Source organism: Haplochromis burtoni, unplaced genomic scaffold (assembly GCF_018398535.1).
Source record: "Haplochromis burtoni strain Fernald_Lab_line unplaced genomic scaffold, NCSU_Asbu1 Contig_8, whole genome shotgun sequence".
Taxonomy (NCBI): Eukaryota; Metazoa; Chordata; class Actinopteri; order Cichliformes; family Cichlidae; genus Haplochromis; species Haplochromis burtoni.
This window is the reverse complement of record NW_024582369.1, coordinates 1,743,466-1,803,363: the sequence shown is the minus strand read 5'-3', so window position 1 is coordinate 1,803,363 and position 59,898 is coordinate 1,743,466. Positions and strand designations below refer to the sequence as shown.

General features: G+C 40.9%; 4 protein-coding genes across 9 annotated transcripts in view; 2 read left to right on the top strand and 2 right to left on the bottom strand.

Moving 5' to 3' along the window:
* The window catches only part of LOC102294500, a 3,526-nt gene extending 1,612 nt beyond the window's left edge, over positions 1-1,914 (bottom strand). The window contains 1 exon segment of the mRNA XM_005914496.3: positions 5-1,914. Within this exon segment, the coding sequence (XP_005914558.2) occupies positions 5-1,582 (1,578 nt within the window). The 5' untranslated portion in view covers positions 1,583-1,914.
* A 6,192-nt stretch (positions 1,915-8,106) lies between these two features.
* Positions 8,107-12,703, top strand: LOC102294794 (pro-opiomelanocortin B-like). Its single transcript, NM_001286282.1, is given in 3 exon segments — positions 8,107-8,187; positions 10,845-11,006; positions 11,684-12,703. Coding segments are annotated over 2 exon segments (813 nt in total). The 5' UTR covers positions 8,107-8,187; positions 10,845-10,886; the 3' UTR covers positions 12,377-12,703.
* Positions 12,704-13,790: 1,087 nt separating this feature from the next.
* LOC102295092 (protein EFR3 homolog B) lies at positions 13,791-44,022 on the bottom strand. 6 transcript variants are annotated; one of them, XM_014338359.2, is made up of 24 exons: positions 43,834-44,022; positions 43,289-43,562; positions 33,565-33,641; positions 30,536-30,663; positions 29,727-29,877; positions 26,670-26,791; positions 26,162-26,311; positions 23,242-23,376; positions 22,143-22,221; positions 21,539-21,674; positions 21,286-21,447; positions 20,057-20,168; positions 19,926-19,977; positions 19,421-19,593; positions 19,234-19,309; positions 18,886-19,047; positions 18,467-18,598; positions 18,322-18,389; positions 18,086-18,213; positions 17,356-17,447; positions 17,215-17,263; positions 16,905-17,011; positions 16,730-16,779; positions 13,791-16,598 (listed from the first exon to the last, which is right to left on the bottom strand). In XM_014338359.2, exons 2-24 carry the CDS (start codon positions 43,293-43,295, stop codon positions 16,493-16,495), a joined length of 2,454 nt encoding a protein of 817 aa, XP_014193845.1. In that variant the 5' UTR covers positions 43,296-43,562; positions 43,834-44,022; the 3' UTR covers positions 13,791-16,492. The 6 variants fall into 6 exon arrangements, with proteins under 6 accessions (XP_014193845.1, XP_005914562.1, XP_005914560.1 ...); XM_005914500.3 differs by having other exon boundaries at positions 43,289-43,430; XM_005914498.3 differs by lacking the exons at positions 43,289-43,562; positions 43,834-44,022 and adding an exon at positions 42,368-43,280.
* Positions 44,023-48,328: 4,306 nt separating this feature from the next.
* Positions 48,329-59,750, top strand: si:dkey-206f10.1 (adenylate cyclase type 8). The gene is made up of 21 exons (XM_014337599.2): positions 48,329-48,438; positions 49,507-49,718; positions 50,821-51,549; positions 51,897-52,046; positions 52,167-52,297; positions 52,477-52,588; positions 52,672-52,799; positions 53,253-53,411; positions 53,670-53,904; positions 54,024-54,194; positions 54,287-54,387; positions 54,756-54,957; positions 55,449-55,541; positions 55,717-55,877; positions 56,162-56,243; positions 56,404-56,562; positions 57,369-57,515; positions 57,731-57,823; positions 57,948-58,062; positions 58,164-58,366; positions 58,826-59,750. Exons 1-21 carry the CDS (start codon positions 48,387-48,389, stop codon positions 59,039-59,041), a joined length of 3,651 nt encoding a protein of 1,216 aa, XP_014193085.2. The 5' UTR covers positions 48,329-48,386; the 3' UTR covers positions 59,042-59,750.
* Positions 59,751-59,898: the final 148 nt, after the last annotated feature.

Here is a 59,898-nt window from a genome sequence, read left to right as displayed (position 1 = left end):
GCACCGCTAGCACTACGGCCAGCAGCTCCCGCCGGGTCACGCAGTAGTTCCTCTCGGCTCGCCCCAAGGCACGACTGAAGTATGACACCACCCATTCTCCAGCCTCGTCCTGCTGGGAAAAGACCGCCCCGACTCCTACATTGCTAGCATCAGTGTCCACAATGAAAGGTTGCCGGGCGTGGGGGTAGGCCAGGACTGGGACTCTGGTGAGGGCCTCCTTCAGCTGTGCAAAAGCCGCAGCACAGGCATCCCCCCAGCCAAACAGTTGTCCCTTGTCAGTCAGGCGGTGGAGGGGGCTGGCCATCGTCGTGAACCCCTTGATGAACCAATGGTAGTAGGAGGCTAGGCCCAGGAAGCTCCGCAGTTCTTGGACATTCGAGGGAGTCAGCCAGTCCCGGACCGCAGCCACTTTTGCGGGGTCAGTGGCGACACCTCGAGCGCTGATCACATGGCCCAAGAACGGGGTCTCTCTCACCAACAGCCGGCATTTCGCGGGGTTGAGCCGCAGCCCAACTCGTTGGATGGCACTCAAGACCTCGCTCAGGTGAGACAGTACACTGTCAAAGTAGCCACCGTGCACCAACAGGTCATCCAGGTACACAACGCAGCGGCTACGAGGGATATCCACGAGCACCCTCTCCATCAGCCTCTCAAACGTTGCTGGCGTATTGCAGAGCCCAAATGGCATGACCCTGAACTACCACAGGCCCTGTCCAATGGTGAATGCAGTCTTAGGCCTTGCTTCGGGGGCTAGATCCACCTGCCAGTAACCACTGCGTAGGTCGAGGGAGCTGAACCAGCAGGAACCGGTAACGTAATCTAGGGCCTCGTCGATCCGTGGAAGCGGGTACGAGTCCTTCTTGGTGACTGCATTGAGACGGCGATAGTCCACGAAGAACCTCGGGCTGCCATCCTTCTTCCCCACCAGAACCACAGGTGCCGCCCAAGGGCTATTGGACGGCTCGATCACCCCAGCCACTGCCATCTGATGGATCTTCTCTTCCGCTACCTGCCGTTTTGAGAGGGACAGCCGGTGTGGGCACAGACGGATGGGCTGAGCAGAGCCGGTGTCGATGGTGTGCTGGACCAGACTCATCTGCCTACAGTCTTTGTCACTGGCGGCAGAGATGTCCACATTCTCATCCAGGAGGCACCTCAACCGCTGGCGCTGGTCGACGTTGAGGACTACGCTGCTGCGCTGCCAAAGGTCATCAGTAGCCTCGATGGTCTCGGTCGAAGGAGGTTTGTCGGGCTGAGAGGCTGAGGCTGAGGCGAGTGGAGATGACCTGGAGCCACCGGCATCCGAAAACTGCTGAGCGGCAGCTGCCCGACGCCTGTCTCGTCTGGTCCCCTCCGCTCCCTGCTTTTGGCCGCGCTGGAGGGCAAAAGTCTCTGCGCCAAGAGTGATAGCCAGCTTCGCGATGTCGACGCAGGCCCCCCAGCGGCTCAGCAGATCCAGGCCAATGATGCACCGGTCTTGAATGTCGACGAGCCAGAAGTCGTGCACCAGCTCCAGATCCTTCACTTGGATTCCCAACGATTTCTTCCCCCGCATAACAGTTTTCTCCCCCGTCACTGTCATCAGCTGGGTGTCTATGGGCAACCAACCCTTCACCAGTGGCCCGGATGTTCCAGGGAGAAGGCCAGGTCGTATCAGGGAAATGGTAGACCCCGTGTCCACCAGGGCCTGGCATGGCTGGTCCTCAACACAGCAGCTCAGGTAGAGTCCCTTGAGGTGCCCAACTCGGCCCACCACCGTGCATCGTCCTTGGAGGGGGGCAGGAAGCTGGAGCGGTGGTCCCCTCGCTACACCGCTCCCTCCTCGTTTCCCTGAGGCTGCGTAGTTCTGGTCTTCGGAGCTGGTGCTGGGCAGTCACGCGCCACGTGGCCAGGCTCATCGCACCGGTTGGTCGGTTGACGAGGACGCCTCCGGGGCACCGAAGCCTGTTCTAACGTTTGAGTCTAAGGTTTATTTTTTAGCACCTTACAGCTCTTTTTTTGCTTCTCATCCGTAAATACTCTGCATATTCTTTCACGGGATTCAGTTTATTTTGAAAAGTCTCAACAGGATCTTGAGCTTTATTGTGAAAGGTTTATGTGGAAAATAAACAAGCGGACACGTGATGGTTTCAGCGTCATTGTTGCTAACAACAACGCATGAGAACAGGCGCTTGTCCGTCTGTAGTGTGGTTATATTAAATATAAGAGAAAGAGAGAACTTTAAGAAATTAATATAGCCACTACAGTGACCATCAAAACGATAAAAAATATTGCCGTAAACAGTTTATTTTGCGACACCACGAAACAAATGATAGCGTAAAATGAAACGATAGATGTTTTTATATTGTCATCTGATATATACAGTGTTGGGGAGTAACGGAATACATGTACCGCCGTTACGTATTTAAAATACAAAATATGAGTAACTGTATTCCGTTACAGTTACCGTTTAAAAAGGTGGTATTCAGAATACAGTTACTTTGTTGAAATAAATGGATTACACTGCGGTACTTTCCTGTTTCATATTGTCGCGGGTCAGGACTGTTTGGGTTTTGTTTGACAGCTACGTTCTGTTGTTCCAGGCGGCAGCGTTACGGTTGCCATGGTTACAGGGCGACGCTCTCTCTCTGCGACTGTGTGCTTCCTGGGTGAGAGAGCGCCTTTTCGTTGTTGTTGTTGTTGTGATATAACAGGCAGAATGCTAAAAGCATAGCCCTAAAGAAGGTAGCATCATGGGCAGTGTAGTCCGTGTTGCAGGGAGAATGGACTGCCATACACGTTATGGGTGCGTGAGCGCGAGGAGGGAGAAAAGGGGGAGTGGAAAGGTACGAGATGTCATCGAGGACAAACGGGAGCTGGAAGCATATAAATATAATAATAACCACTTCAGCCAAGAAGAGTGCCTGACGAGCCCAGTTGTAAGTAAGCTATTAAAACTCGACTGTATGCTGTGTTCGTGTTTTCCTCCGAAAACAATAAGTTCCGTTGGAGCAGTCTTTCAACGCCTCTCTCTGTCTCTCGCAAGAAAAGTTGACCCACACAACAAAGTAAAGCTATTTTTCGGCTACAAGCCGACAGGGACCCCGCCGTATTAGCCAGAGGTCCCTTTACTACAGTTCGGAGTCGCGGACCTTCAGTAACAGTAATAAATCACACAGCAATAGTACATTCACGTAGTTGTAAAAAGCATGATAATATATTAAGTAATCCAAAGTATTCAGAATACGTTACTGTCATTGAGTAACGTAACGGAATACGGTACAGAATACATTTTGGGGCATGTATTCTGTATTCTGTAATGGAATACATTTTAAAAGTAACCTTCCCAACACTGGATATATATCGTTATGTCGAAAAGCCCTAATACAAGACTTGACTAGACACTAGATTAGACATTAGTTAGCCGCCGGGACTAACGAAGGTTAGCAGACAATCTGGCGAAGAGCACTGGTCATATATACAGCCATCGGCGCAACTTTGTGCTGAACATTGGGGGGGGTCAAGATCTCTGTCTAAATAAATAAATCTGGGTAAATTCCCAGATTATTAAACAGGCAACTATTTTGCTGGTAATACCTGAAATGAGTAAAGAAAATCAACAGACTAATTATGCAAGATAATTCCTAATTTTATTGTGGGGGTTATATTGGTTGGGTCTGATTATTGGGGATGGTCATAACCCCCCTAACCTCCCTGGAAATTACGTCCCTGTAATCTCCCAGCCACGGAGATTAGTAGCAGGTGTAGGCAATGAAAAGGCTGAAGAGGCTCCACTCAAGGGCAGAGACCAGAGCCTGGAGGAAACACACAGCCACTCAACCGGACCATGACATGGTGTGCAGCATGTCCTTAAAATAACAGAGGAAACTCTGCAGGTGGAAGACAGAAGAAGAAGTAAATTGTGGAGTAGCCTCCTCAGAATCTGGACCTCATCATTACTGAAGTGGCTAGAATTTGTCTAAACAGAAAGCCTTGATCCAAAAATGAAGCCTAAACTTTCACACCAGCCTCCCATTTTCCTTGCAAAAATACAAAGAAATGATGGGTAGTTTAAGACGCAGTACCGTATCTTGCAAACAGGGTCAGGTTTTCTGTCAAAATAATAAACCTATATCCTTATAGTACTCACGATGACTGTAATTATATTTAGGAATCCACTAAAGCAATAACTATTCTCATTGCAATAAAATGATCCTACATTGCAAAGGACAGGTGCTTAGAAACCAACTCAATGGTAAAAATCAGATCCATGTAACTAATGCCCACTAGCCATTAGAAACCCAACGGCAATAAGCAGGGGGCCACAGGAGGAGACAGATGCTGCTGATGCTATATCATGAGTGGGAGACTGACTAGAGTACATTCCTAAAAATAGCTGAAATACTACACATATACTGAATTAGTGTGTGGACACTTTAAATAATGTGCATGACATCACTCATATATGCTGGTTATGAACACTCATTCACTGTGAAGCTGTACAGTTTAATGAAGGAACAAGTCATGTTTCTTCTCCACCATCATCTGTAACACTTCTAAAACCTAAAACGGATTAATGAGATGATAATACTTAAATGGTAGGTGTTTAGACAGAGTTATTATTTGGTGGTGATTCACATCCTGCACAGACCTGCCTTGGGGTTGCAGTGTTATTAAATAGTGGAAGCAATCAACATCAGCGGGGAGCTGAATTACACTCCTAAGTGCTGTAGGAATGCATCATCTCTGTTTGTTATAACCTTTATTTCTCCACTGAAGAGGAGGCTTAGCAAGCATGTCCTTTTTGTTTTAGCATTCGCATCCAGTAATGACTCAAATTCACAAGCAGGCGCTGTCCAGAACAAACACCACCTGCAGAGCAGGGCCACATGGAGGTTAAGCAGGTTAAAACTGCGGAGAGAGGAGAGAATAGCTCCCACTTCAGAATGCCACTTCCTGTCTCGCCTTCAAGCTACAAACATCATACCCCTAAATATAACCAAAGAGTTATACTTCCTTATCACTGATGATTATCCGAGCCTTAGGCGGTTCAGGAGAGTTGTGATCTGGAAGGTTTTATCTTTTTCTCTTCCTGCCAACAGTGATGACCGGGATTTGTGATGTAACTAAAGGCTGCCAGGAAACACATTCATCTAAGTAACTAGTAGCCTTTCAGCCTTTGGTGTGTATTGGTGATATTCATAGAAACTAAGCATCATTACCTAAAAACAGAGGTAATATTTTGTGTGAAAATGCTGTATATAAAGTAGAGATATTGATTTTACATTTAGGCGTATTAATGCAATATTAGAGTATTTAAAGGTTTATCTGAGGGGGCTAAAATATTTTAAAGATTGATTCTTGTATAAGTGGTTAAATAATCAGCATTTTTAATTTTATGCTTAATTCACAATTCACCCAAAGCTTTAATATGATTACTGTAATAATTTCTTTGTTTTTCTGTTTGTTACTGATCAAATTTTCTATTTTCCAAGTGTGGCAGTGCATGGCTCGCTAAAACACTTTGTGAAAACGGGATAAGCTGTGGTCAAAGCACGTCCAGGCGGACCCAAAGGGAAGATCAATACACTGTGGTCCTAGAGACTGAAGCTACAAAATTTTCTAAATAAAGAAAGCAAGACTGCAATCAGCAGAGGTTCTTTCACAAGAAGACTGCAGTTTCAGTGTCGGTGTGTCCTCGTATTTCACAGTAAAGGATGGAAAATTTAGCTATTTGCTGATCAATCCATTAGGAGATTAGTGGGAGTATCAGAAAATAGTATGTAAAGGAGATGAGCAGGAGAAATAATGACACCACAGTGTATCAAACCCACAGTGAAGCACCGAGGTGGGAAGATTCATGTCTGGGGGTGTTTTGCTTCTCCAGAGTTGGAAAACTCCATCGGATCAACTGCATCATTAGAAGCTTCAAAGCTTTACTGGCAATATGAGAAAAACAAAGCAGACCAAGAAGCGCTGACTCTGAATGACTTTTCTACACAGTCACTTCAGCCCTATTTAACATGTGACAACAGAGAAAGCCAGGAATTCCTGACATGACACGAAGCTCTTTGGATGATTTTCAGAAAGTGAGGGGCAGGGAGAGAATGAACTATTCTCCGTGAAAAAAAAGATTAAATTCAAAACAGATGCTAAAATATCTTCACAAGCAGTCTCACAATTTTGGGTTTAGTTGGTATATATGTTTACCAACCACGTTATTAGCAGTTTGTTCATGCATATATCTAATCTACCAGTCACATGGCAGCAAATCTTTGCATTTATGCATGCAGAGATGATCAAGACGAGCTACTGAAGTTCAAACTAAGCAAACTAAGAATCTGCATAAAAGGGGATTTAAGTGACTTTGAATGTGGCATGGTTTTTGGTGATGGGCAGGCTGCTAGGGTTTACAGAGAATGGCCAAAAAAGAGAAAATATCCAGCGAGCTGTGGTTCTTTGGGTGAAAATGATGCCAGAGGTAAGAGGAGAATGGCCATACCTCTCCTCTCCTGTTAGCTAACAGCGGGAATTAAGGCTACAACTCACACGTGCTCACTAAAACTGAACAATAGAAAATAGGAAAAATGTTTTCTGGTGTCATGAGTCTCAGCTTCTGCTGCAACATTTGAAAGTTTTGGTCACAAATCGGTGTAAACAACATGAACACATGGATCCATCCTGCCCGGAATCAGTTCAGACTGGTGGTGTCTGACATGAATGCATGACACGTAACACAACACATCTTTGTATGTGCATCGCTCATTAGATATTTGTGTCAACGAGAAGGTGAACAGGTATATCTGATGAACCTCCAATGAAAAGGTGGCAAAACTTACTTACTAGGTAGTCAACATAAGACAATAGCGTATCATTTTAAGGTCATTTGGGCTGATTTTTCTGTTTTAACTGTATCATAAAGTAATAGTTCACATGTTTGCAGGTAGTCAGAAAAGACTGTTGCTTATTGATGAGTAGTTGAAGGGGGCAGATTGTGGATGCTTATATTAAGAATAGCCAAAGACATAATTAGGTCACGATATGTGCATTTTTTTTCTACTCTTGCTTTGTATAATGGCAGTCAGAGGAGGTATCCTCAATACGGTCAATTCAGGCACATATCTCTGACTTTGAGCACAGCAACCTGACCCACATGCACCTGTAATTCAATACAATAGACCTTTTTTTAAAATCATATGAGCATCTTCTGTCTCATTTTTCACTCACTGTGTCCTTTCAGCTATAAAATGATAACAAATAGCTGGAGATAGGCCGGTTTATGAAAGGAAAGTGTTCTATATCTCTTACAATGGGTGCTTGTTCTCCACTCGTGCTGTTCTGTGTGACTTGTCCTTGTGCACCTAACCCTGCAGCAAACGAGCGGCAGAATGTGTTTGGCACTGGCACTAAAGCTTCAGCTGCACAATATTTCCGTTTTAAAAGCACCACGTGTGTTTATTTCTTTATTTGTGTGTATCATCCGCACTTGAGGTCCACTCATGACGTCCAAACAGTGAGTCAGGTCCTTATAATGAAGTTTTCACGCAGGGATACATGCACACCTTGTCAAAACGAGAACCACAGAGAAACGATCCAATCAGTCAAATCGATTGGCACCCTTCACTGTTGCTCAGAGGATAATGATGTCAGTGATTAGAGCTGACCTTTGAGGGATTTAAAGCGTGGACATGGGTCCGCTAATGAACAGCAGTTGTGTTTCTTTTTAATCAGTATACGATAACGTAAACATGCTTTCAAGAAATCCAGGATACTTATAGGGTTTCAAGACCGTGTCGCAATCAGAGGAGGATTACAAAGAGGGGGGGGAAGTTAACCAGTTAACCACAGCCTCATCACCCGGCTGATGAAGCCAGCCGTGCTATTGATTAAAAAGTGTGTGGGAAGCCTTTAAACATACCATACGCAAAACTCCACGAATGCACGACTCCTCCCCATCAAGAGAAGGAGCAGGAGACCCTTTACCTCAATCACACCCCGAGGCCTTGAGACGCTTTACTTCACATGTCTATAAAAAGAGCTTTCCTCCCTTAAGGAAGCAACAGCAGACCCTCTCCTACTGAGCATTTCTCAAAGAGCAGAGAGAAAGCAGGAGAGGAGGAGAGGGACCACAGTTTAGAGTCACCAGTCTGGAGGATCTGTGGACAAAAGGAGTGACAAAAGCAAGAGGAGAGAAAGCATCTGAAAAAGGTAACAAATATATTTATAGGATTTGTTTTTTTAAACTTGCTTGTTTGGCGTGACTTGTTGGATGAGCTCAAATTAACTTATTTGCTAAACTCCCTTATTCATGGATTTGGGAATTTCTACTATTTTATATGATGTTCTTGCAGCAAAGGATACATAGTTATGATGAATTCAGCTTTCCTTTAATGTAAACAAAAGGTGATCTAACTTACAAAACAGTAGAAATCATTTCACACGTACAATTTTGAATTTATTTTGATTGCAGCGCTCATGCCTCTTTTATCGGAGTCTGTCCGTGGAGAGCGCAGCTCAGCTGTGAGTCATTCAGTAGGAAGACGAGTCTCTGCCAGACTCGCAAAGACAATGGCTCACCGAGGACTCACTCTTTAGAATAGTGAAGGAGGAAGCGAGAAAAATCCAATACCCCGGCAAAGAAAAGAAAAAAGATTGTTTACATCTTTAAACGGTTAACACGCCCAGGGAAAAGTTTGACAAGTGAGACGGGATTTTTCTCAACATCTGTGAAGCATCAGATGACTGGCAGTGTGTCGGATTTAACCAAAAGCAGTGAACATGGGGTTTATATACTGCGCTTCGGTTTCATATTATACATATTACCTTTTTATAATAAGAAAGCTGTCCTCGAGACTGATTGGAAATAGGAGAGTATAGAAAAGAGAAAACGCAATAAGAAGCATGAGGGGATATTCATCCTCATGACTTGAATAACCAAATTGTTCATATTCAATTAAGTAGCACACTTCAAAAAGTACTTATTGTTGTCATTGTTGTGTATTTCTGTTAAGTTTTATTGAGACAATTAGATTCATTTTTTCCTGCTTGGTTTCCAGGCAAGAAAACAACTCTGAGCTCAGAAAATGAAAGAATTTTAGGGTCTATTGTGAAATCCCTGCTAGAAATTTATGTCTGAAAGGATGTCCTTTATCAGAATTATTAACAGTTCCATTGGCTGTCCCTGAACACAAGCAGCAATACTGTTCTCTCTATTCTCCCAACCCAGTTATAGTCTGTATGCTGCAACAGGCTGAGAGAAAGAAAGAAAGACAAACAGCTCCCTAATGTCTTAGCATGCAGTTTGGTCAAATCCACTTTTATTTATTGCGTCCGATTTCAAAACTAAGATGATGACAGAAAAAATGTTCATCTGAAAGCTTCAAAGCAGAACTCCACAACCCATTGGGTGATGTCAAAGTAGCTACATCTGTCTTCAATTAGTCAAGACTGAAAAAAACATTGCAGTCCTGCTGCTGAAAGACAAAAGTTGCTTCATAGTTCCTTGCGTTTTCAAAAAAGGAAGCTTAAATTTATTGGCAGTAGAATAACACAGCCTTGCTGCGGTAGACAGTGACATCAGGATCCCAGCTGGTTGCTCTCTGCACACAGAGAACAGTGCACAGTGCTGTGAAAAAGTATTTGCCCCCCTGCCTGATTTCGTTTTCATTCATTTTTCTGTTTTTGCATATTTGTCACACTTTCACAACATCACATATTTTTTTTAAATATTGGACAAATATAACCCACATTAATATAAAAATGCATTGTGATCCCAAAGAATTCTGGGAAAATATTTTGTGGACTGAAAATACTTTTTTTTTTTTTTTGGAAGGTTAGAGTCCTGTTATGTGCGATGTAAAACTAACACAACTTTAAATAAAAAGAAAATCATATCAACAGACAAACATGGTGGTGGTAGCGTGATGGTTTTTGCTGCTTCGGGATCTGGAAAATTGATAGAACCATGAATTCTGCTTCCCGAACATAAAATCCTGAAGGTGAATGTCAGGCCATCAGTTCATGTCTTGAAGCCCAACCACACTTGAGTTAAACACACAAGCAAGTCCACCTCTGAAAAAAACCTAAAGGAAGGGTTTGGGGGTGGCCTAGTCGGCGCCTGGACTTAAATCAGACTAAGATGCTTTGGCATGACTTTAAAAAGACTGTTCAGGCAAACCCTCTAATGTGTCTGATTTAAAACAATTCTGCAAAGAAGAGTGGACCAAAATTCCTCCACAGTGACGTGAAAGGCTCGTTGCTAGTTCATGCTTCGCTTGCTGCCAAGGGTGTTACACCAGTTAGTAAGATTAGGAGCAATTACTTTTTCATACAGGGCCTTAGGTGTAGGTAAATTAAATCATCATTTTAAAAAAAATCTTCAAATCTATTATCTTCATATATTTTCAGTCTAAATCTCACATGAAATTAACCCATCAAAGGAACAGAAGACCCTGCCCTGTCCCTCCTCTGTTTTGAACCTCATCAGTCCTGCTGATCATTTTGACACAGTCCTCGGTGCTGAAGGTTCATCCTTTGAAAAATAAAAATACTGCCACATGTTTGACACCTTCGAAATAAAATGCATGTGCTCCTAATAAACAAACACCAAAAAGAGAACATTGTTGTTTAAGTTCACGTGTTTAAGTTCATGACACACCAGCTACAAAAGCTCGGCTCTCTGGCTATTTCGAAGGTAGTGTTCAAACACGTCACGTTACATAAGGACGGGCGGAAAGTGTTACGCAAGCACAATTATTAAGAGACACCTACTGTATTTCTTCACAAAATAACATTTCAAGATGACTAATGAATATTTTTGTCTGCTGAGACTCAAAGCTTTCCCCACTGTGGCTTCACTTCTGCAGCTCCACCCCAGTCGAGTTGGTGTCCTGTGCACCGGGCTGAAGATGGTGTGCCAGTGCTGGTTGTTGGTGGCGGTGATGGCATTTGTGTGCATCCCCGGGTTTGAGTCAGTATGCTGGGACAACTCCATCTGCAAGGACCTGAGCAACAAGGCGAGGATACTGGTAGGTCGAACAGCCCTGCCTCTTCTTTTAGATCGTCATCACTGGCCAAGAAAACTTATCGGAGCCCTATGTTGCACATTTTCATCTCATCCGTAAGTGCAATGTAAAACATATTTAATGGAATCTGGTCAAATTAAATGTAAGAAAACCTTACATTTAATCAAAATTATCGCTTCCACTAATCTTTTTTTTTTTTTGTTAGTGTCAAGGTGATGAGTACATAGAAGTACTTAGAAAATGGAAACTTAAAACTCAGAGCATATAACATTACTTCCTTTTCCCCCGGCAAAGCCAGGAGATCTGTGGTGATAGTGAACAATTTCATTCTTTGACAAATAAGTTGATGTGAAAGCTGAAAAGATGAGTCAACACAGTCCTTAAATGTAATTTCTTGTTTCTTGAGTTGTCCATGTGATAATAGCCTTAAGTGGGTGTGTTTGGATACAGAACAAGCTGCAGTTATTTTATCAATGCAACACTAAATTTAAAACCTAGAAAAGCCATCTGTAATTTTTAACACCCGTAAGCAATAAAGGGGATTTTTGTTTGTTTGTTTGTTGTTGGTTTTGGGGATTTTTTCCTATCATGCCAAGTCTTATGACTTCACCAGCAGCGGTCAGGGAACTTCAAGTCTTCCTGCTCTGTATGACATTATCTTTGCCATTTCTTCCACACAGGACTGTGTTCACCTCTGCATGTCTGTGATCCAGACTGAAATCCCAGAGCTCAGTGCATTGGCCCTGAAAGTTGACAGTGATGCTGATGCTGGTGATGGTGGTGGTGATGATTATGATGATGACCTCTTACTCAGCGTTATTCTAGCCACACTGGCTTCCCGTGACAAAATATCCGAGTCAGATCTGAAAGCCCGCAGCGACGAGCGGCGCTCCTACAGAATGGAGCACTTCCGCTGGGGCAAACCAGCAGGACTTAAGATGCGAGAGCCAAAGCTGAAGGCCCGCAGTGACGAGAGACGCTCCTATTCAATGGAGCACTTCCGCTGGGGGAAGCCCTCGGGCCGTAAACGCCGACCTGTTAAAGTCTTTGCCTCTTCTCTGGAAGGAGGAAGCTCCTCTGAGGGCCGTTTTCCCTTTCAGGCTCGCAGACAGCTGAGCAGTAGCGAAGATGAAGCGGAGGGGGACATTGATGGAGGAAGTAATGAAAATCAGGGATTGCTGAGGGCCAGGGACAGCTCCAAATCACAAAGCCCCTTGAGCTTGCAGGAGAGGAAAGATAGGACCTATAAGATGAGTCACTTCAGATGGGGCAGCCCACCTGCATCCAAACGTAACGGCGGCTTTATGAAGCCGTGGGAGGAGAAACCTCAGGGGCAGCTGGCCAAGTTCTTCAGGAACATTTTAAAGATGTGAAGAGAATAATGGGATAAATGGAAGATTCAGCAGGGGAGGCGGATAGGTCAGAGAGTCAAATAGCCATTGCATGTTAGTAACCACATGTCTTAATTTTAAATTACACAAACTCGTTGCTATCTTTTAGCATGTTATTGAATGTCTTTCACTGACGCACCCACTGACTGCCTTCAACTTCTTGGCCTCGAATCCAAAGCATTCTGAGAGCATACTCATCTTAACTTTATGAAGAATCAAGCTGAACAGTGACCTTCACAGCGAGGTCAAAGGTGACTGTAAGGAAATAAATTATTGAGACAGTTTTTAAAAAGTCATGTCTTTATGTAAATAAAAAATAATATTAAAGATCCTGTTTGTGGCAAATAATACATGGAATCTTCTGCCTAAGGTCATTTATTAAGCAAAACCTTGATGAGAGCTGACAAGTTGTGAGCTCTCATCAAGTGTGAGTTGTTATGTCTGTCAAACTGCATTATAGGGCATTTTTAATGCATTGAACTAACTGGAACCCAATTTAACAAGGAAAACATAATAAATAAATAAATAAATAAGATCTGAACGCCTGGAGAAATGTTGCTCAAGGTCACTTAAAAAGAAACAAACAAACAAATAAACTATGAAGACACGAGGGGTGACTCAATACTTTTACCCAGTACTGTGTCTTTAGACAAATCTGAGGATTTAGGGGAAGGGGAATGGACAAAATTCTGAATATTAAGACTGATAAAATACAAGAAAAAGGATTTAAACGTTTTTAACAACAAGGTGAGTTTGAGTTTCTTTTAAACTTGTGGGTATGGTGGAGTATCCTTTATTTTACTGGACAGCAGTGGAGCACCTTCTCTACCAGACTCATTCAGCTCCACTGTCACCAGTATGGATGCATGAAATCCTTCATACCATCTGCATTAAACCATTATAATAGAATGAGATAAATAATTTCTTATTTTTATAGGACTTAAAGAGTCCATGAATGATTGTGCATAAGTTTAATGAAAATGCAGCCAGACTTAGACTGCCACCCACTGGACCTGAAGTATAACCACAGAAAATCAGCACTACTCTGAGCTTCAGCTGCTTAATTAATTCTTAATTCTCAGACCGTTTAATTTCATAGCCGACTGTGACATCAGGCTCAGAATACATAATAGTGTGACGTGAATTTGAGCTTGTGAGTTCAGATCCTTGAAAATGCTACACTATAGGAAAAATGTGCTACTCATGTGCTGGGAGATGGATCACGTACTCAGATGACCTCAACAGGAGGTAATTGAATTAAACATTACTTTGAACACTGCGACTCGGTGAACAGTGGTGCCGGATTTAATGAGTCGACGTGGTTTTTACCAAACGATGATCCCCTTCTTCGTCTCAGAGAGTTTCCATTAGCAGGCAAATTAAAACGAGGACAGACTTTTCATGGTTAGAGATAAATTTATTCTACAACACGGTAACATCCACTAGCATGCAAAGTCAGGTATGACACGCATAAGGCATTTTCTCCATGTAAAAGCTGCCTTTCTCACTAGGTATTCCAGTTTTTAAAGTGCAAAGTTCACAGAACAGATTTGACCTACAGCACTAAATTGTAAAACAGAGCTATTAACCAGACATGTAATGACAAAAAGTAAGTTTGGATTACCGTCAGTTAATATTACATTACGCGATGCAATGACGACACGCGGACTGATAGATTTACAGGTCTTCACTGCCAAGTTCAAGATGCTGAAAACACAATTTTACAAGGTGTAACTGGAAGGTTTAGACAGCTGCACACGGCTCTTAAGTAGCTTTTTCTGCATTAACGTGGTGGAAAGAGTCACTGGACAGAACTGTAAACTACGTCTGGAGAGCTTGGTCTTCGGTAATGATGACACAGACACGCACACACCTGTACGAGCGTTAGCACAGACACATAAATACGCTCACTCGCGCACTGATCAAAAAGGGGTAAACGTGAACAGACGATCACATACACTGGCATGTGCTGACACGGATATACACAGGACATGACATTTAAAAACAGAAAAAACAAAAGAAGAGCCAGTGGAAATGCTCATGATAGTGATGAACTAGACACCGTCTTCTGTCCTGAACAAGATGGTTGCAAAACGGCTGGAACGGGTGTGGTTCACTCACAGAAGCAGCACAGAGGGAGAGAGAGTGAGGGGCGGTCACTTAAAAATGTCACAAAACTGAACCATCACAGCACCACAACAACAGCAGGCACAATTCAAAAACGCACAAACATGATCTGCTACCTACAGTTGGACCGTGTTAGCCAGACTCTTGACAAATTATTGCCATCATACTTGTTGTTATACCTGTGTGTGTGTGTTTGTGCACACACTGGGCTTTTAGATGTTTTTGAATCTTGCTGAGACATGCAGCTGAAAAAGCTGCGGTATAGTAAAAAAAATCATAGTGCAAACTCATTCCAGCAGGAGTGAGAATGTAAATGGTAACAATGCAGGTCAGGGTTATGGTAATGAAACCTGTTTGAGTAAAGCTGAAAATGATCTTTTTCCAGCATTGCCTCGGTAACCCTTTATTAGTCGCTGTGACATACTGGCCTTGAGATGATGCAAATTTCTCCTGTGGGCTGCTCAGATGTTAGGATTTCACGTGCTGCTGGTTACCTATTGGAGATTTTAACATTGTCTATCTGAATACTACGTAGATTTCTCTTTTATCTATGAACACAACCAGTGCAGAGGCAGTCTAAAATTAGAATATACAGTATATATACACACGCACATTAACATCCTTATGCTGTACATCAGCTTAAAGATTTATATATTCCTCTGTATGTACACATTTATATGGAAAGGGGAGAAAAATAAACGTTTTTTTAGCATTTGATCTGGTAAACATTGCTGTAAATCCTTTAGTGTGGTCATGACTGGTGCAATGTGTTTTAACTAAATAGATTAATATTTAGGTAAAAGAAACAGAAAGAGGCGAAAAAGCACTTCTGGGTAACACTAAGAAGGCAAAACCAAGCTACAATAAAGCCTAAAAGATGGATGCTCAGCAGCTAAGTGGCATGGGAGATGAGGATAATTACCTTTATGTCTATACAACAATCAGACATACACACAAATACAATCAAGTAAATTAAAATGTTTCAGTTTCCACAAACACTCTTTCTGGTCATCAAAACAATTAAAAAAAAATAAAAAATAATAATAATATTAATAAGCAGTCTAGCAATCTAATTTTGTGATCAAAGGTAGTATGGCACCCTGGAAGGGACAAACAAGTTAAAAAAAAATGCACAAGAATAATAGTGCTATCAAAAAGTTTCCAGTCGCAGGCATGCGACTACTCAACTCATTCTCAAGACAATAAATAACATCCAGTCGGTCAAGTTTTCCCCTCACAGTTCTTGACAATTTCTAATTTGAAAATCCAACCAGTGGAGTTTCTACAGACATCCCAGTCCCCAGTCACACAGGCCTAGAGACTGGTTGGAGACCACCTGGAGACCATCTTGAGACCATCTAGAGACATGAATATGCCAGCAAACTGCCAGCAAGTAGTTGGTGGCAGATGCAGGAGGTTGTCTTTAGTTTGCACAGAAGACACCAGCTTATCTGCAAACACTCGCCAACTACTTACTGAGCAGCTATGAAATTGTCTTCAAAGTAAAAGCTGCACCTTTTGAGACATGTTGGCTTCAGCAATTAGGCACAACTTTTATTAGAAGGTGAACTTTGCAACCAATTTCACCAGGCAAGTGCCATCAATTTCCAGCAACCACTCGCCAACCGATCGGGGATTGCATATCATTCCCAATAGGCCGCTGGCTGCCAGGGGTCCCTAACCAGTCTCTAGGGATGAGTAACTGATGCAGTAGAAGTGAGTGAAATACGTTTGTTTTCCTGCTCAATATAGACACTGGTGAGCTTGTTTTTGTTGCAATCAGAGGCTAAAATAAAATCTCAGACAGCTAAGAGGTGTTCTTTAGTTACAGCTGAGTTTGTCCCACGTGCACTGTGGCTGTTTGATTCCACGGTCAAGACGATTTTACAGTGAGGATCGGTTGCCCTTTCAAATCTTTTCTCTGTCCTTGAAGGCTCTACTGTACGCTTACGTTGCTGAAGACTTTGTGATTTAGTAAACACATAGGTCAGGAAACTTCATCTCGTAAATGGGTACAGATCGACTCTGGCTTTGGCCGTAACCTGATGAAATGGTTCCAGATGGGCTGGGAGGGGGTCTGAACAGAAAGAGGAAGAAAACAAAGCTGTTAGTTCCAAAACATCAAAATGCAGGTATTCTCCTGTTAGTCAGAATGACTGCCATCCATATTATTATTGACTACTCCCATCCCAAAGCTCTGTCCCTTACCTGATTGTGATCTCAAAGATTTGATTTAGTTTGCTCTGCAGTTGTGTGGCCTATAAGGGACAGAAGACATCAAAAACAATACATTTAAGACCTTCTTTAAAAAAAAAAAAAACAACCCACACACACACACAAGCAGTTTTTTTTTTTAATTTTTCAACAGGGTAGGGGTCTATACCCTGGCACCACAGTGGGCAGCTATCTCCTCAAAGGGGGCCTTCTGGAACTTCTCCACCACTTGTCTCCTCCGCTCCCTCTCCTGCTCCTCCATACCCACACTGTCCACTAGAGGGAGACAAAAAGCAATATAATGTAGCGTGTGCCTCAAAGTGAAAACATCAAGACAAAGTTCACGGACACTTTATACAAAAGTAGTTTGTATTTGTTCCCTGCTGTCATGCTTTGGTAAATTACGTCAACATTTAGAACATCAATCCATCATTGTAAACTAATAAAAAGGGCTTTGCAAATGAAGAGAGTGGATTTACCAATGGCATTTTTCAGGGTTTCAAATGTGATCTCCTCTGCTGGAGTCCTCTGCAGACCAGAACAAGAATCTATGTTAAATATCTTTGTACAGGGTACATTTGAGGGTACAGGGTACAAGGTTGTGAAGTCTTTTTTTTCACCTCTTCCTTCTCTGGGCTATTTCGGGACTCAACCTCCACCTGAAGTGAGATGGTCTCACCGATGCTCTTTCTCTTGGACAGACGGTCCTCATCTGGAAGCAGAGTGCAGAAACCTTATTGAGTTTTTTCAATAACTTTTTTCACCCCATGTTCATATGCCTCTGCGAACCGCCCGAGTCATGCTGTCCATACTCTGCACAGTGTTAATACAGCTTCAAGGTGGGTACAAAGGATTGATGGCACCAACTCAGACCATCTGACCAAATATGAAATATGGTAACAATCTCCCCTTTTCTTAAATAATAGAAGAGTATTATATTATAGTAAGGCTGACCTTTAGAATAAAAAATGTCATGACTTCATCACTTTTCCTACAAGACATCTTTGTGAATGTTTCTAATAATTGTTATATGAATTCATGAGTTATGGCTAAAAACCTCTTTTTGTGAGGTCACAGTGATCCTCAGGAACCACCAGGATGTATTGGGTCCATCTTCAACTCCAAGCGGATAACTTTGACAACCAAATTTTAAAGCAATTTTTTCAAGAATAGAAGGGATGAACAAATGGAAAGATAATTCATCATCAACCTGAAAATAAAACGCTCACAATCTCAGCTGCTGCTGGCACAGTGACATGAAAAAAAGAGGAAATATAAACAACAACAAAAAAAAAAAAAACAGAGAAATTAAGACCTTTGCATCCGAACGACTAGTTTTAGACTCCTTACCAGTATACTGAGGGACATAAGGTGTGGCGAGTCTCTCTGTATTATAACCACTTCCTCCAAGGCTCTCTGTGATCTTTGACTGGAGGAACAAAACACTTCCTTCTACTTTGTCCAGTGAAGAATGCAATCTAGGAAGAAAAATAAACTGCATTCAAAAGCAGGAATTTAAAATTATTACTGTGTATCTGAATATCAAATTAAACACTTGTGGGTTGCAGTACACTGCTGGTACATACTTTGGACTGTCAACAAAGACGGCCTCGGGCAAAAGGTAAGGACTCTCTTTCTGTCTCACCTCAATTACCTGAAAGGCAGAGAGTCAGGGGATAAACAAACAGTTAGCATTAAAACACAGACACGCAAAGAGGCTCAGACACACACCTCGTGAATGTGCTGGCAGAAGGCTGGGACGGTGGTGAGCTGGCAAATGAGGTTGAGGTAGGCGGCGACAAGGGCATGAACAGCACAGCGGTTATAAACAGGCAGAGCCTCGTCGGTGGACAGAGCCAGATCCTGGAAAGGAAACAGAGAGACACCGCATTTTGAAACACCCTACCTCAGAAGGATGGAGGGATTTGTTCTCATCTTGTAATGTTTGGTCGTTTTATTTGTTTTTGATTTTAAACCATCAGCTATGACACTGTCCCAGTGTTACAGCTGATGGTCAGTGTCATTTGTGAAATGATACGTGTGAAACTGACGCTTTTAGGGATTAGGATATTTTTCATCTTGTAATACAAATGTAGTAGATAAATGCAGCTCAGGGAATAAACAGGCTACTTAAAACTCTACATTTATACCTGCAAGGCAAGTGCGAGGCGAATCAGGTCCACCACCACCTCTTCATTGGCCAGTTCTACACTGAGAAGACCTAACAGGGCAAAGAGGGTCTCGTAGTGCTCCCGGCCACTGCTCTCCTCCTTGCAGCCCAGGTAGATGTGGCGATATAGCTGCTGGCCATGCTGTGAATGGATGAAGCGCAGGGTAAATGGAACTCGAAATGTCTAGTGCAGATACATTGGTGTAAAGATTTATTGTCAAAATTATTTTAAAATAAATATTTAATGTTTATGTGAATTTACATAATTCACAGGGATGTTGTTCAGCAAGCGGAACAGGTTGTCAACTAAATAAATTTAAAAAATTACCTTCTTCATGAATAAATTGTCCTGCCTGGAGCACTTGTCAACTTTGAGCTTCAGCACAGAGATGTCCGAGATGCTGCTACACAGAAAGAAGACCAAAGAGACACAAACTGTAACTGAAGTATGGGTTTATAAGGGAAGTATAAAAACACTTCAGCCCTTCAATCTTCCTGCAAAAACAATCACACACCTCATATTGGCAAACTTGGGCCTGTTTTCATGCCTGTCAATGAGACTGAGGAGGATTTGCAGCACCAACAGACGGACTTCTGGATCCTCGGTTAGAGAGAAGGACAGCAGGGGCTCCAAGAAAGAGCTGGGCAGCGCTGTCAGGATGTTGGTAGTCTGGAAACCTGCAGTTACCTACGAGGGGGATGATCAAATCCCACACATAGTTTACAAAACTGAACATGCACTGGAACATCAAGGTAACTGCAGTGTGGTTATAATTTCCCAAGTTAGCAATAACTTGAGAGACTCTTATGCTGTGACAGTGTCGCAAACTATCTTAGTTTAAGTGACACTTCTGAGACTTTCATTAGCAAAGATCAAGAACTTGCCCACAAAGCCTAACAAGGCCACTGATTTTACAATCATGCGGTTTGATAGGAATACGCATTTCGTGTCAGTCTTTATAAATTCATGAAGATCCACAAGTTTCTTAAAAATTAAATCATTGAGAAATGATAACTTACCTGGACCAAGGACTTGAGTAACATAACCTGAATCATCCTGGTACCCTCAGGCCTGGAATTACAAACAGCAAATAAAGACTGTGCCCTTAAGTTTACCAACATACAGGTGAATACTGTTTGAGTCAACTTACCCAGAGTCCGAGGAGGGCAAAGTAAGGTGAATTCCAGGAACAGGGATCTTTCCCATAATGAAGAGCATGACCTCTGATCTCTGGTAAGTTGGTAGAGTGTTGGCAAATGAACCTGAAAGAGACAGAACCAGACAGTTTGTACCAAATGAAATAAAATGTTCAACAAAAGAAAAAAGAAGAGAAAAAAAATCTATATTAGTAATTAGGAATCCTCCAAGGGACTCATTTACTATTTGTTTAAACAGGAGAAAAAGAACAAGACTAGTAGCCTGGATACAGGAAAACACTCAGAAGAGATCAAAGTGAGTTTAATTAAATAGGCGACATTAAACAATGCCTACACAAATATTACGTAGGTAATTTAAACACCATTTGAAACTGTTAGTCACTCCAATAATTGAGAAGCACTCTACATGTCACTGAAACGGGTAGCCAACCAGAACAATCCATGCACACAATATCAGATTATTTGAAACTCAGTGAGCATGCATCAACCAGCATGCAGCCTGTTTCAGTTGCTCCTGTTTGTTCTCTTTACTTTAATTTTTTTCTTACTTATTTCTTTGTCCTTTACTTTGTACTTAAGAGTGTTCGCCTGTTTTAATAGCTTTCTTTTCAATCATGTGGATATCTTTACATACTTTTCTTAGGGATTATTAAAGTATTTTGATTGTTGATTGATTGTTTGCTAATGTCAGCAGTGCTAGGGTCAGCTTACAGATATATTTCAGGCCCCTGAAGGTTCTTATGTATACCAGATATTTTCTACCTACCAACCAACCACCTAGCAATGGGCTAAAATGACCTGTTCTTAGCATTTATGCTCCTGTAACAACTTTTAAAAGTATTACATCATTTTTATTTTACAGCAGTAAAATGTAGTTTATATCCAGAAACTATGCGTGATATATTATGACGCTATAAGGTTGCCTGGCAACCATGCAACAACAGGCTAAAATGAGCTGTGATTTTTTTGTTTTTGTTTTACACACAACACATTATAAAAGCATCCTATCATTTAATAACAGCAAAAACAGGCCAAACCATGCTGAAGCATGGGAACATACTAGTTGAATAACAATATAACCAACTAATATTCTGTTGCCAAATAGCATCTGCAGCAATCCACACACATATAGTCACACACATACCTAGTAATAACAATTACTACTTGCACATACATCTACTAAACACTCCCTCACTAACAAATACAAAGCACTCAGACTCACCAATGGTCCTGATTACAGCCTCCTGCAGCTGCCTCTCCTCGTGAGCTTTGATGATCTTAGTGCCAATGTTGGTGCTGCCGTCATATGAGACGGTTAGCTCGTAGTCTACACTCAGGCGAAGTTGCCGCAGCAGGGTGTTGAACACCTCTAGCACTGTGGGACCTGCAAATACACAGTTTATAGTTTAAAAAAAAAAACATTCACATCTCTATGTGTTTATGACTTTACATGACCTTGGAGGATTGCAACTTACCTACAGAACCACTGGCTGCAATGGCAGCTGCTTCCAGCAAGACTTCCACTATCCCAGCTCGCACCGTGGCTGAATTCTTGCTGTTCGCGTCCAAGTGACCGAGAAGTTGCTGGATTACCAAGTGTGAGTGCTGGGACTGAAAGAAAAACAACAAAAAACCGAGGAAATTATTGACCTGTCTTGAAAAAAAGAAAAATACAGAAAAGAAAAAAGAGTGAGAGAGAAAGTGACAGAAAACTGTTGTATTGAAGTAATACGCTTAATTAAATGGCAAACTAAAAACTGGATATTGGTGATAAAGTGCATTACTCCTTTTGCATTTTTTCATTCAGGTCCAAAATGAACCACAGCTGTGAGCAAATAGGCTGAAGCCCAAATTGAAATCAGTGAGAACTTCATGAATATTGAAGCACATTTCTTCTTTGCACCACTAAAATGTGCAATAACCACTTGCAAAGATAAAAAAAAAAACATGGTGGTCAAAAATTCATACAAAATTTTTCCATATTCCATTTCAACCTAGTAATGAAGTCAGCAGAGTGTGAGACAGAGAAAAGAGGCGAGGGTAAGGCTGTGAAGGATATCATGGCAGTGTATCACTCACCTGAATGGAGTACATTATGATCTTGAAGCAACACACTGCAAAGGTCTTTCCCTCCCATAGAGAGTGGTTATCTAAGTGCCTGTGGGGTTATGAACAGAGGAAGAGAAACAGGTTGGATACACAGGATGTAATAACACAGCAGTAGGGATGATGGAGAGCAGTAAGGCATAAAGACCGCATTTAGTCCAAACAGCATACATCATGTCTGGGTTTAAGAATGAATGTAAAACTGAAAAAAGGAGTTAGTAGTGCACAGATAAATACTTACTATGACATACAAAGGTTTGCTTTACAGTAAGTAATTAAATACTTAAAAACATTCTCTCAATCTGACATTGAGAGAACGTGGAAAATGTGCAATTAAGCTGAGCACACGACTGCTGAGACTAAAATTGACAGATAACTTAAAACGGATTTTCTTAACAATATAAATGTAAAATATAAGTGTGCAAGGAAAATGTGTGTAGGACATGAATGAAGAAAAAGGCATTGAGGCACTACAAAGTACCTAAAACTGGGCATTTTTAAAACCCATAATGTAGTCAACATTTACCTCTATTTGCAAGGGCCTGAAATATTCATACTGTTATATCCAATCTATTAACTTATGTACCTGCCAACTAAAAGGTCAGCCACAACTTCCAAAACACCCCTGCACAGCCCCCGCACATGGGCAAATGTGGGGACAGGAAAAGGCTAAGACAGATAAAATACTTAATTTCAGGAGGAACAACCAAGATGGATAAATTCAAATACTAAAAAAAAAAAAATCAGAAATGTATTGGTAGAACAAAAAAGAAAAACTTAAATAAGATCACGTCTTGCAAAAATAAATGCAGTAATATAGAATTTAAATGTCCCATCTGCAAACCATGCAGTCACAATTCAAGAACAACTCCATAACCTTGCATTGACCTTGTCACAGCCCCACGTGCCCATTAGTGTAAAGATTAAGATGCGCCTGACATGCAGAGTTGTCTTCAAGTTTACTCACGATGTTTAAAAAAAACAAAAAAACAAACAAACCACACAACCGCATGCAGGAACACATCACAAACAGAGGCTATTTCTTATGAATACGACTGTTTGGTTGTCTCACATCAGCACGGGCGTGACGGCATTCTTGATGTTGCCATAGGCGGCTCGTCCAAGCAGCTCCCTGAAGCAGCGCTCCGTCAGCTCCACCGGGCTTTCCTTCTCCTTCTCTGATGCCTGCAGCGGAGAGGGAGAGCGGCTGGCAGGGAGCGATCAGGGTGAGGAAGCAGAAAAGGAGAGGAGAGGGGGGGGGGGGGGGGAAGCAGGGAGGAGACGAGCAGAGAGAGGCAGAGGAAGGCAAATTGGGAGGGTGCAGACAGAGAGAGAGAGAACAGAGAACAGGCAAGGCACTGAAATTAACTTAATATAATAACATTTCAACAAATGCTCTATTTCTTACACAAACACAGTCTGTACGGCTGAATCTCTGCAGCTGTGCTTCTGAGCTGACTTTACCCTCTGCAGTTTGTCTGCAGTTTGAACGCATTTACGTCCAAATTTGTACACGCAAACGTTTCATGTCAATCGTGTGGTCTCTCGCTCTCGTGTCCAGCCCTTTTTCATTCTCATGTATAGTTAAAAACATCCGCCATAGCTCCATCTTGGTCTTGACTAGCCTCGGGTAGTCCACCAATGATGACATTATTTATTCAAAGCCTAACTCTTTCATCTTGCCTGCTGTTTCCGTGGAGCAAATGTGAGTTCCTGCCCCATCTTTTGTATTCAAAACTAAAATACGCAAAAATTTTAAAAAATTAAATAAAGTAAAACACACTAAACTAGCAAGAGCACACAAGCTGATGTCAGTGAGGTTTTTCAGTGATATTTTCTGTCAGCTGCAGAAAAAAAAAATATCATGCTGTTTAAAGTTTCTTTATTTGTTCAGTGGTTACAAAGCATTGTGGTAGAAAAAGGTTGTTTCATCCCGCGCAATCTCTCTCAAGTAAACATCTGCTGTGAGGACAAATTTGCATCACCAGTATTTGAAAAAGCGAACTTAGCTATAGCTACCTGATCTCAGATGTGCTGTTTATGAGTCTATGTGAAAAATACCTCAGATGAACAACAAGCTTCTGTTTTTTTTAGGCAACTACATACATTAAAAACAATCCTCATGTGTTCTTGAAGTTTAAACACAAAACAAAGTCCAGAGAGCTTCTGTCATCTGCATCAATAAACTTTCCCAGTCCCAGCTGTCAGAAGGTTGACTAAAGCTGATCTTTACGTGATTTGAAAATCCACCATCTGTAAGGTAATTAGGCTCTGTACTGATTGCTGTGGGTAATGACAAGCTAGACCCAGTGTGAGAGGAAATGAGGATGCACAGCAGGGGGATAACACACAGAGCAGAGAGAAGCTGAGAATGAAATGTGACTCCCTGTTGCAATAAATCTGTCTGTCTCTGTCTTTGAATAACTCTCCCATTTCTATCACTCTAATTTCCATTATCTATCCTTCACCAGATCTCCCAATGTTCTTTTTGCTGCCCTCCCTCTTTGCTTTCCTAACTTTCAGATCTCGGCATTGACGTCAAAGTGAATTTGAGTATGTGTAATACAGCCAAGAGAGAGAAACTCCAGACTGCTGCTGGCATCCTCTACCTCTGTGTTTGTGAGCTCTAATTCTTCACCCATTGCAATATTTCTGTGCATGCTTTTTCCTCCTTTCACATTCACTCCTTTTCTCTTTGGAATCTGAACCACGTGTCTTGGTTTCCTTGTTCTTGGCTGCTCTGGGTGGGTTACCAGATGTCCAAAAGGGGAAACAGAGCTGTCGGTGATGACAGTGATGATGAATGACATGGGTGATGGCTGGCTAGACAGCCAGGACAAATATGGCCTAATGTGAGACAAACAACACCAGTTGGCTATCGTGTATCTGGATTGTGTTATCCAAGGCAGGCAGGTCAACACTAGCTGCTCTTAACTCAACAAATTTCTCTCCACACGTTAAATGGTGTGTTTAAGCTCCTTTGTGAGCAACTTAGACAGAAAAGACTTTCTCCTGGTAACCCTTGCACTGTCATAAACTTCAACATTTAAGCTTTAGGGTTTTTTTGCAGATTTTCTGAGCTTGGCTGAATAAATTGGTGGGAGGTCCACTGCTGGGACGATTGGCCACTGTCCTCAATGTTTTCCACTTGTGAATAATCTTTCTCACTGTGGAAAGATGGACTTCAAATTGATTGGATATGGCCTTATTGATGGGTGGCAGCAATTACTTACCTAAGATCACTGCTAAAAACTTCCCCTCTCGGCCAAACGCTTCAGTCCTGCAGACTGCCAAAACCACTGCCTTTATAGAGGTTCTCAAATTCACTGATGAGCAAATAATCAAATTTATTAGCAGGAGCTAGTTGCTTCTTACCCTCTTAACTGTTATGGAAGCAATAAGGGTGCTTTTCACACAATGCTTCCGCATTTTGGCTTAATTTGTGTTAAATAAACAATAGCACACTGCAATATGTCATATATTATTGTTCATCTGAGGTTGCATATACTCAATTTTCAGAAGTGGTATGGACCAGATGATTTTTATGAAACGCTTACACTGAAGTTCACATGTCCAGTTAAGCACTATGAAAAGCCTCATCTTAGTTATTATACCACAACATGTATTTTTAATTTCTCTTTGATATTTGGGCTGATTGTTTTTACATTCATCAGGACCCAAAGAATTACCAGATATTTTTTTTACCTAATTTTTGTTTCTAAGAAAAATGAGAGCCACATATTCGTTTAAAATTTTGATAGAACAATAGCAGTATAATGTCGTCGTAAGTGGACATCAGGCCCTTGTAGAGCAAAATTGAGTATTTTGGTCTAAATAACCCAAAATGTGATGTCCACATGTGTGGACACCAGGTACTAGGAGGTTAATGGTTAATGTTTAATATAATACGTTACACTGAAAAGCTAATGGAGCACATCTACTCTGCTGCATATGTAATTCACATTTGCATTTTATTGTTTGCACTCACTCACCTCTCGGTACGCTCTCCACTCTGCAGGTTGAAAAGCAGAGAGGGGACAATCTTGTCCATGTGCTGAGGGTCCCAGATATTGGCCTGCAGTTCATCATTGACTGTCTTTCTCACCACACCCTGAAGACCCTTGATACCTGCCATGCGGATCCTTACAGCAACAATCACACACGCACACAGAAACCATCTGACTGGTTACTCGGCCTATAAATAGGTAACCATATTTAGGAAATTATATTTGCACCTAGCTTTGTTATTTGAATTGCTCTGTTTTTTATTCTTTTGTTTTTTCCATGTCAAAGCTATATTTGATTTGTCAAACGATTTTACAGTCTATTTTCAGCAATAGAAAGCAATGACTTAAGATTTCTTTTATTTTTTTTAAGTGTACAAAAGAAAATGTCCAAAAAAGGAATAAAAACTAAAAATAAACACTACCCATGTAGACTCAGAATAGCACTTATTTAACAACTCCATCGCTACTGCAGTCGAGCGTCTCTGTTACGTACTTGGTGCGGATGTCTGGGTCCTCATAGCCTGAATGGCACATCTCACTGAAGCGGGACACGAAAAAGTCATAACTGCGGTGGTACGATGGCGTATCTTCTTCTATGTTGGCAAATTTTACAAACTAACGACAGAAGAAGGTAAGACAGGGGGGGAAAAAGACATCCAGTTTTAATAGCATACAGATACACTTCAGCCCAAAAGATTTACAATAATATGCCCATTCCTTAAAAAGCCCAAGCCCAATAACCTGAGATCTGAGTGGTGCATATCTGCTAAATTAAAGCCAAACTAGAGCTCTCTTAACACAGGATTAAAAGTGAAAAACACAGGGCAGAGGGAGGCTTTCCCACTGGGCAAGAAAATGTCACCAAGTAAACAGGCTGACATTTAGCTTCACACGACTCTCCAATTAATAGATTATGAAGTGAATTTCTTTAGAATCAAGCCAGATCATGATACTATGTGAATCAAGAATTACACCATAAAAAGTCAATACAGAAAATCATAATTATGCCATGCAAAGTAACACAGAAGTGTAGCGCTCACAAAGAAAATTAGCATCTAATGACGTCCTTGCTGAATCATTTCCTGTGTAGAGAATGAGTGCATGGAGTGGTTTTTGAAATTTAATGAAGTATCCTTGAAGTATCCTCGCTTCAAATTAAATGAAGCGAGCCGATAACAGTTCCTGTGAAGCCGCTCAGCTGCTGCAGCAATTTACTGCCACAGTTGATTCCTGGAAGCTGCCCAGTGTTACTGGCAGTAATGATGGGCAGCTTCCAGGTATTAATGTATCAACTATGCTGAAACTCTTCTTATTGCTTTCAGTTAGTTATAGAATTTTAGCATAGTGTCCAAAACCAGAGGCAATAGAAAACAGAGAAAACCTCCATCATCTCAATCACAGATTCCAAAGAAATAAAAGCAGGCTGACACAATCAATAGGTCTGGTGCTCAGGGCTGTGTTAGAGATTTCTCAGGAGTACAAGGTTTAGTGAAGGTTTTAGTCAGAGAAACAGAGTGCAACAATATCTGGCCAAGTTTGAGTCCTGTTGTAATAACCTCTTTAATCTTCCTTTTAATTCATTTCTCTCTGACTCTGACCTGCTTCTGATGAGCTACACTGTGCACACAAAGACAGTCAGAAGCTGTATGGCAGCTGCTCATGGTTTTGGCTGGTCTTAATATTTGTGTAATTTATGTCAATTCAATGTAGTTTACAGTTTGTACACATGGTGTCACTTCTGTGTGATTCACACAGAACTAGGGCAGGAACTTTTTATTCCCAGAGGAGTGACTGAAGCAGCTACCAATGAGTGACATATGGCCTCGTAGTAAATAAATTATAGTTACCTAGGCAACCAGAACCAGGAATGTCCACAATTGACCAGCCTTTAGTCACAAAGTCTTGTGTGATGAGTGTGCACGCAGCTTTATGGCTCTATAAGAACGGTACAATACAGCCAACTAACAACAACCTGTTTCACAAGCCTGAATTTGACACCTACTGGCAGTACTGAGCACATTTAATACAACAAAATACATCCTGATGCAATAAAACTTTAATTTTGTTTTTGCACATATGTCAGGAAGTCTTACCTAGCCTAGTTCACAGGTCTGAACACCACAGCTTGACAGGTGGAGAGGAAGTTTAATTAAAATAACAAAGAAAAGATCTTTGACTGCACAGTTTACCTGCACCATACAGTTTAGACTTCCCTTTCAAGCCTCATCACTTTGAGATTGTACTCAAAACATATCATGGAGGAGTTTCAAAGCACTTTTCAGTTCAGTGACTTTTTGAAGGTTCTGTTCTGTGTCTTCATGTCTTTGCTGGTGTGTGAATTCAAACATAAAATAACATTGCAAATTATATTATTTGGTAACAGAAATTGTCTCACGGTAAATTAATACACGGGCCTTTTTAAACTCAGTAAAGAGGTAAGCTACTCAGTCTCTGGCCTCACTTGAAACTGTCTTTAGATTCAATTTTCCATTTCATTAAGCATTCTATCATATGCAGCTTTTTAACTTGCGGGTGCAGAGGAGGTCTGTTTAGTTTGTCATGTGCACAGGGCTATGCAGGTCACAGCTACAACCTGGCAGCCAGATTAAATTTTAAGAAGGGCCTGATTTTGTCCCATAGGCATGTGCTCTACATACACACACACACACATTATATAATTTTATTTTGTGTGTATATATAAATTTCTTCTACTTGCTGAGTGTGTCAGGCTTTGTATTTGTGTTTTGGGTTTATAAATGTGTGCAAGACAGAATGACAGCGACAAGCTAGCATGTCTCATCAGCCTGCACAGATGACTGCAGAGCATCGGCCGTATAGTCTAAAGCTAATCTGATTTCCTTTACGTGTCCTCTCCTGACCCAGCAGACAGTGCTGATAGCTGCTTCCCACATCAGAAGATACTCATCACTTCTCTCTGCCTACCACTCCGTCCCTGAGCTCTGATCTTTCTCAACACAGTATTCTCTCAAGGTTAACATCTCTCGCCTTTTACCATCACGTCAGGAAAGTAAATGCACCCTGTCAACTTCAGATAATACCTCTAAATCCACTCAAATGGGCAGTATTTGCTGCAGCAGGAAAGCTTAGAAACTAAGACACATTAACAGCCAACAGCTTGGGTGTGAGAGCATTTCTGTAAATTTATATCACTAAAACAGCTGACTTGTGTCTGAAAAGATAGAACACATTATAGCTAGGCAAGTTTTCTTAATTATTAAATTGTAAATCAACTAAAGAAGTGTCTATGTTTAAAATCCAATAATATAATCTGAATGAAAGGACTAACATCCAGCAACATTGCACCCCTTGATTTGTTTTCCATACTTTTACTATTTTATACTACAGGCACTTAATTCTGTTGTAGATATAAGACAAGTATGCAAACCTATTTTTCCACAAAGCAAAATTGACAGAGAAATGCAGCTACCAGTCTTCTTTTTTTGATTGTTTGTTTGTTTTTGGTGGTTCATTATAAACAATGGGAGTCATCAAGCTGATATAATGCAATAGTGAAATCCTGGAAACTCACTGAGTTGGTTCCTAGGATCTGCAGGCTGGGTTTGTCTGACTCCAGAAGCTTGCGCACCATCTTCAGAAAGCTCTCCACAAACAGGTTGATGCTTTGGCAGTGACATGCCATCAGCAGCTGGTCCAGGGCTTCCATGGCTATGCACACATACCTGGAATGGCAAAAGAGAGAATAGAGAGTCACTTTAACCCTGAAGATAAATGTAGTCTGTGCCTGCAAGAAATCAAAATGAGATAAGCTTTCCCAGACAAACTCTGGAGACTGAGCATATTCAGCTGGACTCTGCCAAGTGTAAATATAATCTGTACAGGCTGTTTGCATTTGTGAGAATCATTGCAGGGTGCTCAGAGAAAAACAACTTCACTGGAACATAAAGTAAGTGCAGACTGAACAAACACATCACAACGCATAACCCAAACCAATCGTGTTCTTTTTATTAAAAACAGACCCATTTTCCTCCATGTCTTGTTGGTTATATTGCGAAGATAGTGACAGTGAGTTTCGAATGTAACGAGGAAACAGGGTCAAGAACACGCACGCAGAATACAAAGAAGGATTTTTACAGCACAGTCTTAAGCGCTTTGATAAGCTCAGATCTTATGCAGAGATCAGAACAAATCTCTTTGATGAAAGGATATTACAAGCACCACTTTTCCTATTACCAACAGCCAAGCCACCTCAAAATCTTCCCAGAATTTTTATGTTACAGCTTCAGTTGTGCTAGATTTAAATAAACTGATATGTGGCAAAGAATAAACACAAAAGACGCACAAACACCAAATGTTTAAGAGACTACAGTTGAAGCTCACCCGTATCTATGCCGAGCTACATCCCTTGACAGCCTCTCAGACAGGTAGGCTCCGATACGGTCCAGCTTCTCTGGAGCTGACAAGGCGTAGAATGTCAGCTTTTCCATGTTGGCCTTGACCAGACCATCCTAGGTGGGTGACAGAGGGAGACGGCAAAAGTGGGACACTTTGCAATAATCCAAAGGATCAGTTAACCCAGAATTTACAAAAAAAAAAAAAAAAAAAAAAAAGTTGTCCGATGGGATTTACATACATGGGTTAATGTTCACTAACAGGCTTTGGCTCGGTTTACTTTTACAGCTTTTTTTTATGTCAATGGGGATAATAATTTATAAAATTGTTGTTCCAGAAATGTTTCTCTAATGCAACTGTGTGTGTTTAGTGACAAATATAAATCTATTCATTTCTAAAAACCCCAAATCAACGAGTATAACTAGATCATCAGGTTTTAAGTCCTACTTTTCCCCTTGACCTACTTTACTGCTCTTCAGTTTGGTCTGGGGGAAGAGAGAGTTAAAAACACCAACAGTCCTCTGAGATCTCACTTACATTCGGACAAGACCAAAGAAAAAAAGAAAGAAAAAGAAGAAAGGAGTGAATGAAACAAAATTTGAAGGTTTTACACATCCGGACAAGACGAGACACGAGCAGTGTGTTACAAAAAAGAAAGAGTACACCTCATGTTTCTGTAGCTTTTAAAAGTCACAACTGTTTTTAGTCTCTGACAACCTTTGGCCCACTTGTCTTTATAAAAGCGCAGATCTGTTATGGTCCCATCAAAACATTTCAATCAGGTTGAGCTTTGAACTTATACTGGGCTACTACAACACCTTGATTCTTTTCCTTTTTCTCCATTCTGCTGCAGATTTGCTGCTGTGCTTGAGAGTATTGTCCTGATGAACGACCCAGTTTTATTCAAGCTTTAGCTGTCAGACATATGGCCTCATATTCGACTCTAGAATACTTAGTTGCTATACTATAATTTATGGTTGACTCAATGACTGCTGCAGAGGTCCTTTGGCCGCAAAACAAGCCAAAATCTTCACCCCTCCACCACTGCACTTGATAGTTGGTATGAGGTGTTTGTGCTTGATTTTGGTCTTATCTGTCCAAAGGTCATGTCCCAGAAGTCGCATGGTTTGTTCAGATTCAGTTCCGCAAACATAAGCTGTTCTGTCATGTCCTTTTTAGAGAGGGTTACCAAGCGTTTTCCTGGTAACCCTGCCAAACAAGCCATACTTGTTCAATCTTTTACTAATTGTACTGTCATGAACTTTAACATTTAAATTTGCTAGTTTCAGAGATGTCGGGGGGGGGATTGCAGGAGGGGTGTCTGACAGTCTGACTTTGAGATGATACGATATCCACTGCTTAGAAGTTTGGAAACCACCCTGAAAGCTTTCCACTTGCGAATAATCTTTCTTCCTGTACAATGATGAAGTTCCAACTGTTGGTAAATGGCTTCATTCTCATTACTTCTCCAAGGTAATTGCTGGTGTCTTTCTTTCTTTGCTTTGTGTTAGCAAATTTCCACAACTTAAGACAACATGATTTTTATTGTCTTGATACATAAAACCTTAGAACTGGAAGAAGGTGTAATTTGTTTTTCTCAATATTGTACCCGCATTAGCAGAAAAAAAAAGTTACTTTCATAGACACTGTATAAATGAAAATGGGTAACTCTGTAAAATGATAAATCTTGTGATGAAGACATGAGCACCAGTGGAACTACTTATACAACCCAAGCATCCTGTACATAATTGTTCCTTTTATTGTTATAAGTTATGCATATAATTTGCCATTTACACGCACAAAAAAATAGCACATCACAATATGTTCAAAACAACTCACTCACAGTTAGCTGGGGATGTGTCTCTAACCAAGGGACACATTTTAGCAGGATGAACAATAACAATGCCCCTTTTAATGTAAGTGCCTAAGTGGTAATGTCACAGCATGCACAAAAACAGGATGCAGTCATTGTTTTTATATATCTGAATTCAATCTAAGAGAGCACATCTGCTGTCATACCTGCGTACGAAGAATGCGCTACCAACTACCATCTTCTTGAAATTAGTTTAATGAGCAATAACCAGTTTGACTGTTAAGTTTACCTACAAACATGGCTTCTCATCCAAACCATCAACACAATTTTTAAGAGAAGACAGAAAAAGCACCAGTGAAATTAGTAGCTTTTTTTGGTTGCTACATTTCAGAATTTTCCAGTTTCACTACCCAGCCACTGCACATTTACAAATTAAATAGGACCTCAATTCTTTTCCAAATTTATTTTTTAGCAAAGACAAGTAAAAAAGAAAACAAATACATACAAACCTAAGAATACATTGCTAGATTTAACTTCTTTACCATCAAGTATTTCAATAAATGCATATATACACACATTCACATGCTCACACGATGTGACACAATTTCGAGTCAACATTATCAGACTCCTTAATTATGCCTAATCTGCTGGAGCACCATTAGTTACAGACTCAGCCACTGCAGGTTTCATTTTGGAGCACAATAAGCAGGTGCACAGAGACAAAAAGCAGGGGGAAAAAAGAGTTAAGTATAACTATGCCGCTGTACTGCAGACCATAGATCTAAAAGGTAAAGTGGGTTACTGCAGCAGCATTGAGGCAGTAATGAAGAGCAAATCAGCTTCTTCGTCTCAGCCCAGATTAATTCCCTTTATGAGTCATCTGCATCAGATCTCAGTAAATCAGAAAAATGGTAGGAAAGATGAGCTTTGAAGAAGGCAGTTATGTAGCTCAATATAAATCCTCCTAAATATAAATTGCCATAACTATTTATATTTGCAAGCAAAGCGACCACAGATGGATCCTACCAGCTAAACCTGGCAAAGCTCAATTTTTATCCTTAACGTACAATGACCCCAGTTATTTTTTATCCACAGATACGAAAGCACCAAATGATGAATGTAACTCTACACTATGTAGACGAATGGTATTTGACTTTGACGACATGAGGTATTAATAAAAAAAACAGAAAGAGTCACTTCTCACCTCTGGATCTTCTGGGAAGATGTTGTCTACCAGTCTCTTGTACCGAGGCCTGAGTGCCCCGCAACAGCCACAAACCCCTGAGGAAGGAGAAAATGGAGAGGAAAAACAAAAACAAGAGAGAAGTGCTCAATTAGGCTTGTGCAGCGTGACTGATAGAAATACAATAAATCAGGTCTTTTTCCTTTTTTCTTTTTCTGGTAGTAGTATTAGTCTGCACTCTGTCAGCCAAAGTAATGAGGTAGTCTCAAATCAGCCACATTTCGGTACCGATTCAATGAACACTGCAACAAATGGGCAATAAAAAAGTCATTCCAGTTCAGCAACTAATGACTTCACATTATTGCTCTCACAACAGAAGTAATGGTTGAAAGCTGGAGAAAAATAAGTTACAGAAAATAAACATTAACTTTAACAGAAGTCATACTGACCTGTCGGCAAGAAAAAAAACAAAAAAACAAAACACAATTGCAGCCAGGAAAATGGACAAAATGAATTTGTTCATATTTGTCAACTGACAATAGTCGGGCCGTAATATCATTAATTTAGCAGCATACATAAATATAAACGCATGAACTTACAAATACGTATAGCCTGAGACAAATAAAAAAAAAAATGTGTACAGTAGAAGGTGACTTCATGTCAGCTTTTAAAGAAATTCCTATACACACAATACGCCTACTTCATGCGGTACGGGTATGACATAATCACTCAAACTTTTGTTTTTAGCGTTAAAAAGATTTATCAAACCGAAACTTTATGTCACAAAACACATGTCAAATCAAGGCAATTCTGTGGAAAGACACTTCAGGACACCAACATATAAGGAATGTGGTCACCAGACAATTACAGTGACAGCAATGCCACTGAGATGAAACAGGCACACACACGCACACACACACACACACCTCGCTTTCTCTCAGTCAAGACAGCCTTAAAGAGAATGATGCAGCACAAAGTACGAACTGTGAACAGTGATTTTTTTCTGACTTTGCACTGAGGAGAAAGCAAGCCAGGCAGAGAGGCAGAGAGCTGACATGATTGGTTGAGGGAATTCAGCAGTGATGAGTCATAAGGGAGACCCTGTGAAAATGAAAAAGGGACACCCTCCAAAATTCCCAAATTACGCTTTTACCTTTGAAGCATACGTGCATTTTTCCCCCCATCTTACTTCCTTTAAACTCACCGTGTGAGTTTTAGAGTCATAAAGCTAGACGAAAAAAGTAGGTCATAATGCAGTCAGCATTGCAGGCAAGTAATGAATGGTCCTCTGACACAAATAGAGACAGGAGGTATTTAACGTTTATTAAAAGAAAAGAAAATCAGTGCACTTAGAAAGATTTTCATCTGCCCTTCCTTTCTCCCAACGTCATCTTCTTCCCTTTTCTTAACTTAAATTAAAAAGTGGTTTATTAATCATTATTGTTGCTGCTGTTACACAGACTGAGCAACGTCTCATGAAATGGCAGTAAAAAAAAAAAAAAACATTCTGAGCACACAGACAACATTATTAGCGGTCTATTTGCTACACCTTTGCAATAATGGCTTCCATTCCATTTATAGACCATCTCCCAACTCAACACCAAGGTAATACATTTTTTTTAAACTACTACCAAAAAAGCTATTTTCTGTTCTACAAACAACACCATCAACAACACTGCTCACGCTATGCCAGAACTGACAAATATGACTTGCAAAATACTTTGTGAAATCCAATAAATAAGAAAAGCCTATTTATTTGGACGTGACAACATTTCCCCTTGTTAAATAAATATAAGTGATTATAATCACCATGCCTTGGTGTTAGCAACGTATCTATTAAGACAAAGACGGGAAATGTAAAGATTTTATGCACTCAATATTTGTTCATAACGAGTCATATCTGTATAATAACGTATTAAGATATTACTTGGTAAATATCAAACACTGATATCAAACCATGAGTGTGTAACACCCACGATATAACCACACAAGATATCGCAATACCATGTTGTATCAATTCTTTCCCTCATCCCTAGTGTCTTTGTTAGTACAATCATGACAGGAAATGATACCTAATTGTGTAAGCAATCATCTTCATTGGGACATGTGTTGCTGCTTGAAAAACTTCCCATCACAAGAAGTTTTTGGAAGTCAAATATGTGTGAGAAGAGGTCATGCATTACCAAAGTTAATTATAAATGGACACCTTTCAAGCCTGAAATGTGAGACACCTGTACTCCCAAAGAAACAGGACTATCCAATCTAGAACTTAATTGGCACAACAGGTGACAAAAATAACAAAATGCACAGTCCACGCTCAAGAATAAATCATCAAACTGTAAAAATCAAGGAAACAAACATCAGCCAATGCACCTGAGTCACTGATGCTATCCCTAACGCCGAGTCCCTTCAAGACAAAACCAAAGCTTTGGGTGGAAAATGATTTATTCCCAAGAGATGTGCATGCATGAGGGTTTTTTTTTTCCAAAGCACAAACATATCAAAGTCACATAGTATAACAACAGAAAAATTAAAAACAAAATATTTTCACACACTTTGTCTTATCTTGCTTTTTTGGCCAACCAACTTTTGAAAACAAACACATTTAACATTTTAAATTAATTTCCAGTATTTAAAAAAAAAAAAGAAAGAAAGAAAATGAGTGTTGAGACTATTTAGACTTCTGAGCACTGCTGCTATAGAGATCGTCATTTAGACCGAGCAACAAGGCTGTGTATCAACATTTAGTAGCCTTCTGCTACATTATCAGTGACCCACGCCTGGCAAGGCAGCTGCAAGAACAGATAAGATGTCCCTAATAGACCTTTTAATAAAGTTATCACTTTGAGTACTAAAAGCGCGTTTTTCAAGACTCATGTCTGCTCTCTAAGTTGTGTTGAACTCGGTAGGAGTTGTCATCCATGTGCTCATCTCAGGGAAGTGTGAGTCTACTCGTAGCACTTCTTCTCTTTCCTCTATCACTTCAAACACTAATGAGGCCTCTGCAACTCTCCCTCCCTTCCTGCACCCACCTAAACTCCATCCACCTCCTGTTCACATCCTTGCTGTATTGGCTCAGGGCATGAGTGTAGGAGTCAACACTGAATTAATAAAAAAAAATACAGTGGGTCCCTAGTCTACAGAAGAAAGGGTACCGGACAGACAGAGAATGGGCAGGAGAATGAGAGAAAGACATATACAGAGATGGGAGTGTGATGGGGGAGGTGAAATGAGATGTGCTGAATGAGTCACAGATTAGTGCTACTTATTGCATCTGCTCTGTCCAGGACAAATCTGTCCTGTCCTCTCTGTCAGCTGCACATAAAATTTTTTGGGGAAAGTCATTTCTAAATAAACTAAATTATGTAATATATTGGCATTTTATTTCACACACCTGTGGTGCAGCATTTGGATATATTCTGCCTTTTCCCTCCTTTTTAAAAAATTGTAACCAGTTCTCTTTACTTCAGTGTTAGATCAACTGACAGCTGAACAGTTTTTTGTAACGACACCAAACAGCATATTTGTTTCTACAACTCAACAAACTTGATGAAAGTGGCTCAAAGAGGCCGATTACACCCACAGGTCTTTATAACATAAAATTAAACTACCGCCATTTAAAACATTTACATATTCTGCTTGCACTCTAATTGTAATGTGTGTACTGCAATACCGCTTCTCTGAGGAAATTTCTCCAGCTGATTTGCTGGCACAGAAATTCCTGTGATGTTTCAAAGTTGTGTTCAGTTTCTGTTATAAGGAATGAGGGCTGTTTTGTGCTTCTGCTAATGATGGGTTAGTTAGGGAGAAAAAAAACTTAGAAGGCAAAACAAAGTGGGTGCACAATGATTTGGTCGACAGTGGTGAAAAGCACAAAGCAGGGGGTCTCACGACATCCACCCACTCTGCGCTGCAAGGTGACAACACATTTATGGGCTGGACACCGAGCTCCTCCACACAGACTCAAATAAGGAATAAAACCTACACAGCAAACACTGTGAGCAACACACTGACGAGCTTGAAACACAGGAACAATAAATCACTTGTAGCTCTAACACTAATACAACGACAAGGTGAACATCTATCGCTACTAATTGGATGTTAAGCTACACAATCTTCCAGCATGAAGTTATGAGTGGATATATACACACATGTAAGGGTGGGGGGGGGTCACCATCCTTCAAATCGCCACAGGAAGAAGCCAGCCAATCACAATCTATTTTTATCCTCGTAACAATGGGCCGGTACATTAACAGATTACACTCTCCATTTCCCCCAGGATATCAGCTTAACATTTCCACATTAGGGTGAGAGAAATGGAGAGAAGGGAGGGCAAAACTGCACGTGGAAGTAAGAAAAATAAAGGCAAGCAAAAATACATAGCTACAGAAGACATGTTTTTGCATGATAATAACAATTTTTGAAAAAAAAAAAAACAGAAAAAAGGAAAAAATCCTCCACCCACTTACACAAACACCATGAGGTGTTAATAACTGCACTGTGGGTTCCCACATATCAGCTGTAGACACTAGTGCTAAATAAAAAATAAAAATAAAAAAAACAGAAATTATCTCAAAGGATGCTACAAAAACATACATGTGAATGCACAAGGTGGTGCATGACGCTTTACGCATCTTGCAGTGTCATCTGCACCTGCTGTCCCAAATCTGCTCTGTTGTGCCTGAAGTCACATGGCGGATAAGAGAGAATAAATACAGTCCTGACACCCAGCAACAACAATATTTAACACACTTAATATCTGCCTGTGTGTATGGAGGTGTGCGTATACTTGGGAAACAGAACTGCAGGTGCACATTCAGACCTCACCTTCACCTAGGGTCATGCAAAGCGGTGGTTTTGAAGGCCAACGCTGACACACAGGCATACAGTGACCTTGCTGTAAATATACATACTTCCCCAAGAAACACATCACTTCTCATGAGGGTTACAAAGCAAGCTGCCCTTCAGGGGTGTCATTACATAAGAGGGAGGGGGGAGAGAGACAAAGTCCTGCTATTTTTACATCAGCAAACATCTTCAAACGTTGTACTCACACAAAGAAATGCAAGCACATAGCAGAATCTGGCAACACAGAGAGCAAACGAGAAACGAGGAGAGCGTAAGCAAATAACAAATAATGAGCAAGCCCATTTCAACAGCTAACCAGTATGCACAGACGCTCTCACTGAGTTTGGGAATACTGTACAGCAGATGAGGAGAGGAGCAGAGTACATATCATAGAGAAGAGGGTGACAGCCTTTTGGGAAGTGTGACAGGAAATAAAAATATTTGGGGATGACATAAAAACTACTCAAATGTCCTGCTTATATATAACCATAACACTCCACCATACCTGCCCACCATATCGCTTAGGTATGTTTGAGGTACTGGAAAATATGGAATTTCATAAGGAAAACATCATATACATCAGTTTTTCAGCCAATTAAGACAAGAGCCAGAGTCACAGCACACATTCGATCAGTGTGGGTGGAAGCAAACATGGCTGGTGTAATCCGACCAACACACTGATGCCCAGACCCCGCTGCCAACAAATCTATATAACACAAGCCTGGTCCAACACACTACGAATCCCTTAAACCTGCACAGACACTATAAGCTGAGCACACTGTACAGCCTTCAGTTTGAAGCGCCTGTGTTAAAAATCCACTCCAAACCAAAACCTTACTCCATCAACAGTCTGCAATTCAAAGCAAAGCTGGTTACATTTTTAATTAACACTAATCAATTAACTATATATCAACATGCCCCAGTAACATCAGAGCCAAAATAAATGTCAAAAACCATCTGGGGGATTTCATCAAATCTAAAAATGATCTTATCAGAGCTTTTCTGATTTTAAAGAAACATAATTTAACACATAGTATCTAAAATACTGAAGAATCATACATATATGAACACAAGGTTATAACGCAAACACCCAAAGTTAACCAGAGTTAGCAAATACTTAATACACTGACAGAGAACACACCCTGTTAACACCAACTATAACAGAAGGAAACATTATCAGTGATAGTTAGGAGTAAATAAGTGTCTATTACCAAACATAAACATCTTCAAAGCAGAGTCCCCGAGTAATCTATTACTGTAATGTAACAGTGAGTATCCTTTTAAGTGTCCAAGTTCTCATAAGGCGCTTTCAGGAGCTGCTACACACTAGTCAGAACTGCTTTTTATCGCAAGAAAGCCGAGAAGGAAACATCATTGTAGAATGTAGGAAAACAGGCTAAACGGCGGATGCCTGATATTACTCACATGTTTACACAGCCCAGAATGCACAGACCAATACGCAATGGAAAAAGGATTGTTAACCTTACCGTACATTAGTCGTGATGTGGAAGTCGCTCACTACGGCCGTTTATGTTTTCTTAATGCAGCTTCAGTTCCTCATGCAGACACACTGCTGTGCCTAGAGGCACTGAAAATGCACACAAACACACGCACCGCTCAGCCTGGGATAAATGCCTGCACGTGTGCTTGGAGCTAAAAGGCATATGAATGTGCACCGTGATTGGTGCAGAGGCTGGCTCGCTGCTATGAGTTACACACGCACAGTCTCCTTGCCATGCAGGCACACACACAGTCATTCACACACTTGCGCACAAAAAGGGGCTGAGAGGCAACGTCAGAGGAAAGCATGCCGTGATGACCTTGGATTTTCCCATTCTTCTGCAACAGTGCTCCTTCTTAACGGGGGCAGTGCAGATTTTGACATGCAAGCGTGCATACAAGCACACCAAACTCACTTATAATCTACCTTTCAATTACAGAGGGAAAAAAAAAGGCAAGGACTGACAGAATAAGAGCGAAATGTGCACCACAAAGATGAAAAGGGAGAATACCTCCTTCCCACACAACCCTCTCGTCTCCCTCTCTCCACCCCCTGCCAGCATCACTCTTGCCCTCCTCTCATCATTAATCTTCCCCTCTTTTCTGCTTTACTTAAATTCAGCTTTTCCTTCTGCACTTATGCAACCTTCTGCCACACTTCCTTACAGTAGGAAATGTGCGATTACATAACCATGTGTACTGATATTTGCATAAACAAAAGCAAATAACCATTCCTTTTAATGAAGTGACAGTTTACGTTTTCTCTTCCAGGTTTCATTTTCTAAAAAAAAGAAAAACAGCAGATAAATTCAACAGTAGGGCTGGGCCATATCATACCATTTATGGTAATACAGGTATAATGCTGGGCAACGGTGAGAAAATGAAATATCGCGATTGAATATGGGTAAAACACGCATGCGCAATGCCTTTGTTTTCATGCGCACATGGCGGAAAAAGCACGGCGGCGACAGAGAATGAGAAGGGCGAAAGCAGATCGTTGAATGAAACGGATGAACCAGAATTGGTTTGTAAAAATGCTGCAACTTCAGTGGTGTGGAACTGGTTTAGCTTTCATCCGTCAAATACACACCAAAGCACTATTTTTGGCAGAGCATGCTAGCGGGCCGTCGTTATTACCGTGTTTTTTTGGAAACTACGCCACACTTAAAATCAATCCTTTTCTGAAAATCAGCAGTGCCCCTTATAATCCCGTGTGCCTTATGTATGAATTCTGGTTGTGTTTACTGACCTCAAAATAATTTTATGTGTTACACGGTGCTCGAAAATCTGTCAAATGTTTTAGTATGACTTTGCTAAGCTACGAACCTGCACCGCTTGATGGATTGTCGGAGCATTACAGCTATCGTAGGCAGGAGCCTCGCGCAGTGATGCGTACGGTGCTTTAACCTAATATTACCGTATTGTGTGTGTATAACCTCTTTTTAATGTTTTGTGGATATTATACATGGTTATGCTGAGGATATGTCGGCCAATTTCCATTGGAAATGCCTTTTGATTAAACTGTCAGCAAGGAATTTGCATTTGCACTGTTACATTTTTTATACAACTTTAATGCACATAAAAAAACAGCTGCTTGTTTATGTGAAAATACATAGATGGGGTTTTTTTGCACTAATAAAGTTGTGGAGTTGTAAAGTAATTTGTCTAGTGTCAATTATATCGTCAGTTATATCATTATCGCAAATTTTCAAATGTATGTCGTGATAAATATTTTTGGTCATATCGCCCTGCTCTATGCAGCAGCGCTTGCTTCCATCTCACGAATGGCAAAGCTCATCACCAGAGCAACATGAATGCGCCACAAAAGCAGAACTTTTAAATGAATCCTACCTTTTTATAACTATTACCACAAAGCCATTAAAAAGAGATAGGATCATCACATTTGTTCTAATGCACAAATTTGCAGCGGTTTGATCAGAAACCTCACAATACTGCAGTGCACTCATAAAAACTCAAGTGCACACTTATTATGTATTAAGTGCTCAGTCTCTCTGGTTCACAGTTTTCAGTCTTCTAAGACGATCTTATAATGAACTAAACATTAAAATAACAACATGTTAGGTGTTTCTCTCTTATGTGAAATAGTAGCAGCTCACAGGGTTTTAGAATGCAAAGATCCATCAATCAAGCTCAGTTCTGCAATTCCCAAAAGTGCATTATTGATTGCCAATGAAATCAGCAGTTGTACAATTAATTGAGGTTGGCAATAAATTGATTGTAGTAATAAATAAAATCTGCCTTGGTAACTGGGCAACACTGTTTAGCAGCACCTTTTATTATTAACTGTGAACAATCTCAAGCAACTTTGAGAGAGGCAGACACCAAATAATAGTTTCCATTTTCACAATGACTTATTTTTAAGTAATGTGAATTTGGGAAGTATGGTAAAATCCAGCTATTCAGTGACACTAAGCAGGGTCCCAAACACCACAGGGGAGGTGATGTTGTCACTTACCCTTGCCAACGCGATGGTCCAGAAGGGTACGACAGTCCAGTGCCAGCCTCTGAGTGGCCGGGACATCAGGCGGAGGCAAAGGCATGGTAGGCAACAGACACACACACACACACTCAGACAAACACTACTCCTTTCATAGATACAAAAACCTTTCTTCCTAAATCCAAACGTATATAATATAAACAAAACTTGGTTTCTTGTTTAACAGAACTTGGTTTCTGCACCTACACATAAAAGCTAAACTTCCATCCCAACACAAACACTCAAACCTAGAAACAAAACTTCTCCAAAAACTTTAAAATAAAACTAAACTTCACCAAGACACCCCACTGAACACCAACTTGTATGTCCTTGTCACACAGCTTCCTTGTAATGTATGCCACTGCATACACAGGTTGTCCGCATTAACGAAGAGATTAGTGATTAGTCCTTCTATAGCAGCTCTGCTCCGTGTGCATCCCTCTCATTAATAAACATCTCACTGACACAATGGACCCCACTATCCAGCCGGGACTGCTCGCTGGGCAAGAGAGGGAGAAAGAAAGAGTAGGGTGGAGAGAAGCAGGGCAAAAGGGGCACTGTGGGATAGCCATTCAGTGAGTGGGCTTGAGATTCAAGGAATGCAGCCATGGATGTCAGCTATGGATGCCAGCACGGGCAAAAGGTCTGCAGGGGATTTTTGGTGCAAGTTCACACACTTGGCTGCAGGACCAGATAGATCATCCAGCCAAGAAAAAACAATGGGAAGCTTCTATAACAAAAACTTTCCTTCTATCTGATAGCAGTGGTTCATCGTGGAGTGTATGTTTATTGGTGTATGCATTTTGGGCTCCTTTTTTTGGTTCAATTTCATGTGGAGGACATGATTTATTACTCTAGGCAGTGATGGAGCAGGTGTAAAATAGCTTGCCGTTAACGCACCTGACATGCTGAATATCAGTCACAAGGAGGCGTAGCTTTTCCAGGATCCAAGAGAAGGGCAGATGGGTGGTACTTAAGTCCTGAGCTGAGTCTCCACCACTGCTTCGAAAATCAGGAAAGCTGCTGGATTGTCTTCGGCCTGCTGAAGTTGGAATGCCCAAATTAGCGGAAGCACTAATATATACTGCTAACACCGAGTATATCCGAACCGATCATTTTCCTTCATCGTTTTCCTAGCCAGTGACAAGAATATGGTGAAATTATCCTCCAGCATCTGGACAGAAATGCGAAATCAAGAGTTACCGGTTAAATAATAACACGTTAGCATTCCCATTCAACAACCATTTTCTTCTACAGCACTCCAGTACATTTCCTTGATTTCTTTTAAGTTTAGACACAAACTTGTCTCTACTAGGTGTAACAAGCCTAACTCCTACGATTCAAATGTAGGCATAGCTCCTAGCGAAGTATGCTAACGTTAACGTGGCTAACTATATCTATAGCCCCCCGTTATTTATTAATGTCGGAAAACATTTTTTGCTTACCATGAATTAAAAACCAGTTAAATCCCAAAAGTATGAGGCATGCGGACAGGTAACGGTGGACAACTTAACTAAAGTTTAGCTACGCCGGGACATCATTTACTTAGCCAGACGGCTAGCAGAGCAGTTGCTCCTGGCTAGCCGTAAATATGGTGACAGCCCACCACTCGATTGAGCCTTTAGTCATGTTAGAACATGTACAATTCACACAGGACCTGCCCCTGTCTTTGAATCACTGGATAAATACTGAGAGGGAAAAACATAAATTTAAACAAAGCTTTATTGGGTAAGATTCTGAAAACATAATAAGAAATAATACAGATTTATTGGAGTACAGAAAAAAATACAGTACTAGGCGTAAAGTTACTTAATCTAATAACCTAATTTAATTTAGTCTAGTGGATGTTACTGATGTTGCAAAGCAGCTGGTAAGATTATAAAAGTCAAGAGGACACTGGTAGTCATTATACATGACAAATATTGGCTTTTTGTTTCCAGAGAAGATGCCAATACAAATCATCTGAATACAAATTCAAACGCCATACAGTGTTTAAATCAACTCCTCAAACGGTTTTCTATTCAGTGCTGGACTCCACTGGATGATACACTACCTTTCTTATTTCTTGTGCAATTCCCTTGTAAATTTCTGTCAATTTACAAACAGTGGGACTGATAAAGGCTCCCTAATCTTACCTTTTTTTCCGTTTACATATAGAAAAAATCTTTTAAAGAAATGAAATGTGGATGCTATGTGTTTGATGCATTTTCCAGCTGCGGATGGGGCATCCTGCTTTCCAATAGTCTTTCATTCTACCAGTTGGTGGAAGCACTGAGTCAAGATCATTTTTTTAGACATTTTAAAGCTTGTTATCGTCCATAATCACTCTTTCACTTTAAGTTTAACATTGCATGAAAAATATTAGGAAGTGAACATTTAACACATTACTTTATCTGGCACCTTGTCAAAACTTGGTGCTGCCATTCACTCCTCGGGATCTTTTAGCCCTACTGTGCCATCAGTGTTTTATGTGGTGCTAGTTTTGAATAACATTTAAATGAATTTAATTACATTTAATTATTCAGATGCTCTGCAAGATATGGCCATAGTGCAGGTTGTGAGTCCAAACAGTTTGATTAGGTGCTTGTACAGCTTTTGAAGCGAGCCTTGAGGTCTGAGCATGGAAGCCTCTGTAAACAGCATGGGAAATCGATGCAATTACTGGTGGCTTACCTGAAGCAGTGTGTGTGCTGAGGTCCTATACTGCCTGCTGATGACAACTGTTTTCACCTTATAGGTGAAACATTCAGGTACTTGTAATAAGGAATTGGGTTCGCTATGCCATATGGGCCCTCAATCTTTGGGGGTGGGGAGATCCATTGAGAAAAGGGGCCGCCTTTTGCTCAACATCTGTTTGTTTTCAAGCTGCTGTTTGTGAGTGAGCAGTAGGTATACTTATCCTGATGCCAAAACGAAATGGGTTCATGAAGTTGCCGTTTCAGTAAGTACTTGTAACTGATAGTAATTAGTGTATTTTGACGCAAGAGTAGAGCAACATAGTCATCACATTAGTCTAATGCAGCCAGGCCTACTGGGTGAAGGATAGGTCTCAGCCTGCTGAGAAATAAAATATCTAATAAAATACTAAAACATTTGAACTTTTCACCACCATAGAAGGACTTGAGTTAAGGGCTTGGGATGATGATGCCTCAGTTTCTGGATATGAGGCGTCTTAGTTGGAGACAAACAGTACTCTGAGACGCAGGCTACGTTCTCAACAGATTTCTGTGGTTGATGAAAATTGTAAAATGTCAGTGAAATGCTACTTTAGAGTACTGTCTGTAATGCTTTGACCCCTGCTGACCTGTACACTTCCTTACGTTAAAGAGGTTTGTACAGCTGCCAGAACTTCACACACGTGTCAGAGCTACACTTCAACGGACAGAAATAGCTCAGTGTACAACATATGCGCGATCCTTGGCACACAGTCAGGCTGTTAGGTCTGTTCTGTTGCTGGTATGGCTTTAGTTATCTCATTAGTGTGTAGCCAGAAATGTTAGTCGTAATGCTAATTATATTCTGAGGTTTTGCCCATAGTGGACTAACTCCTAGTTAGGTGTAAACAAGTTTACAGTTCAGTTCAATCAGAGTCACAAAAGAAAACCACAGACTGAACAGGTAAAGTAGATTAACAATCACAGACATTTGTATATACAGAATATCAAAAGCTGGGTCATTACAAGGTGATCTGCACTCATCTTTACTTTACTCCTTCCCCCTTGTTGTTTGTTGTGCCATTTGAGGAGTAAACATACTTAAAGGTGCCTTATTTCAAGTGTCAGAGAGCTTTGTTGATAAGGAAGCAGTTAAAGCAGTACTAATTGCCTTAGACCTGGCAGCTATTTTTAGTTGTACCGTAATCAGCAAGAAAGGTCTGAGCTACAGCGTCACAGTGGGACAGATGGAGACTCATTACATCAGTCTTAGGGGGTTTGCATGTTGCCTGGAAACAATTAGCAAAGCAAGTCTGAAAAACTTTAACCAGCTTACAACAATAATGACCATAAGCCAGCTGGAGACATCAGCCCAGTAACGGATTCAATCATCGCAGATCTCGTGCTTTTCTTTGCTTCTTTAACCTATTGCACACTCAGTATTACCCTGTACAGTTTGTGTGGATGTTACCATGAAACCTGTTAAAAGCAATAAATACATCCATATCCATACGACTCTGCATTATTGTATCGACATTATAATCAATCCGGTCCTTTTGTGTTGTATATGTTGCAGTTTCTTCTGCCCTCTTGGGCATCTCTCTCTTAAAAAACACATGTTTAATGTCTTTTTAGCCAGGTAAATAAAGGATATTTACAACTGACTTTGCCAAAAACTGTTTGCAGCTTCTAATTTGCGATAGGGATGTTCTTTCTGACTCAAAATGTCTCGATATTATTCATGAGAGATACATTTGACATATGTTTGACAACTTATAAGCTAACAAGTATTTACAACAGTTTAAATACAGGCAATTTTTCAGAAATACCGGAAATTAGCTTATGACAGTTGATCACTTTTTGGCATAATGCTGACCCTGCTGAAGGTGTTTTTCCTTCCCTCTGTTGCCAAATGCTTTTTCACAGGTGGTTGTGTAATTGTTTCTTTTTTCTTTCTAATATTATAGGTTTTACAATATAAAGCACCAACTGTTGCTGTGAATTGGTGCTATATAAATAAAACTGAATTGAATTGTGAAAAAACAAGTCTTTCTATTGTGTAACAATAACCAACCTCATATACTGTATGATAATATATAAGAAATCCAAGCAAAATATTATGTTGGTATTGCTCTTGGAGCAATGTGTTCATCCATCAGAATATAATTTAACAATTTACTTCATAAGAAAGAAAAACAACAGAAGATTTGCTGACTGAAGTCTTACCAGATGGAGTGTTTGTAAGAAATATTGTATTTATATAGAAGCATTGTCAGTAATTCAGGGTTAGAAGACAAACGGTAACTGGAGAGCTCTGTATTTCCAACACTGAGCTTCGGCATTAAATGTGGAAATGACTTCTCTTCACACAGACACACACATAGCAAGCAGAATTTGTGTTATCGTGGGAAACAGTATTTGATGATTTTGTATTAAAAGCTAGAACTTGTTCTTTAAGTTCAAATGGGTAACTTTGGTAATTCATAAGATAATAACATGACATTTGTATGTTTGTGCTTTGTTATGAAAATCTGGACCTTACAAATAAAATGTTAAAAATAAAGAAGAGCCTTGAAATTTGTATTTAGACAGATGTGGAGTGACTTTGTACACCTACTCAGAAACACTTGGATTTTAAAATGTTTAGCAAAGGCAGCTTCGTTGCCTTTTGTTTGCTGAAGCACCTTGGGCTCCTGCTGCCAGGTGGGAGATGATTCAGTTTCCTTGCTCTCCCATTCAACCTCGCTTTGCCTTTTAGGCATTGTTTTTGCCTGTGCACTGTATGAAAGGAATTTGTCACCCCCGTGTCTGTAATTTCACAGACAGGTAGTTTAGTAACCAGAAGCCCAAAGGCATGAGGCAGCACTGCTGTTTTATTATTATTTTTTTGCACATTACCAGAAGTAAAACAAAGAGTGTATTAAAGTGCTATGTATCAATGCATTAATGTTTCCCCTGCTTCAATAAGATTTGTTGACTTGACCAAATGAGAGCACACTGCCTTTACCTTGGTGTTATCCTGGTGCCAGTGACCTCGGTTTTACAGGCCAGTGAGAGTGGCCGCTGACTAATTAATCCTCTTTGCACTCTTCACTCCTGCAGCTCTGCTTTGTGGCAGTTCTTGACATCATTTCAAAACAGTCCAGATGGTGACCTGCAGTCCTGAAAGAACGACTCCACGAGTCTCGCCAGGCCTGTATGTCGCTGTCCGCATCAGTGTTGGATACGGCATTGCAACGAGGGCTGCTTCAAGTTTCAGTTTTCCTTTTATAGGTTGTGTCTTAGATATCAAAGCCGATGAAATCAACAAAAATGGATTATGATGAGCTGCATGCACGTATACAATGGCAGAAACTAGGTATTGTCAGTGGATGCACTATACGGGAAACGTTACAGGTCAGTTGTGTGGTTTACAATCCTTTTGCTTCTTTTTTTTTTGGGGGGGGGGGGGTCCTTTGACACATTGTAGGTTACGGGGAGCTTATTGTCCGCTTGGGACAGCTGAAACTGCTGAAAGAGGAATGACAAAGGGATTCTTCTACATCCGAGAAACTGTAATGTTTGTAATGCTCAAAAACAAATAAAGATGCACACTTAATACTATACCTAATTACTCATCTAATATGATGTGTTTTAGCATATCCAGTCTGTTCTGTGCAGATACATGATCTTGGTGAGAATCAGCCCGGTGGCAGTAGACTGTGAGTGGGTGGGACAACAGCATCCAGAGCCAGAAGGACCTGGAGGAGTTTAACTCTGAGCATTAACCAGCTCAGCTCTAAATCTGGCCAGATAATTCGTTGGAAAGCTGCCTTTCTTCTGGCACACACTGCGTAAACACGTGGAGCCGACCAGGTGGCCCTTTCTGGCATGGTTGAATGTGTGCAGCATAACAAATTTTATCTAAAAGAATAAGGAACTCAGACAGATTTGTTACTCAATTTATATAGTGCATAAAGACCTTTGATTATTAAATCCTTCACGCGGGGTATTCAGATGCATCAAACTGCAAAAATCCTTTATATTTAGCATTTTATGATAGTAGATGCATCAGTGGCTTCGGTACAGAAAGCCACCCAAAGTTCCTCTGTATAAAAGTCTATCAATCAAATTCCCTTTTCCTCATTTATTCAAACAAATACTCACACTGCAGGTCATTCATAATGAAATATTTCTGTAAGACAAATTCATATTAGGCAAAATTAGGTAGATGAAAGATGAAAGTTGAAATGAAATAAAGTGGGTTTACTTTACATGTTAATTACTGGCCATAATGTCCAGTTATCTCTTTGAATTTAGTATTCTACTTTGACTTGTCTGTCAAAACAGCTTCCAAATCTGTGATATAAATAAAGTTGTAATTATTATTATTATTATAAAACTTACTGATGAACTCTAATGTTTTTTTTAAGCAATAACACCAAATCTGGTCCTTACTGACTCCCTTTTCCCTTCACGTTCCAGGTTCCTACCTGCTCCTGATCCAATACCAACAGCTGAGGTCAGCTGAGGTCGCCACCATGGTGACCTTCGCTAACACAACGCAGGTCTCCCCCATGGGGCTGCGTGAGCTGCCCTGTGTAACCCCCACCATGTCCCCTGGCCTGCGGCGGAAAAAGATGCTGTGGCAGAACGCAGTAAAACACATCATTATGCAGCAGGATCTCAGTACCCAGGTGATTGAGTTTTAGATTGTTGTAAATGTGTTCTGATTTTTTTTTTTTGTGCACACTAGTATTGTGTACTGGAAGAGGCTGTGTCTGTCTGTATGGAGCTCTGGCCTTATGACGCACTTTTTATACTGCATTCAAAAGTGTACCTCACTAATGGCTATCAAACACACATGAAATTTATGATTCTTTTCAAAATAAAGCTATTACTCTTACCATTACAATCTAATGCGCTCTTACCATTATGCATATCTAATGTGTGTTGAAATGGTTTTGGCATTTAGATTTCAAAAATGATTCACATTTACAATAGACATGTGATAATAAAGCAAGCCTCACAAGATCCTTCTAGAAGCAAGTCTCAACATTCAGCATCCATAAAGGTAACCGGTAGCACACAGATTCATTCTATCCCCATGTTGCAAATAAGAGACGAAAGCAAAATAAAGAAAGTTACAAGTGAAAAGAGACAGGTGTGTAGCAGCTTTGTACACCTACTCAGAAACGATTGAATTTAGGTTTTAGCATTTTTTGCCTTTTTTGTTTGCTGAAGCACCTCGGGGTCCTGCTGCCAGGTGGGGGATGATTCAGCTTCCTTGCTTTCAGACTCAACCTTGCTTTGCCTTTTAGGCCTTGTTTTTTTTTAACCTGTGCATGGTTTGAAAGGAGTGTCTCAACCCTGTGCCTCTTAATTTCACAGACAGATACTTTAGTAACCAGCAGCCCAAAGGCATGAAGCAGCACTGCTGTTTTATTATTATTTCTACATCATAATAGGGGTAAAAGTAAAAGAGTATTAGAAAGATATGCAACGATGAATTAATGTTTCTCCTGCTTCAAAAGGATTTGTTGACTTGGCTAAATAAGTGAGCGCTGCCTTTACCTTGGCATTGGCCTGATGCCAGTGACCTCGGTTTTAAAGGCCAGTAAAAGTGGCTGCTGACTAATTAATCCTCTTTGTGTGTGAATGTGGCTGTTTTTAGACTATCCATGTAAGTGTAATTGTTATTTTTGCATGCTGAATCTTGTCTACCCTGATTTGCCAAATAAGATATAATAGCCTTGTAACTTTTTTTGAATGAAGGATCCTGTTTTTATCCTTTGACAGTTGGGTGTTGAACCAGCACGCAAAATCTTTGTGACAGATACCTACATAGAGGAGATCAACAGGCAAATCCGCAGCAAAGCCTCACGTGGGGTAACAAAGCGCCGTTCTTCCACGTTCAGAGTCCATCCCTTGGTTCGCGATTCCACCAGCACCGGGGGTGCTTTTAACGACTACTCCAGCGACGCTGACTTCTTCGTCCACTGGGGTCGAACTGTCTGTGGTGTCTACATACCCACGCTATTGCACACCTTCAAGTCCCACGACCTGGAGAAACTCTACCAGCAGCACTCTTCCACCCAAAGACGTAATTCTCTGGCCATCACCAATGTGATAGACGTGGTGGCCAAGCTGCACATGTTGGTTCTGTACCTGGCATTGGCGCCGGAAGCTTCCACAGACACTTTGCGTGGCTGCCTGACGGGCATGTTCATGGTGTTAGCAACAGTTCTGTGCGTCATAGTGTTAACCCACAAAGACTCCGTGTCCCCACAGTGGCTTCACTACGCTGGCCTCGCCAGCTGGTTGTCACAGACCACACAGGTGCTGGGGGGTCTGGTGTACGGACTAGAAAAAGACCCATCGTGGTACCTTTTGTTCACTTTGTTCGCAACATACACACTGCTGCCATTACCTCTGCTGTGGGCCATATGTGCGGGCACCCTGTCCTCAATGCTGCACATTCTGGTAGAGATAGTATGCTGCTACACTGATGCTTTGCTTCTGAGAAAGGTGAAAAAAAAAGTCCCCTTTGAATTTCCTTTCCTACTGTTACATTTTTAAAATGTGTATCATGCCGATAAATCAGTGATACACTGTTAAGGCTTATGGAAAGTTTGATTTCTTAGACTTTACAGCAGTGTTAGGCACAAATCTACAAAATTTGAGAAAAAAACTATTTCATTGTACTTGTTGAAAGCTCATGGGTCTCTATTGACATATTAATCAACAAATAATAAGGAATTAGAAACCCTCCCCCCAAGCTTCAGTCCAATACTGTTTCCCCAATTTCCCCTTCAAACTTTTTTTAAAGCTTTTTTTCCATGAATTAATGTAGTATTCACACTCTTTCGATGCAGGTGGTTGCCAAAGGCCTGCTGTACCTGGGGATGAACACAGCTGGCTTGTTCATCCACTACCTGACAGACCACGCTCAGCGCCAGGTTTTTCTGGAGACCCGTCGTTGCATTGAAGGACGCCTCAAATTAGAGCAAGAGAATCAAAGACAGGTACAATGAAGATGGGAGCTGTCCTGAAATTTAAAGCCAGAGAATTATCTGTGTTATGATGAAAGCTTTGGTTGCATCAACTCACTTCCTTGACTCTCACATTGTTACACTTCTTCACAGGACCGCCTAGTTTTGTCGATCCTGCCTCGCTTTGTTGCCTTGGAGATGATTGCTGACATGAGTGCTATGGAAGATGATCTAAACCCTCAAGAGTTTCACAAGATCTATATCCACCAGTACAAAGATGTCAGGTATACATGCATGAGTTAGTATATTAGTAGTTAAATTTGTAACCTTGTAACCTTGACTCGTAAGATTTATAAGCCAAGTGGGTTTCACTCTGATTATCAAGTTGCAGGCCAACCTAATGCCAATAGTAAGTGTTTGCTATGTCATTTCAGACTTTTTAGTCCTTCTCTCCTTCTTGTAGCATCCTTTTTGCAGACATCAAGGGTTTCACTTTGTTGTCTATGAACCTGTCAGCCCAGGATCTGGTTCGAACCCTCAATGAGCTCTTTGGACGTTTTGACCGACTGGCAGAGGTGAGGGCCTGAGCGAGCCCTTTTTGGTTGATGTAAAACATCTTCCAGCTTCTAATGTCCTTCTTCTTCTTCTTTTATCACAGGAACACCACTGCTTGCGGATAAAGATACTGGGAGACTGTTACTACTGTGTGTCAGGGGTTCCCGAGCCCCAGCGTGCCCATGCCCGTTATTGTGTTGAGATGGGTCTGGCTATGATCAACACTATACGGTCAGTCATCATATTTAAAGACACAAACACAAGTTAATTTAAAAAAAACCAAAATCACGTGGTTTTAAAATTATGTAAATATAACCTCAGCTAAGTAACAAAAGATTAACACAAAACAAAGCTGAAATGCAGAAGCACTGTGTGAAAATTTTAAGTACTCCTTTGCTGCTTCCACATGAATTAAGCAGGTAAGTAGCATCCAGATCCTGCTAATTAAGTGCACTTGATTAATTGATGATCAACAACTGTGAGCACCTAAGTAAAAGCAGAGGTCTGGGCAGTTTGCTGGTGTGCAGCATTCAGGTGTGTATCAATACATTGTGTAACACAATGCTTCTGCGTCAACTTTGAAAAAGGGTCCACCTTCATATGGGTCTATAGGTATCCATATGAGAGTGTAAGATCCTATTTTTGTTTGTAAGACACGATCACTTTACCTCACAAAATCACCAGGTATGTACAGAAGCAGCTGAACTTCGACATGGACATGAGGATCGGCATCCACTCGGGCTCTGTCCTCTGTGGGGTATTGGGTCTGCAGAAATGGCACTTTGATGTCTGGTCCTGGGACGTGGGCATCGCCAACATGCTGGAAGCGGGGGGCATACCTGGGTGAGCACCAGCAACCATTAGAGAAACTCCTGTCAAGTATGTTACCTGACAAAGATGTGCCTGACAGGTTTCCAGGCTTTCTGTAAGATAATATTTAAGAAAAGAATAAAAAACGTGCTATTTAATTTCGTAATAGGTACATTTGGAGGGGGTATATATTTTCATCTGGTGATGCATTAATGATGACCTCTTGTCTTACATCATCCACAATATTTTTTAATTTCTTTCTGCATGAATTTTTCTTTCTCCCTGAAACAGACGCATCCACATCTCAAGGGCAACTCTCGATTGTCTAGAAGGCACTTACAAGACAGAAGAGGGCCATGGTCGTGATAGGAATGCTTTCCTACGAAAATACAATATTGACACCTTCCTCATCTGCACTCAGCAGGACAGAGACAAAGTTAACCACATCAAGCCCCCCAAAGTTCAAAAACCAATTCAAACCTGGAGTCCGGACATGCCTTTTAAGACTGTCGTTGATATGAACAGCGTAAGTGCGCAAATACCAAACAGAAAGGAAGGTGCTGAATTTGGTGCCTTTGGTCAGGTGGTGACGAATTTGAATTGTATTATCTGACCTAATCAGTTATTTCTATTCTTTTCTTTTAGATTCTAGCTGCTTTTACAAATGGCTCAATGCCCACCCTTTGGCAATCCAACTCGAGAGAGATTAACAAACGCATCAAGCATGCCATCGAGCTTCGAAGTAGTGAGCGTATGCACAGAGAGCACATCACACCACTGACCCTTGTCTTCAAGGACACAAACATCGAGGACAAGGTAGACTGTAAAGAAAAGATAGAGATGCAAACTGTTTTTTAAAGACGTAGCTAAAAAGTGACATTTATTTTTCTCGCTTTTGGCCCATCCAGTTCTCCCAGATGAGAGATGAAATGTTCAACTCCAATCTGGTCTGCTCCTTCATCCTGCTTCTGTTTCTCATGGCTGCCCAGGCCCTCATCCCTGCCCCCAGGTAGGAAACTCCAATATGTTACAATCAGTCCTCACTGTTAATTCCACTTATTATGATTCCATTAAGTCATTTTGTACCTAAATCCAGCTTATAGCATTTTAAATAAATATCAATTCCACATCAGTATAACCAGTATTATAAAAAGAGCTCCCTGTAGTGTTTTTGCCAGACTTTACTGCTACTGTGCTTAAGTTTTTCTTTACTTTGGTGCCACCTGCTGGTATTTAAAAGAATGCACTGACCCGTGCAGTCACACTGGACACCTGAACTTGTTTTTTTCTGTTCTACACTGTATTAATATTATTAATATTCATGACTTCACTCACTTTCTTCTTCTTCCTAACCTCCTCTTCCCTCCCCAATCGTAGACTGTTCCCTGCTGTCCTCCAGTTTTCAGTCTTTCTGCTTGCCCACGTGCTGCTGCTACTTGTTGCCCTTGCCGAAGAGTTCAAGTGGACTCCTTCATCACTGCAGCACTTCTGTTGCTGGATTCATGAAAACAACAGTGCCCGTAACCTGTTTACTCTCATAGCGATCTTCATCAACTTTGGGTTGGCCTCTACTGACATGGTGAGAGTCTGAATAACACAAGAGAAGAGTAATTTACATAAACTGCCATGTTCTTCAACACGACTTTTTCCTTTGTATGTCTGCAGTATTGCACCTGGTAACTGACCCTTGTAAACCAAATGCACATTAATTTGCATAATCTTCTCTGAAATGCATATGCAAAAAGAGGAAAGTTGCACTTCCCTGCTGATATTTATAGCACACTTGGCATGCAAACAGGACAGAGGAGTGCAAGAAGGTAAAAAATGAAGTAAGCACAGGGGTCTTTCGTGTGATGTAAAAAGCCCATTTAGATATAAGAAGGTACAGGGGTTCTTTTGCAGTGATAAAATTATTTAGTAAACCTTCTTTTTATTAGAAAAAAGCACAAAATTAAGCAAAACCTCATTAAAGGTTTTAAATCACCAGTTTTAAGAAAGTTTGAGTACCGGTTTATATTTGTTATGCTCTATGATGCAGAACCAGGTTGGAACATTTTGTGCTGTTTGCAGGTGTGGTGCATCCTCATGAACACAGGAGAGGCTGACATAACTGAGAAGACTGGCACAGGCTCACGTCCACTCACTGTCTGCTCTTACCCTGAGGCAAGCAAACAGTAGTTTAAATTTGGGACAATTATTATAGAGATTTTATGTGATTTCCTGTTGATTTATCCAAATGTCTGTCTTGTATTAAAAATACTAACAATAAATCACATTGGGTTTCAGTAAAATGAGGTTATTACTGCTTGTTTCATCTTTCCCAATTTGTTCCCTTTAGATTTTTGTGTTGAGCGGGGTGATTGCCATGGTGACGTGTGCGGTTTTTCTGCGTCTGAACTCTCTGCTGAAGCTGGCAACGCTGCTGCTAGCAGTGGCTGTCTACTCCTACCTCAGCCACCTCGCCTTTGTCTCACTCACGCGCCACGATACGCTGCACAGGTCAGTGTATGAGCAGCGAGCAGCATACAAACTGCACAGCTGCTGTAGTTTTACTACACAGTGCTATATTTAAATATTCACCTCTATACACAATTTATGATCAAAAGTTTTGGGCCACACCAGTTAATTGAGCCAACCTCATCCTACATTAACATCAGCACAAAAACTGTGCACTGGGAGCTTCATGCCATGTGTTCCAAAGCTGAGCATCTCCTTTAAGTGTAATGTGTAGGTATATTTTTGCCCACAGAGTGTATCGATTTTCCTAATATACTTTGTTACAGGTCTCACTATGTCAGAAGAAATGGAATTTCCTTCCTTCTCATGGCCATGTTTATTGTTGCCGTCTTCTATAATGGACGTCAGGTGCTCATACACTTCATTTTCCCAGATTGAACTTATAGATGATCCTGTCACTATAGCAACACTTTCTGGTCTGTGTTATTGAAACTAAAACTGTTTTCTGTCACGCAGGACTGTGTTGCAGGTAGATGATGTTCTATCTCGCTGTATCTTTTCTATCCAGTGGGAGGCTACTGCCAGACTGGACTTCCTGTGGCGTCTGCAGGCCCAGCAGGAGGTGGCAGACATGAGGGAGTTGCGGGAACACAATGAGTGTCTGCTATACAACATCCTACCAGTTCATGTAGCTCAACATTTCTTGGACCGGAGCAAGCATGACGAGGTAGCTGAAACACCCCAAAACCTTTAGCCTCACTTCTTTTGACTCATAGTCTGGTCCACAGCAGAATCAGTCTGAGTGACCATCAGTGCTTTGAAAATACTGATTGGACCAATGAATAGCAACCTCTGTCTACGGGTTAACTTATATTGAAATTGTACAATTAAAATTAACGTTATGTAGTACTTTTTAAAATCTGGCACTTTCCTTTATTTATAATCCGATCATTTTTTTAAAAGATCTCCAACCCCACTGGGTGATATGCAGCCCCAAACCATGACAGAACCTCCACCATGTTTTACACATGGCTGTAGACACTCAATGTTATACCGCTTTACCTCCTCAGTACATAGCGACGGTGATTTTAATATAATTTCACATTTGGATTCACCACTTTATAAGACTCGTTGCCATGGATATTCAGTTACTTTCCTCCCTGTTTCCCTTACTTATTAATGGCTTCTTGACAGCCACCCTTCCACTGACACCATTTTTGATCAGGCTTCAGTGAACAGTAGATGGATCAACTGAGGGCCAGGTGCATCTCTCAGGTCCTGTTTCTTCTTTTGTCGTCCACTTGTCCAGTTTTAAGACACATCATGCACATGCATGCGCTCTTGGTGCAAAAATACTATTTTATGACTGTCAAACTGTGTTATACTTTGCATTTTTCATAAATTCAACTAAACAAATTGGAACAAATGATGTGGTTTTATAACGTTGGGCGGCTCAAGACTTTTGCACAGTACCTTACCTGACTCAAACAAAGAGGATTTTGAAGAAATCACCCATCATGACTCTTCTTTTAGGATCTTTACTCCCAATCCTATGACGAAGTTGGAGTCATGTTTGCCTCCATCACTGGGTTTGATGAGTACTTCGAGGAGAAAGAGTTCAAGCATGAAGGAGTGGAATGCCTCCGCCTACTCAATGAGATAATTGCCAGCTTTGATGAGGTGAGTGTTGGACTCAAAATGATCATATGACAGTGGTTTATTTATGGATTATCCCTTTTGGTCCAATTATTTATCGGTTAAAATAAAACAGAGACAGTGTAGTTCAATCCAGGCTGTGGGTTGACACAAGTCCTGCTTTGATAAATAGGATAGCCTCTAATTGCATAAGTCAGCAGCTAAACTTGATGTGTAATTTAATCTTATCTTCTAACAAGCTGTTTGAGGAGCCGTATTTTCACCATGTGGAGAAGATTAAGACAATTGGGAGCTGCTACATGGCGGCATCAGGTTTAGCTCCAGATAAACAGGTGGGAGATTTTTCTGTATGTGGTCTTATTTCCTTTTGTCTTATTAGCTTTGCTTTGATTTGTGGTACTTGTTATGATTTTATCTCCTTGCATGAAACTGTATGTTTATCTTTGTCTCCTCCAGAAATCAATGGATGAATGGAACCACCTGAGCGAGCTGGTTTTGTTTGCATTGGCGATGCAGGAGACCTTGAAAGAGATTATTAGGAACTCTACTCAACGCTTTCAGCTGCGTGTGGGTAAGAAGCTGCCCTGCCACAGCCCCACAAAAGCACACACGCACGATTTCTAGCGTTGTAGCAAATATCTAAAATTATTGTCTGGGTTTGGACTCATGCAGGCATTGCTCACGGGCCCGTGGTCGCTGGGGTGATCGGTGCCACCAAACCGCAGTACGATATCTGGGGCTCCACAGTGAACTTAGCCAGCCGCATGGACAGCACAGGTGTGAGCGGACGCATCCAAGTACCCGAAGCCACCCGAAGGATCCTGACAGATTGGGGCTTCGTCCTGGAGCTGCGTGGAGAAATATTTGTCAAAGGGGTGAGTGGAGATTGACTATGAAGAGTAGTTAAGCTTAAACAAGTGTTGTTTATTTTTAAAACGCCACAGCATTGTGGTCTATAAGGTAAGGTTCTTAAATCAATGAATGACATCTTCAGAATTAGGAACTTTATTCTGACTTCCAGAAGGGGGGGAATTATTTGATCTCCTTTGATTTTATTATGTTGCATTTTTTAAGGGTGGGAAAAACATTTTATACAAAAACCTCAGAGTTTAAGGTGATTCATAATGTTTTGCTATGGCTGGATCCTTGCTCTAGAGGTTTCTGTTCGATAAACCATCTCAGTTATCCAGCAAGCATAAAAACATCTTGCCAGCAGCAAATTTATGTTCAGAAAGTCTTCATTTTCATACAAATTTTGTAGAATAACCTCTGTGTTTAGCCTAACTGTGACAATATACACATCTTCACTTTTTAATCTATGTTTTTCATTGTAGGTAAGTGAGCACCAGGGGAAAGTCCGCACCTATTTCATCAGGACCATGCGCAGTAAGATGGCCAACGATGGGACAGATGGCTGCCTGGCAGGGCAGACAGGAGGACGCATGACGCTGGCAGAGGTGGTGTTCAGTCTCGTCCAGGCCAGACACAAGGAGAAGATGAGAGAGGGCAACAGGAGGTTCAATCGGACTCCTTCCAGACTGCAGCGCTGAGGAGACTGTCAGGGTCAAATGGCTGCACGTAGGCCAGGACACACTGCAGCCATATTCCTTTAATGCTTTGCCATAACTGAATTAGCTTCACAGACAAAATACTGAGCTACCCGTGGCAGGAGCCCAATCCTGTTTAAGCCTTTATTCTTATTTCTTCCAATACTGCATCATACCCATCTTTTTTGGCATCTCAAGCAAAATGGACAAGTTAAGAGGAATTTATAGGAAATCATCCATGCTCATATTTCTTGACTTCTGGACCCAAACGTTCATCTTTGCATGACACACCGAGTGGTATGTGGTCTGAACTTTAGTTGGTTAGGAGTTAACTGTGCTATTTAATCAAAGTTCTGGCCTCTTACATTTCACAAGTATGTTGTAAGCAGTGCAAAGTGCTTTTTCATTACTATTATTGCCATATCTATACACTATAAGCACTGATTTTAAGGTTGTTTTGTAAAAAAAAAAGAAAGAAAGAAAGAAATGGTAAATGGACTGGTTCTTATATAGCGCTTTCTACTCATCTGAGCACTCAAAGCGCTTTACACAACTTGTGCATTCACCCATTCACACCCATTCGCACAAGCACATCTTTCTAAGTGCGTTATAGCTAACACTCACACACATTCATACTCCGATGGATGCATCGGAGAGCAATTTTGGGGTTAGTATCTTGCTCAAGGATATTTGGCATGTAGACTAGGGGAAGCCAGGAATCGAACCACCAACCTTCCGATCAGTGGATGACCTGCTCTACCACTTGAGCTACAGCCAAAGAAAGAAAGAAAGAAAGAAAGAAAGAAAGAAAGAAAGAAAGAAAGAAAGAAAGAAAGAAAGAAAGAAAGAAAGAAAGAAAG

Coding starts and splice junctions, on each gene's coding strand:
- LOC102295092 (XM_005914498.3), bottom strand. CDS start 42,452: ATGCCTTTGCCTCCGCCTGATGTCCCGGCCACTCAGAGGCTGGCACTG. Junction 26,792..29,726: donor AGATCCTAGGAACCAACTCA/GTGAGTTTCCAG, acceptor TTCTGTCGTTAG/TTTGTAAAATTTGCCAACAT. Junction 19,048..19,233: donor ACAATTTATTCATGAAGAAG/GTAATTTTTTAA, acceptor ATCCATTCACAG/CATGGCCAGCAGCTATATCG.
- si:dkey-206f10.1 (XM_014337599.2), top strand. CDS start 48,387: ATGGCAGAAACTAGGTATTGTCAGTGGATGCACTATACGGGAAACGTT. Junction 55,878..56,161: donor CGCCACGATACGCTGCACAG/GTCAGTGTATGA, acceptor ACTTTGTTACAG/GTCTCACTATGTCAGAAGAA. Junction 56,244..56,403: donor TCTTCTATAATGGACGTCAG/GTGCTCATACAC, acceptor TTTTCTATCCAG/TGGGAGGCTACTGCCAGACT.